The sequence below is a fragment of the Chenopodium album genome, chromosome 21, assembly GCF_948465745.1.
Source record: "Chenopodium album chromosome 21, dcCheAlbu1.1, whole genome shotgun sequence".
NCBI classification, from domain to species: Eukaryota; Viridiplantae; Streptophyta; class Magnoliopsida; order Caryophyllales; family Amaranthaceae; genus Chenopodium; species Chenopodium album.
The window spans coordinates 14,468,150-14,538,980 of record NC_137854.1 but is presented as its reverse complement, the minus strand read 5'-3'; the positions used below and the strand labels follow the sequence as shown (position 1 = coordinate 14,538,980).

Below are 70,831 nucleotides of genomic sequence, written 5' to 3'. Positions count from 1 at the left end.
TAACAAGAGGCATAAAGTGTGGAACTTTCATGGCGAAGGATTTACAAAAGGGTCTGCTTCAAGGGGAGATGGGCCTCAATGTGATAATCAAAACACATTAGACAATATGGACGAGATGATTAATGATATTTTCAGAGATGTAGTAGGAGGTTCAAGTTCCGAAGCAGAAGAACTTCGAAATGGTCCAGATGAGAGCGCTAAAAAGTTTTATAAGTTGTTAGAGGATGCACGGGAAGAATTATATCCAGGCTGTAAGAATTTTTCTGTGCTTTCGTACACAGTGCGACTATATCTACTTAAATGTCTTAACAGGTGGAGCAATTCTTTTTTTGATAAGTTGATGAAGCTTCAATGTGATGCCTTTCCATTTGCAAAGCTGCCCACTTCTTTTCATCATGCTAAAAAAATGGTGAAGAACCTTGGACTTAACTACAAACGAATTGATGCATGTCCTAATGATTGTATGTTGTATTGGAAAGAACGTGCAAATGACAAGTCTTGCCATGTTTGTAAAGCTTCTCGATGAAAGTTAAATGAAAAGCAAAAAGAGGAAGGTGCATTGCCTGATGAAGGAGTTCCTGCAAAAGTTCTGCGTTACTTTCCTCTAAAACCTCGTCTACAAAGGTTGTTCATGTGCTCTAAGACGGCTGAACTCATGACATGGCATGAAACTGATCGCAAGAAAGATGACAAATTAAGGCACCCTGCTGATGGACAAGCTTGGAAAGATTTTGATGTTGCACATCCTCAATTTGCAAGTGATTTTCGAAATGTGAGGCTAGGTCTTACTACTGATGGTTTCAACCCATACAGAACTATGAGTGTGTCATATAGTATTTGGCCTGTTGTTTTATCCATTTATAATTTGCCTCCTTGGTTATATAATAAGTCCGAGTACAATATCATGTCTTTGATTATACCTGGTCCTTCTTCTCCGGGTTATGACATTGATGTTTACTTGCAACCATTAATCGAGGAATTGAAAGAGTTATGGGAAGTTGGATTTGACACATATGATGCTGTAAAAGATGAAACATTTTCTTTAAAGGCAGCCTTGTTATGGACAATTAGTGACTTCCCTGCTTATGCAATGTTGTCCGGATGGAGCACCAAAGGAGAATTTGCCTGCCCGAATTGCAATCATAAGACTTGGTCCAAATACCTGAAGTATAGCAAGAAAATGTGTTACATGGGACATCGTAGGTCTTTGAAAGAAAATCATCCGTGGCGTCGTAATAAGAGAGCTTTTGATGGTAATGTAGAGACAAGGCCTCCTCCTCCTACTAGATTCTCGGGTTCTGAGGTATTAAAGGATTTAGAAGGGTTTGAAAATAAGTTTGGGAAAACTCAAAAGAAGGGCAGAAAGAAATTTCCTTGGAAGAAGAAATCAATTTTCTTTGAGCTTCCTTATTGGGAAACTAATACCTTGCGTCATAATCTTGATGTTATGCACATTGAGAAAAATATTTGTGACGGTGTGCTCGGTACTTTGCTTGATATCCAAGGAAAGACTAAGGACCATGTGGCAGCCCGCTTTGATTTACAGGATATGGGTATAAGAAATGAACTCCATCCAAAGAGAACAAATAATAGAGGGAAGCGTTTATACTCCAAAGCCTGTTTTTCTTTATCTTCTAGTGAAAAAGACTTGTTCTGCAGTGTGATAAAAGGTGCTAAGTTTCCCGATGGTTATGCATCAAACATCTCCAGATGTGTCCAATCCAATGAGAGGAAGGTTGCTGGTTACAAGAGCCATGATGCCCACTTTATGCTTCATTATTTGCTCCAAGTTGCGGTAAAGAATACCTTGCCTAAACAAGTAGCATCGACTTTGATTAGGCTAGGATCCTTTTTTAGGGGTTTATGTAGGAAAGTTCTAAAGCCTAAAGATCTTGATGATCTTGAATCTGAAATCATACAGATACTTTGCCAACTTGAGAAGATATTCCCCCCAAGTTTCTTTGACATAATGATCCACCTTTCACTTCATCTTGTAGAGGAGGTAAGGCTTGGGGGCCCTGTTCAAGGTCGTTGGATGTATCCAAAAGAGCGGTATTTGGGTAAATTGAAGTCATATGTAAAAAATAGAAGTCGACCCGAAGGTTCCATTGCAGAGGCCTACTTGGCCGAAGAATGCCTTATTTTTTGTTCTCGGTATCTTCACGATGATTTTAGTTCAAAGTTGAATGGAGCACCTAGAAATGATGATGATACCGCATCCAATGAAGATGGAAGCCTTTTTCCTAATGTTAGACGTCCTTTAGGTGTAAAAAAGAAAAATAAAGGCAAAAAGGTTTCTTTAGATGAGGACACTTTGATGAAAGCTCATCGCTATGTACTCTTTAATTGTGATGAAATCAGTGATTACATAAGGTTCGTAAGTAATTTTAAATTGGTATTATTTCATATTAACTATATTTAATCTTTATTGTTTATAATTGACTAATACAACTAAGTTTCTTTGTGATATGTATGTAGTGAACATCAAGATTTTGTGAATCGTCAAAGAAGTCAAGGTAGACGGGTTAAGCGGAGTAGGTGGGCGAGAGCACAGGAGCACAGTCATGATATTGGAGCATGGTTCAAGGATCGTGTACGGGAAGAAAATGTTTCCAAAGAAATCAAGGCTTTATCCCAAGGTCCTGACTACACTGTGAGAAGTTTTAAAGGGTACCTAATAAATGGTAACAAATTTCATACAACTGCACATGAGTCAAAAAGAAAAACTCAATGTAGTGGAGTTAGTGTAACATCTTCAATGTCGAGTTTTGCAAGTTCTAGGGATCAAAATCCTGTTGTTGGGGATGTAAAATATTATGGAGTGGTGGAAGATATCATTGAGTTAGATTATTTTGGTCATTTTAAAGTGGTATTGTTTCGCTGTAAATGGTTTCAAGTGGAGAAAGATGAGTTTGGGCTAACATGTGTAAATTTTAAAAGGTTATGCTATACTAATGACCCTTTTGTGATGGCTAATCAAGTAAACCAAGTTTTTTATGTGCAAGATTCCAAAGAAAAGCATTTGCATTACGTTATGGAAACTATCCCCAGAGACTTCTTTGATATGAGTGAAGAATCAAATGGTGACGTTGGAGTTTCTTATTGGAATGAATTTGCTAGCGATGGTGTTCTCCCAAGGGCAACCGTTGATGATGATTATGATGTTAGTTGGCTGAGAGAGGACTTGCCTGCCACTACTGTTGACGTTCCAGAATACATGTTGGATATGCGAGCAGAGCCTGAAATTGATGATTCTGATGATGAAATCGAGGATGATACTATATGGGATTTCATGCAAGCAAGTGAAGATGAAGCTTAGGAAATATGATTGGTCCTTTCTAGTTTTTAGTTACTTTGGAGTAATAAAAGAACAGGGATTTTAGCTTAAACATTTTTAGTTTTGTTTGACTGCAAGATTATCTGTTTTAATGACCAAAAGTTTGGTTTTTGTTTGATTTTTGTTTGGTTTTGCGATTATTTGATAATCTCTTGAAGCTTAATTTGTTTGTTTTGGATTAGAATCAGCCAACTACCCAAATATTAGACCAGCTTATGAATGTCATGAATCATATTAGTCAGCTTGGACTGCCAGAGAAGCGCTGAGTATGAAAAACCATAAGAAACTAGTCTTATTTTAATAATCTATTATTTAGTTTTATTTTGCATTATTGTTATTTTGGTAATATATTTGTCATTGTGATATGTATGAGTTTTGTAGAATACATCAATGTGATTTGATAAGCTTACGAATGTTGGAGGAGATATTAAGAATTTCCTAGCTGCCAGCAGACAGCCGCAGCAGCAGGCAGCTGCTAGCCCTACCAGCAGGCAGTTATAGCCGTTAGAAGCTGGCAGCCTGCATCTAGAAGCCTGCAGCTATCGGCCACTAGAAGGAAGCAGCAAATTTGATAATTGGACTTTAGAATAAGAATAAGTTTGACAAAATTTACTTTGAGTGAAATCATGTTGGTAACTAAAATTTGATAATTGCAACTTTGTAAGTATTATTATTCTCAGTAGATATATGGTATATATCTCAAGTAGACACAAATATTAAAAGATCTTGGGGATTTTGTGAGTTAATTGATATTTTTACAACATCCATGTCTGATTTTGAAATTTTTGGGTATATATCCCTTATATGCTAGATAGCAGGAGTTTTTATAACTACTGTCCTATGACATGCACTTGAAACAGGTGATGAAATTCTTCTGGACAGCTTACAAACTCGCTGAAATTCTTGTTTCTTTGTTGGAAATGCTGATTTTCTCTACTGAATCTTTGCAAGGATATTGTTTTTTGTTCTTGAAAATCTTGCTATTTTGCAGAAATGTTGAATTTTCTACTGAAAACCTTGAATTTTTCCGCTGACAGTTTCTGACTTTTTTGCTGAAGAGTTTGATTTCTCAGTCAAAATTTTCGAATTTTTCAACTGAAAATTCTGTCTCTTTCCCACTTTGCTGTACTCTGAGTATTACAAACTCGCTGAAATTCTTTTTTCTTTGTTGGAATTTACAGGATGGTAGTGGAAGGTATGTTTGGAGGAATGGAAATCAATACCATGGTGAATGGAAGAATGGTTTTGCTATTGTTGTTTTTTTAATGATGGATTGTTTAATATTATGATTATTGTAGACATTCAGTTGGGAAGCATGCTTCAATATTAAGGGATCTGAAAACAAGTTATTTTGATCCAAAGGAGAAGTTCTGGACAAAGTTTCCACCAGAAGGCACAAAACTAACACCAACGCATAAATCAACCGAGTTTCGATGGAAGGATTATTGTCCTATGGTGTTCAGGTCAGTGAATCAATGAATCGGATCGAGCGATGAAATCATTTGTAGACGTATTATAGTACTAAGAAAGTTTGAATGAATGCTGATAAAATGATATATTTCTTTGGTTGATTTAGACATTTGAGGGAGCTGTTTCAAATAGATCCGGCGGATTATATGCTGGCAATTTGTGGGAATGATGTTCTCCGAGAACTCTCTTCACCTGGGAAGAGTGGTAGTTTTTTCTATCTTACCCAGGATGATCGATACATGATCAAAACTGTGAAGAAATCTGAAGTCAAGGTTTGTTTGCCGTTTCTTCTGACCTTTGCTTTTTAAATTTTCTTTTCAACCAAATGTTTTTGCTGTTAGGCTGGCTGGCTGCCTGGTTGGCTATTCGGTGATTCCTTTGTTTTCAAGCTCTAGTGTTGGTTATAATTTATAATAATGAAACTTGCTATTATTAAATTTAGGCGTGTCCTAATTGGGTGATTCTACCGTTTAGGTTCTCCTTAGGATGCTTCCAAGTTACTACCAACATGTTTGCCGCTACGAAAATTCACTCGTGACTCGGTTTTATGGTGTGCATTGTGTCAAAACATCTGGTGGACCTAAGGTACAACCACTTGTTTCATGTGACTACCAATGTTTTGTTGTGCTCAGGAACTACTACCCTCAAGGATCTTGATCTTGACTTTGTCTTCCGCCTCCAAAGGAATTGGTATCAGGAATTGATGAAGTGAGTGGTTGGACATGATTAATTTGATAGTAATCCTCTATATACTATCATTTTGCAGCTTTAATTGATTGTAAGTTTATTTGTTATCAGGCAAGTTGAACGGGATTGTGAGTTCCTTGAAGCAGAGAAAATCATGGATTACAGTCTTTTAGTGGGTGTTCATTTCCGCGATGATAACACAGGGGATAAGATGGGCCTATCCCCATTCGTCCTTCGTGGTACTAACTCCATTCTTCTCTCTGCATTAAAATTGTATTGTACTAAGATTATAAAAGCTAAGTAAATTATGTCCATTGCTTTTGCAGGAAAACGAGATTCATATCGGAATGTTGAATTTTCTACTGAAAACCTTGAATTTTTCCGCTGACAGTTTCTGACTTTTTTGCTGAAGAGTTTGATTTCTCAGGCAAAAATTTCGAATTTTTCAACTGAAAATTCTGTCTCTTTCCCACTTTGATGTACTCTGAGTATTTCTCCTTTGATAACCGAAGGCTTGTAAGTGTTTCTAATTCTTCAGGAAACGAACCTTGAGGAGCTTTAAGATTCTTGTTCTGATTTCTTCCACTTGAAGTCTTACTTGCTTCGTTGTGGACTTGTTGATAAATTAACTTGTTGCTCTTTCTCGAGATATCTTATTATTTTTTTTCAAATGACCTTTTCCTCTTTTAAATTCAATTTCTTGACTAAAAATGGCTCTTGATTCAAGATAATTCCTTGACGTGATTGCAATCTTGCCTCTTACTAGGCTGCTACAGCAACTGTTGTTAGATGTTTTGCACTGAGCTCAATGCCTCCTCAATTGACGATTTGTTGCATGGAAGAGCTTGACTTTGAATTTTTTTTTCACAGAATATTGTCAGACAGCTCTTTGCACTTTCATCTATCCTCTCCATGCTCAACATTGTACGTAATTTAGGAATAAGAGCCGCTATGAGCATCCTGCAAATTAGTTGAGCTATTCTTGCCTGATGGGCTCATAAAATTCTGCAATTTACAGTTCTAAGGCAGTTTGATGCTTTGGATCTGTAGAGATGATACACCTCAAGTAGGAAATATTGCTAGAGTAACTACCTTGAGCCTGTCTACCCCCGAGCTGCAATGTGCTTGTTGTGTGCTTGCTGATACACGCTATAAAGAAGCTCCATAAGGCATATTTTGAAGGTCTAGCAACATTTTTCAAACCTTATGGTCTAAAATTGATCTTGCTTTCTTATCCTCACAATGCTGACCAGACGATTGAGTAGCTTGAATTACTAGACCGCTTGAAAGTTTTCTGGCAGATTCTCTGCGATCTCATTGTATTCATAATGACTCGCCATAGAACTTGTATCATCTAAACTTATGCTTAGGAGGATTCTCAAGAAACTCATGAGTAGCTGAAGGTAAGAAGTGCCTACTTATGCCATGCTGCTACCTATTTAGATGAACTCAAATTACAATAATTCAGAGTTCAGAATCTTACAGGTTTAAAATCATACTGTTTTCTTTATTTTGTATTTTTTAACTCGAAAGTTGGGATTTGCTTACAGTTTAGATGAATTTAAATTACAGTAATTCTTCATTACTTAACCTTTAAACTAGATATGCATGCTCTTCACTCCCTTTTTAGACATATAACTCACTATGTTGCTTTAGGTCTCAACTAAAGACACCGATATGGCAAACATGTTATTGAACTGTGTGCCCGTCTATGCAATTATACTGGTAAGCCTGCATTAATCAGCATTCAGCATAAGTATTTCCTTAGTTAAGTCACATAACAAATTCAAGCAGCAATTCAATGACTAATTTATTTACTTGTTTTGTGGCCTGCATTAATCAGCAATTCAGTAAGCCTGCATTAAACAACAATTCAGTAAGCATACATTAATCAGCATTCAGCACAAGTATTTTTATACGGAGTATATTGTAGTAGCATATTCAATTGTTGGCTTTTGAAACTAATTTAATATGAGTTAAAATTGTATTTTTTTGATAATACATGAATGTTTTATATCTTTTATAAGAATCAGGTTGTGGATTTTCCTAATTTCAGAATTACTGTTTTGATTCTTAGTATGTCCTAACTTAATTGTATTGAAACATGAGATTATTTTGTGAGAAATTAGATAATTAAGATTATGGAGTGCACAGGCAGCAGCTAGCAGGTAGGAGCCACTAGTAGGCAGCATCTGGCCGCCAGCCACAGGATGCAGCTAGCCGCCACCAGCCGGAACTCGCCAGCTGCAGCTAGCCGCTGGCAGCCGACAGTCGCCAGCCACAGGCAGTCACAAGCTTCACGCAGCAGCAACTCGGGTAAAAATATGCTGAATTCTTTCAGCTACTTTGTAAAATTTATGTCATGCTTAATCAAGCATTCTAGCTTAAGCAATTTTGGTTTTGTTTGATTGCAAAAGTATTTGTTAAATTGGACTTTTGAATAAGAATTAGTTGAGAAAATTTTACTTTGGGTGAACTCATGTTGGTAACTAAAATTAAACAATTGTAAGTACTAGTATTCTCACAGACAAATTAAACAATTGTAAGTACTATTTGGCTATTTCCATGTAGTGATTTTTTTTTTTTAATTTTCATTTGTGTTATTAGCTTGTATGTGTTGTATAATTGTGTCTATTAATAGCAATTGGATCAACATGAACATTATCAATTTCACTGCAATCAGCTCTTTATTATGTTTTGTTAATCTTTTTCAGGTGTATATCACTAAAAAAGAACAAGAACTTATATGTCAAATTGCCTACAGACATTATAGAAAGGTATCTATAACCAAATTGTTCTGATATGTCACTCTGCTCATGTTACTAAACATTTTAAGCTTTGCGGTCATATATCTTAGTACCATAAAAATTCTCCCTTCTTTATTTCCTGCTAGAATTCAGTGAAAGTGCATGAATTACCACAACATTGTCGGTCATTTCTATTTGCACTTTAGGGAAGATGACCAATGCTTGATTTTGTTCTTGACAGGAAAGTGGAAATAGTTATAAGAAGTCTAAAAAGAAGGGTGCTATGAAGAAAAAGTGAAAGTTTCAAGCTGTTGTGCTAGCAATGTAGAATACTAGAATTAGTCTTCTTTGTGATCTTTTCTCTTTTTTTTAAAAAAAAAAAAAGATAGACATGCTCTTGAGTATTTGATGTACTAAATACTGTCATTTTAGTCAGTATGCTAGTGAATAAGATAAAAAATTACTCATATGTTGCAGTTTTGTATAATAATACAAGTTCTATTTTTTGTTGGTCAAAGTGTTAATTCATTTCTGAAAGCTACAAACATCTTTGTAGTCTGGAATGATTCTACTTCACTGCTATGTTAATTCAAGTTACTGTGTGAAATTCTGAAGTCAAATACTCTCAATAAATTTGACTCATCATACCTTATAGTATTTGCACTTTTCCCATAAGACTCCAATCAATTACATAAGGCAATGGAAACACATGAAACAATCATCGTCTTTTATATCTTGAAACAACGATTTTAAAATTGTTGCATAGGAAACAATTTTTTGTTGTATTTTTGGAAAACATTTGAAATAAATGTTGCCTTATTTAAAAAAAAAGGGCTACATTTTACATATTGTTGTCTTACATTGTCTAAAGCAACACTTTTTAAACCGTTGCATTGTAGTGTAGTATACATTGTTTAGGATCAAGGTAACAAACATGTTTTGTTGCCTTTTATAGTAAAAGGCAACATTTGTAAAATTGTTGCAATTTTGTGTGTTGCCTATTCTCATTTTTTTTGTAGTGTTAGAAATGATTTTGTAAGAGGTATTACAAAGACTTATTGGTCTGAACTCTGAAACCATCTCCGGATTATTAATTTTAGGAATTAGAGCAATGTAGGTCTCGTTCATTTTCTTCAGCATAAAGCCTTCTCTGAAAAAACAAGTACAAGATTTGATGACATCCTCACCAACAACATCCCAATTCTTCTGGAAAAAGAGAAGGGGAATTCCATCGGGCCCGGGGGATTTGTGACCTTTCATACTGAAAGCTGCCAACTTGATATCAGAATTAGAGAAGGGCTTCATAAGCAAGGAGATATGAGCATCTGTAAGCGAGGGGATTGACTGTTTCCAGTCATCCCAAACTTCAGCACATCCCTGTTCAGCATTACCTGGACAGAATAAGTTCTCAAAAAAATCGTTAAATAAGCAATGTAGGAAATTGGACTACGGAGGACAACATTGCTTATTAAACATTTGCTTTGGTACGTAGTATGTTTTTTTTTTAATATGGTATTACTCCCTCCGTTTTTAAATACTTGCTCTATTTTCCTTTTTCGGCCGCTTATATACTTGCTCCCTTTTCTTATATGGAAGCTTTTGCAATATTTAACTAATTTCTCTCACCTAGTGGACCCAACATATACTCTCTCTCCTCCAATTCTCTCCACTATTTTTATCTTATATATATATATTTTTTTATTCTTCCACCAACCCCACTACCTCCATATTTTATTACTTTATCTAATTTCTCCTAACTCCGCGCATGGAGAAATGAAGCAAGTATTTAAAAACGGAGGAAGTATGTGTTTTTATTTGAATGCTTTCCCTTTCTTTTTTTTATGGATTGGAGTATAATACTTCTTTTAAACTCTCTCAACTTAGAACAACTCCAATGATTGTAGCTAGGGACTTGCTTACAATTTCAATGATTCCCTAGCTACTAGCTTGACCATTGGAACAAGAAAACTCAATTAGTTTGGCTAAGCAAATTAGCTTTGTCAAGCTAATTTGCTTGGGAATTAAACTTTCCAAAATAAAAGGTTCATTGCACCAATTAAGCTCGATCTTTTCATGTATTATCTATCCAACAACTACTACTAAGTTAATAGCTAGCCATTGGAGCTGATAGTAGCTAAATTGATAATTAGATTAAAAGTTTGTGTGGCATGGCAAGCTAATTGTTAAATTTGCTTGTCATTGGAGTCGCTCTTATATTTGTATACCTTTAAGGATCACACTTTACGCAACCTTTTTTTTTTTTTTTTTTTGTTTTGTAATTCACTCAATTTTATTTAGTCAAGCAATATTGTTGCTGCCGATTCCTTAGGATAATTTATGTTGACCGATCCCAAATAATTTAGGGAGTATGACTTTGTTGTTGTACATCAGTACATGTTGTTAGTTCTCACCCTTACCTTATTATGTTTATTATATTTCGCCAACTGACTTTTTATCCCACTCTACTCCATTTCTTCTTTATCTCATTTGCCTTATTATGCACCTTTTATTTTTCAAGCTTACAACCCTCCAAGGGTCGTCTGTTCTGATTTATAGGACAGAGTTGGACTGAACTAAACTTAATTATTAGAGCTGAACTAAACTGCATTGAACTTATTAGAACTGAATTGAACTGAACTGAACTATTTGACTGTTAATTAGTGATTTTTAACGACGGACTAATGATCTTTGATTATTTATTAAAATATTTATAATTGTATATATAAAACTAAATATAAGATTATTTATGAATAATAACAATAACAATAATAATAATAATAATAATAATAATAATAATAATAATATTACTATTATTATTATTATTATTATTATCGTTTTTGTAATATATGCTAGAAAGTATGAAATTTGCCTTAAATTATCATTAGCAATATCATTAGACATAATGGTAAACTGAACTGAATTGATTGGAGCTGAACTGAACTGAATTTAATCTGAAGAGAACATGCGATTAGAAAAGATTATGATTTGATTGATTCCGATAGCTTGATATAGCTTGAATCAGAGGATAAGTACTAGGGGTGTTCCTACGAGTATGCGGCTAGTCGAACTTCCAGTCATCCGGAACAGCATGTTTCTTCTCGGCGGGCGTTCCAACCTATTTTAGTGGAATGGCGCGCATGCAATTTAAGAAAGCACAACAATTGAAATGGGTATGATATTCGCCAATATTTTGGTCATCTGACCAGTACTCAAAAGCACGGGTTCTCGGTTTTTTCGGGTAGTGGATCAGTAGGCCCATGACCCGACCCGCTAAAACCAATTACCTGGTTTTATCGGGTCGGGTCATAGGGTACCTTTTTATTATATTTTTTTTTATTTTGTAAAATGACATGCTAAACAAAAAAAGCTGAATATAACTTCAAATCTGATTGAAATTTATGCACAAATTAACTACTCAAATAAAAAAAAATAAAAAAAAAAAAGAGAGAAAAAAAAGCCTTATATCTAATCAATGATAATAGATAACAATCACCAATTTAAATACTCAAAAATATGGACAACTACTTTATTCAATCGTTTATATCAATGCCATAAAACATTAGTTTTAAAAACTAAAATAAATTTACAAAAGTTCTAAAGCAGGAAGACGAACACAAGTAACCTTCGTCGCCAAAACATTGTTGTCTTTTTCTTCTCTTCGTCATGGAATAAAGCTCGTTTCTAGTTTGACAAAGACCTTGACATAATTAAGTGACCCGACCCGAAGGTAAAGGCATAGACTTGATGAGTCATTTGTATTTTTATTAAGTCAAGTCAAGCGAAAACAGTTAAAATGACGTCTCCCTCAATCTTTTATATGTGGTAGTAGGCTTCTCATCTGTCAAATTTGCCAAAGAATATTCAATACGAGTATTAGCTTAGATCACAACTCCTAGTGTTCCCATCTTCACATATTCATTAATTTATCTGTGTGCTATCTCTAATTAGTGTCGTCATATAAATGGGATGTACTTATTGTCTTACTGTCGGTAAACTGTAAAAAATAATAAAATATACTCGAGATCAATAATATGATAGACCCGGTTATACTAACAAAGTCCAGAATTCCAGATAATAAAGTCATTAACTTCAAGATTTTAAATATTGACAAGATTTTGAACTAAACATTATTTACATATCTCTTCTTACTTTTGCTTCATTTCAAGATTTGTAACTGTTTTTTTTATCTTTCTACCCTATATTGCTCCATTTGTGATAGTACATGCTTAATATCATACTCTCTCACCCTTACAATTTTTCAAAAATAGACCCATTTTCACACTCGCCTCATTTTCTTAGTAACTTGGCAAGTATTGCTATAATGCTATTAGCTGTAAGAATAATTTTAACAAAAAAGAGTATTTGATCATTTTAATAGGTACAATAACTATGCGTTATTGTCACAAAAAAAGGACATTTGCTATGTGTGTAGACGTGTACTATGGGCTGGGGTATTTAAAAATCTATATAATGAGATGGGAATTAAAGCTAGAAATCACCTCAAAAACAAAACCTAAAAAGAAAGAAATGAAAACAAACAAAATGAAGCCATTTCATCCTCTGTTTTTCATACAACCAACCCTTTCCTTGTTGCTCCTTGTTTTAACAATGCAACAACTCACACCAATTTATTCCCTCGGTAGCACTAATTATCGAGGGAACGAAACTGATAAAATGGCATTGTTGGCCATCAAGAGCAAACTTATCGACCCTAGTCCTGACGGTGTTTTGAGCTCATGGAATCAATCTCTTCACCATTGTTTATGGGAGGGTGTCACTTGTGGCCTCAGACATACCAGGGTCGTTAAGTTAAGGCTACCCACCAAAGGTTTAGGAGGAACCATATCTCCCTTCATTGGAAACTTAAGCTTCCTGAGAATGATTTCATTTACAAATAATAGTTTGCACGGTCAAATTCCCCCTGAGATTGGTTGTTTGTTTAGGCTACAATCACTATATTTGGCCAATAACTCTTTAAGTGGGGAAATTCCGGCAAACATATTAAGCTGCATCAACCTACAAAATCTTTCTTTATCTATCAACAATCTACAGGGGGAACTTCCAGTGGGATTAGGAGCATTGTCCAATCTTAAAAACGTTTGGGTTGACTCTAATAAACTCTCTGGTATGATTCCCCAATCCATCTCTAACCTTTCCTCTCTTCTATGTTTAGTCTTGTCTGATAATCAACTACACGGGGAACTTCCAGTGGGATTAGGAGCATTGCCTTGCCTCCAAACTCTTTCTGCTTTCTCGAATAGTTTGACTGGTATGATTCCCCCATCTATCTTCAACCTCTCCTCCCTTCAAGTTATACATTTGTCGTTCAACCAACTACAGGGAAGATTTCCACCACTTTTTGCTTCACTTCCTCAATTAAAAAGGATACATCTTTACTCTAACCATTTGTCAGGACCATTACCAATATCCTTATCAAACCTCACAAGTCTTCAAAAAATTGAGTTTGCTGTACACAACTTCACAGGTAGCATTTCCAATTTTCATTTTAGACACCTCCATAACCTGCAAACGCTAAATATTGGTGGAAATAGTTTTGAAGGAGACATCTCTTTTATTAGTACATTGGTTAATTGTAGCAAATTGTATCGTCTAAATTTGGGACCAAATCAATTCACAGGATTACTACCAAGAGTAGTAGTCAATCTTTCCACTACTTTAACATGGTTTGATATTAATCAAAATTTATTAAGTGGAAGATTTCCTAAAGATTTTAGTAATCTCATCAATCTTAGATACATATCCATGTCAACAACTGGGCTCACTGGAACCATCCCTCGAGATCTTGGAAAGCTTCAAAAGCTAGAGGAATTAAATCTCTGTAACAACAAATTGATAGGTGAAATTCCTATTTCAATCGGAAATTTATCGCATTTGAGCACAATGTGCTTACAATATAACAATTTGCAAGGCAGAATACCTTCAAGCCTTGGCAATTGCAAAAACCTGTTATATTTGTATCTATCGAATAACAATTTCAATGGAGCATTGCCTAAGAATCTCTTTGCAGGATCTGCCAAGTTTATTGTATTAGATTTATCTTATAACAAATTAGAAGGGCTCATACCTGTTGAGATCAGCAAGCAAGTCAGTGCGATAGAATTTCATGTGTCTGGAAATAAATTGATTAGGGAAATTCCAAATGTCTTTAGCAGCTTACCTGAACTTTCAATACTGTATATGGATGATAATATGTTTTGTGGTTCAATTCCTACAACATTCGCCTCTTTGAAAAGTCTTTTAGAAGTTGATCTTTCTAAGAACAATCTTTCTGGCATCATCCCTGAATATTTTTCTACCTTTCCCATGATATACCTCATAAACCTATCTTACAATAATTTTGAGGGAAGTGTTCCAACTAAAGGAGTATTTGCGAATACAAGTGCAATAATTCTGGATGGCAATAGTAGGCTATGTGGGGGAATTTTGGAGCTACATCTACCAAGATGTGTGGAGAAAAAAGGGAAGAAAAGAAGAATGTTTCATGCTCACAAGCTGATATTTGTGATAATGTGTGCTTTTGTTGGGCTATCGGTCATGGCCACATGCATATGGATCTACCTGAAACGTCGTAACAAAAAAGGGGAATCTACCTCATTCGATGCACTACGGAAGGAGTCATTCTTGAAAGTGTCCTACGATATGCTGCTCAAAGCAACTGATGGATTTTCTTCAAGTAATCTACTTGGCTCGGGTACTTTTGGATCTGTGTTTAAAGGGATGCTTGATGGAAAGACGGTTGCCATTAAAGTACTCAACTTGCAACAAAGAGGTGGGTCTAGGAGTTTCATGGCAGAGTGTGAGGTATTGAGGAATATCCGTCATCGTAATCTGGTTGGGATACTAACAGCATGCTCAAGTATGGATTTCCAGAGAAATGATTTCAAAGCTCTTGTTTACGAGTTCATGCCCAATGGAAGTGTTGAGAGATGGCTACACGAAGATGGAAATATGAGCCTTCTCCAAAGGTTGGATATAGCCATTGATGTGGCCCATGCAATAAATTATCTTCATTATGAGTGTGGAAGCCAGATTGTGCACTGCGATATAAAACCGAGCAACATATTGCTTGACGATGACATGGTTGCCCGTGTAGCAGATTTTGGGTTAGCAAAGGTTCTTGATCCTCCCATGCATCCAAATCAAAGCACTTCAATTGGCATTAGGGGAACTGTTGGCTATGCTGCTCCAGGTAATTAATATTATGAAATCACAAATATATTTATTTTATGGACAATCTTCCATCAAATAATATTTGAATCACTTAATCATCATGCATGTGATTTATTATAGTACTGGTTTCTATAATTTATGTCTAAAATATTTATTATATAAAATTTGTACAAATATTTGGGGACATTAAATATAATATGAGTATATTATTACAGGCATACATAGGTAGGAAACATAAAATTCTTTTGCATTCATGGATGTAAACTACTTGATTGAAATTTTTTTGTCTTTAAGAGTATGGCTTGGGAAATGAAGCATCTCTTGAGGCTGATCTCTACAGCTACGGAATTCTACTCCTTGAGTTAATGACAAGAAAGAGACCCATCAACGATATGTTTAGTGACGACTTTAACCTCCATATGTACGCAAAGGCAGCATTACCAGATCAAGTGTTGCAGATTGTTGACTCAACACTTTTGGAGGATGAAAGTGATGAAGAAGATGAAACAAGACCACGAACTCAAGTGATACTTCAAAAACGAGAGGAGTGCATGGTCTCTGTCATTAAGATTGGAGTTGCTTGCTCAAGTCAATATCCACATGATTGAATGAAGATAAGGGAAGCTATAAGCGAGCTATATCATGCAAGAAACATCCTTTGCAAACCAAGAGGTATACTAATATAAAACTTCTCCAATCAACTATTTTTCTTGTCATTCAACTAATTATAAAACTTAATTGTCCAATCAACTAGTACTATTGATGGTAATGTTAGTGCCTAATTGCAGGGGCAACTTATTGAGCATTACACGAGATGATTGGCCTCACCGTCCTTAATCCATAGCAAGCCAAAGAAGCTAGCATGTTGCTACTCTAGAGGTGTCATGCGCATGATTATAAAAGAAATGACACATTTTAGTATGAGCTCAAACAAAATAGTTAATTTCTTTTCTTTTTTTTTCCCCTGTAGCTATTATATCATACATGCATCCAAGTATTGTAAGTAACTACTGTTCTTTCTTAACATTATACTCAATTCATGTTCCATGATTATGTCTATGCAATAGTTGAATTAGAAATTTCAAACTAATTGTTCTTTTATTTCCTTAATTTTTTACTTTACAAAACAGAGTTAACCTCAAATTTTTCCGATGGCCATAAAAAACCATCGGAAAACAGATTTCCGATGGTTTTTCCATCGGAAAAGTACAAATTTCTGACGAAGGAATTTCCGACAACCTTTTTCCGATGGAAAGCCATCGGAAATCTGTTTTCCGATGGTTTTTGCGCAATTTCCGATGGATTTAAGCCATCGAAAATTGGCTCTTTTCTTGTAGTGTTGTCCAATCAACTAGTACTATTGATGGTAATGTTAGTGCCTAATTGCAGGGCAACTTATTGAGCATTACACGAGATGATTGGCCTCGCCGTCCTTAATCCATAGCAAGCCAAAGAAGCTAGCATGTTGCTACTCTAGAGGTGTCTTGCGCATGATTATAAAAGAAATGACACATTTTAGTATGAGCTCAAATAAAATAGTTAATTTCTTTTCTTTTTTTTTTCCCCTGTAGCTATTATATCATACATGCATCCAAGTATTGTAAGTAACTACTGTTCTTTCTTAACATTATATTCAATTCATGTTCCATGATTATGTCTATGCAATAGTTGAATTAGAAATTTCAAACTAATTGTTCTTTTATTGTCCTTAATTTTTGACTTTACAAAACAGAGTTAACCTCATTATTGATAATGATCTTAAAGTTGAAAAGTATACATAAAAAAAAATAATATAAAAAAAAAAGACCTTGACACCAAGTGACCTGCTGGACTATCCAATCCATATGTAAAGGTTGTCTACTTGTCTCCCTAAAATCTTTAAGGATTCTCATCAGTAGTCATCACAATTCACCAAAGACTATTGAATAATTTTGTACGAAGTAAACAACTAAGCTCGCCATGATAGACACGGTAGAAATAAAAAACAAAAGCTCGTCGTGTTAGACAGTGTACCATTTTTAATATCTTTGTGAACTTACAATAAGTTATTTGATTATCGTTATTGAAGGAATTGTGTCTTCGATAAGTGCAATTACTAGATATATCAAGGATCACTATTATGGAGATAATAAGTTCGTTCTTTTGGGGCGTCATCCTCTGTTGCTAGACTATGAGAGATGATCTTTTGGACTACTCAAATAGTCCAAAGCCCTCTAGAATAGATCCTATGAGGTCACACACAAGGGTATTGGGTTAAGCAAGTAAGAGGCCTATTAATGGGCCTCATGAGCAATTAACTAATCATGAATTGGATTGGGTTAGCATAGTTAGATTGGAATTAGTTTTTGGGCTTTTGACATGGGCTCTTATTTAGAGATGAGATCTATAAATAAGATCCATGCCTAGGGTTGGATGAAAGCAGTCATAATTCACACACAGTGAATTTTGACATCAAGGCAACCAACCCCAAAACCCTAATCCTCTCTTTAACTCACGGCTTTCCTTCTCCTCCCCTCGTCCGTACGGCTGGCCACCCTAGGTGGCGCGTATGGTGTTCGTGGTGGTTCTTGGCTAGTTCATTGTTCGTTCATCTCCGTAGAAGGTCGATTGAAGAGTTCTTTCGCGACTAACTAGCATTAGTGAAGGTCTTAATCCATGCCTGTGGACCAAGTAGAGGAATCACGCTTGAGGTTCTTTATCTCCCCTTGTTCTTGCTCGATCGCACGTGGAATCACGCTTCAAAGGTATAATTATGTGTTATGCAATGATCCTTGGTTTAGGTGCTTTATGAATATGATTCATGTTATTTCCGCTGCTTAGTACCTATAATCACCTACAGTTATATCTTACACGCACTATATAACGAAATGGAAAAGGATGGCTAAAATTCAACACAAAACATAACCTGCAAATACTTTTTAAAAAATTAAAAATTTAATTTTTTTTTTAAAAAAAAATCATACAAATTGAAGCCAGGCCATCCCAACTCCCAAGTCTTTCATATGTACGATCACAAGCAATCCTTTCCCTATTGCTTGTATATGATATGCAACATCTTAGAGTCGCCAATGTCCTTTGTAACGAACCAGGATTTCCAAGACAGTGAGTCACCTCAATTATTGATCACTTGTAATTGTGAAAGTATATAAAACACAAAAAATCAGGTCTAGTTCATAAATAATTTTAATCCAAAAATTATATTAAAAAAATTATATTACAACCAAATCGATTTCAATCCAAAAATAGGTCACAAAAACCCATACTACAACCAAATAATACTTTAAAAAAAATTCATCTTACAAGCGGAAAGTATTACAAATAACATGTTACAAACTAATGTACGATAGAACATTTATTTAAAACTAGCCTTCTAGCCCATGCAATGCACGGGTTATTTATAGAAAGTTATAGAGATGAAGATGAAGTGTGTGTGGGAGATGAAAATATAAGTTTAATGAAATAATTAAGATAATGTAATAAAAAATTAATAAAAAAAAATATAAGAAGACACGTGGCACATCTGGTGAAAAAGAAGCTAGAAAAGTGTAATAGACCGCAATTTCTATCTTACTCCTGGAGTACCGTCACGATACTCCAGATTTTATAAATTCATGTTATTTTGATATTAAATTCTTATTATTTCAATTTATATATATGTTATTTTTAAATAAATGTATGTTATTTTGCCTTTTTTCTCAGTCATCTTCCTCCCATACTCTCTCTTCCTCTCTCAGCTACTCCAACTCAAAATCACACACATTCTCTTCCCTTCTTCATCCAATTTTCTAGGTTTCCCAAAAATCAACCTCTCACTCTCTATCTTCCTCTCACTACTCCAATTCTAAATCAAAGACACTTTCTCTCTCTTCTTTTCTTCTTCCAATTTTCTGGGTTTCTTAGAAATTAACTGGTTTGAAGCCATTTAAGGGTTCAAATGTGTTCATGTCAAGAAATTCCTGAAGTGTTCAATTCTCTTTAAACTCAAAGCTGATAATGTTATTTTGATGTAAAACTTATCATTATTTCAATTTATATACATGTTATTTATAAATAAGTACTTGTTATTTTGTAAATTAAAAATAGCATGAATGGAGGTTGAAGTAAATAAGTAAATTACATATTGTTGTAACAAAATAACACAACATTTAAGCAAAATAACACAAAGTGTACGCAAAATAACTCAAACATATTTGTAAGGAGTACCATAATACATTGTACTCCAGGAGTATATAATACTAATTGGTGATAGACGTGGCACATCTAGGTGGAAAAGAAGCTTGAAAAGTGTGATAGAATGGAGACATGTGTATTTTTCGGTTATAGTTTTTAAATACTAAGTATAGATTTAAAATGGGATGCACAAATATAGATATGTAGTATAAATAGAACAAAAAAAATGAAATAACTTCAGTTTTAATATAACTAGTGTCTTTAAATATAAAAAGAAAGCAGTGTGAAACTCTTTGATTTATTTATTTATTTTTAATCGAACTTCTTATTTTTTTTTTTTGGGGGGGGGGGGGGGGGGGGTGGCTGGTGATGCACATGCACCAATGTATACCTACATAGATCTGCCACTGTTTGTGACGAAACAGATTATATGGCGTTGATAATTGACCATCAGGAGTAAACTTATCGATCATAGTCAGTGCGGAAATTCCCACCAACATTTCGGGTTAGATTAGCCTACAAGTTCAGGCTGCGTTAGCCTACAAGTTCTGTATGATTTTATGTAGCTAACAGCTATATGAAGGGAAAACTTCTGATGGGATTAGGAGCATTCTCTAATCTCAAACAATTGTCCAATAACTATCTTTCAGAATCAAGTTCTTTGGAGGAGTATATGATCCAAACCACTGTGAAGAAAATGCAAAATCAAAAGAAAATCTGAAACAGATCGAGATTTTGCATCTACAGAATCAAATTTTGGTTTATCTACAGTTTCTAGTTTTCTACACCTAATGTCCCTTGTCACTTGTAAACAAATGTGTAAAATGATGAAATATAGTGACTTGATAATAATCCTTAATTTTCCACACTACAAAACACAGAGTTAACTTCATTTAAGGCAGACAAAATTGATAATGACCTTAAATTCATTCCATATATGATATTTCCGCATCAATGCACTCAAGTGACCTTGACACAAATAGAGACAAAGACCTTGACTCAAGTGACTAGAAGGTGAAGGCATAGACTTGATGATTCATTGGATAGTTTTACTAAGTCAAGTCAAGCGGAAACCGTTAAAAGGACGTCTCCCTTAATCTTTATACGCAGTATGTAGGGGGGCTTCTCATCTGTCGAATTTGCCAAAGAATATTCAACACAAGTATTAGCTGAGATCAAAATTCCTAGTGTTTTCCATCTTCGTTCACTACTCAAAAACCAAATCATAAAATGGAAATTGACAAATCTATGCCTTGGACAGTTGGACTCAAGGACACATAAACTAATACTGTAATAGTGGTATATAAAATAGAGAAATAATGACTAAATGAAATACAGTTGCAGAACAAAATAATGAACCATGAAATGTTCTGTAGATATTGACGGCCTCAAAAGAATGGACAAACAAGAGAGGAGTTATAGAATGTAGGATCCTACAATATTGTTTCGGGTATGAATTTCATGAAGTAGATACAACTTCTAGATAACCGACAACATACCTGGTCACTTTGTTGAATGTTTAGCTCCCATATAAGTCTTCCATGCATATTGATGTTATACTCCATTCTTAGACTCCTTACTGGATTTTATCTTGAAGCAGGAGAACATCATAATTATAGAAGCAGAAATATTAGAATGGAGTAAATTGAAAGGAGAAATCTGAATATAGGACCAAACATAAACAAGAGCACAATTTTGTATGATTTCCTACACAAATTTTGCATTACGTCCTTTTAAATAAATCTTTTTAAATAAATCTCCATCACAGAAGTTGTATATGACTTACCCACCTAGCTGGGAGCTTTGCGTCTGCCGTCCGGCCTTCCCTGTTGAGCTGTTACCCATACTGGTATCTGCATTATCGTACATGAGTATGTCTGTCAGCACATATTCTGAATGTATTGATCAATCATCACAAGAGCCCAATCCACTTGAGTAATTTTGTTAACATAACATCATATATATTTAAACATAAACAAGAGCAAAATTTTGTATGCTTCCCTGCACAAATTTTGCAATATATCCTGTTAAATAAATCTTCATCACAGAAGCTGTATGTGATTGATTTACCCACCTGGGTGCTTGCCGTCCGGCCTTCCCTGTTGAGCTCTTACCCAAACCGGTATCTGCTTTATCTGCTATACATGAGTATATCTGTCGCACACAGAGAGTATTGATCAATCATCACAAGAACTCAATCTACTAGAGTAACTTTATTAACATAATATCAGACGAAGTATATTTTAACCTTTTGGTGAAAGTGAAACTGCAACTATGGCAAAGATCTTAATCTGTGTGGTACCTCCATTTAGTTTTTGGTGTTACCATAGGTAAACAATACTGTCATATGAAGCATATGACAAATGGGTCATATTTCGGTATTCTTAAACTGTGAAAGGGATGTACTGACAGGTAAACTGTGAAAATATACACGAGGTCAATAACATGACAGACCCAGTTACTAACAAAGCCCAGATAAGTCAACAAGTTTATGCTTTAATGTAAATTAAACTTTGATAAGATTTCAATGAGTTGACAACAAATTAAAGGCTGGCACCTCAGGGATCAGTCATCAGATCAGTAGGGAATAAAAATTATACATAAAATCTGCAGCAGATGAAACAGGGTATAACTAAGAAAAATAGCTTTGTAAAGCTGACCTTCAAGTCAAATCTAATACTACTCAAGCATGGCCCTCTGATATTCGGAAATGTTCAGTCAACCCGACGTGTGCCAGCAGCAGCCATACATGAGTGAGAAGCTCCCCTCTAGGGGTGCTAATGGGGCGAGCCGAGCCCGAACTATGGTCAGCTCGGCTCGTGATCGTTTAAATTTGTTCGAACTCGAACCGAGTTCAAACCTTTAAGAGTCGAGCTTTGACCGAGCCGAGCTTTGACTAAGCGTTGACCGAGCCGAACTCGAACTGTTCACGAACAAACTTGATTTATTTTTATCCCTAGTTTACTTGTCTTCTTTATTATTTATTATTTATTTATTTTTTTATTTTACAACAAGTTTATTTTTTTAATAATGAAAACACTAACTTATTATTGTGTAATATCTATTGATAAATATATTTATATTTATATACATGATTTCTTTATATGAAAAAAATAATCGAGCTTGTTCACGAACTTTCGAGCCGAACTTGGCATAACTCAGCTTGGCTCGTTAAGGTCTCGAGTCGAGCCACCACGAATCGAGCTTTGACCGAGCTTTGACCGAATCGAGCTCGAATAGTTCACGAATAGCTCAGTCTCATTATCACCCCTACTCCCCTCCTTGAGCCAGCTCTTGAGCATGGTGATCTGACCTACATTAGCTTGCAGCATACACTAGCATCTCCACCCATACGCCAACAATAATCTTCCATTTCCAATCTCTGTCTTGTAAATATTTTACGAGGTGACAAGCATCAAACAAGACTGACTTGCTTATATCACCTTTGATATCACCTAGCAATATGTTAGTTTTTACAGTGAGCAACCTTTGTCTGGCTGTTTTAGCATCCTTCACAGATCTTTCCTGTATAAAATCCTTTGATTCTGCACAAGTATCCTGAAACTTGATTTTCCCTATTCCATTCGGCAACATAAATGGCCTTTTTACTAGTAGGTACAACATATAATTGACAACAGCTTGCTTGACATTCAACATAGCAAGCTGATTCAGGTCCCGATTTTTCATCTGTTTGATAGCATAAATCAGTGGCAATATGCCAAAGAAGGATGCTTTGATCAAATTCTTTCTCAATGCTCCGATTGGGATTTTGTGATTGGTATCTATCCAGAACCCATGAACCTCGCGAAGTGCAAAATGTCCTATCTTCCTTCAAATCTGATGTATGCTCAAGAAGCTGCTTGAAAATGTATTTATTTCAGCATGTCTGGAACTTTTTCTGTTAGCTCTGTTTTGGTCCTGAATTGGAGTTTGTGAAAGAAATAGCAGGAAAGCAAGTATGCATGATTTAGTCACATCCGCTTCAAAGCATGAATTTATCAGATTGTACTGCATCATGAATTTATCAGATTGTACTGCATCATGAATTTATCAGATTGTACTGTCGCTACTGAAAATTTTAAGGCATGAGATGGCCTAATAGATTTTCATGACTGGCATCTTCTCATGATGGTCCAGCCATATCAAGGCCCAATCTGAGCAAAGCCAAACAACCATGCCAAAAATCTCAAGAGAAACAACTCCAACCAACAAAGTATAAGTTATATTCACATTAACTTCAGAATACTTGTGCTTTTGTGAGTAGTAGTAGGCTGCCAATGTGACTAAAGTCGAAGATTCAATGATAAGCCGTAATATGCGACCCCATCTGGTGTAGTGTATGGCAGCCTTTGTGTAAAAAGAATCAAAGACAAGAGTAAGCTCAATTTCAACAACATTAAACGCCTCTTTCCATTCACTGTGTAAGAAAAAAGATTTGAACATTAAACGCCTCTTTCCATTCACTGTGCAAATAACCGGCTGAGCAATATCGTAAATTATAGCCCCATAGTTCACCTAACAGATCCAATCAAACACAGTTTAATATCAAATCCAAAGTCCGTTAATCAAATCAATCACAGATCTCTTCTAATTTATTATTCACTTATCACAAAATTTCATGATTTCGATTACATAAAATTAAAATCAACAAAGTCAGCAATTAACTAAGCAACAAAATTCAATCAATCAAACCACAATTCAAATGCAAGTATATAAAGAAATTTAAAATCGCACACCGAAATCACCAATCAGAAATGAAAAAATTGAAATCAAAAGGCGACAAAAAATCGCGATTCTAAAAACAAAAATCACAAAAAGCGATCAAAACATAGATTGAAATAAGATGAAGAATTGAAATAAGATGATGCGATCCGAAGAAAGGAGCTTACGAAGAGGAGAGAGAAAGGAGAAGGAAACAATGCTTTTAGTACGTTGCTAGAATCGACTATGTCATCACCTTGTTGATTAGACAAACTGCCAAGAGCAACAGTAGCAACCCAGTCAGCAGATAAGTAGGCAAGCCAAAGTGTGCACAAAATTAATGGGAGAGAATTTGGTCAACGTCACCTATTAAAGCGGCTGTGGAGGGCATCAATTGGAATCTTGGAAGCGGGAGATGTAAGTGCTCAAGGATTAATGCCAATGAAGGGAGAGAATAATAGAAGCATAACTAACGCTTATTTAACAGGCTGACAGGCATAGGTACCCACTACTAGTCCTGCATTCCTCAGAGGTGGAGATGGCAGGGAAATTTAAGTGGTGGTAAGCAGCACTTGTACATCATGGATTAACATGTTGCAACTTTATTCAAGACCTCTGCTACCTAAAATGCACTACATTCACCGTTTGTGTGTATGGCAGCTTGACCCCTTGAAAGACATACCCACTCAGATAATCTCAAACTGGCTTGGTAAGGAGAACCGCCGTTAGGGAAAGAGATTGTTGACTACATGCTAGATGTAGACTTGAATATTTGGAGTTTAAGAAAGAGCAAGGCAAATTTCCTCGGAGTCATGAATTTTCTAAGATGGTTTGATCAGATATATAAGCGTGAGAGGCCATTTCTGACTATTTTCTTCCACATTCTTCTCACAACTCTTTTGCTCTACCCTAAGGCATTGCCATCCATTATCTTTTTCTCACTCTTCTTGAACTACAGATGGCGGTGTGCTTGGCACCCACCTCATATGGACTCTCACTTGTCTCTTTGTGATATTGATGACTCCGATGATCAAGATGAGGATGGAGTTTGATATATTCCCAACCTCCAGTGTTTTTGCTTTTCTATATTTGTACCTCTGTACTATTATGTTTCATAGAATTCAGGATAATTGCAGCTATACTCGGCTATTACCTACTAAGACACACATGGCTCCGCATCATCAAGTTTCTTAAATCACTAGTCAACTTCTTCACAAGGTTGCCTTCTAAGGCCGACTTCATGTATTTGTAAACTCTAATACAGCTTTTTGCTTTGATGATCAAAAAGCAGTGAAATCCAGTGTGATGATCAACTCGTCTGACCTTTTGTTTATAACATACATTGTAACCTCGTTTATTCAAGATTTCAATGTATTGTTATACAACTAAGAAATTCTTGTTTACTCAATATATCTTACTCTCTCCATCCCATAATTTAGAGTCCTATAAAAGCCCTTATTTATCTAATATATATACACATATATATACATATATATGTATATGTATATATATGTATATGGGAGGGATTCGGTAAGAACCCCTACTTATATAAGAACACTAAGTTATATGGGAACCAATCTCAACCGTTTGGACGATTAAGATTAAAATACATATCCTCCCTCCCTCAAACCCCTAACCCACCGTCCAAAATTTTCTCTCCTCAAAGTCCCAAAAACCGACATAAAAGCTGCAATTTGAAGGAGTTTCAACTTTCTTCCTTCATTATTTTGCATAAAATCAACAATAGGATCATAAAACAAGTCAAATTGTTCATGCAAAGTACAATTTTTTACGATAAAACCCTAGATTTCGCAATTTTCAAATTCAGGTACATATTTCTTCAATTTCGTTATATATCATTGTTTTCGTCTATACATTGTTTGGATTTGTTATTTTGTTGTTCGATTTCAGTAGATTTTTCGCAAATATAAACCCTAGATTTCACTGATTTTTTTCGAATTTAAGTTCTAAACTAGCGACTTTATATTCCGATTTCTATCATTTTTTTGTTCTTCAAGTTTTTCAATTATTTGGATTATTTATGGTTTTTGTTATTTGATTTTTTGCGAGTTTATTTTTAGTATTGTTGTTCATCGTTATTTACGAGTTTATTTTTAGATTTTTTCTATCTTCTAAGAATTTTTCGATTATTAGGATTTTTTATCAATTTTTTTGTTTTTTTTTTCTGAAATGTACTGCTCTACTATACTCTTTGAATGTTTGGAATAATATGGATAGTTTTATTGTTGAATGTTTGGAAGAATTAGGAATATCATATGGTTGAAACATCTCAAGTATATTGCAGGATTGATGTTACTTAGTATTATCGGATCGAATCAAGTAGCATAGTCAATGCTTAAAGTTAATAATTATTTCAGTCATGACTTTAGCTAATGTGTTGATACTATTAAACACTCCCCTTTTTTTGCTGCATATAATGAGGTTAATTTAAACTTGAAATAGACACAGTGTTTCATCAACATTTTTCTTTGGGCATTTTGGTAGACTTTATAACTTTATGGTAACTTTCTTCGATAGGTTCACCTTTTAACTATTGATTTGTTGGTATGAGATAGGGTCAAGGGAAAAGAGGAAGTGTCATTACCTTAAATGTATCCTTAAATGGATGATTCAACAGTAGTACAGTAAATAGAGTTTGTAATAATTCTGGTAATTTGTGGCCTTTATGGGCATATTTATCACACTTTTTAGTTCTGAGTGTGAACCATCATTCATACAAAACCCCCTGTTATGGATCGAACTCAACAACCACATCCATACTCCATACTCCATTTTATTTTCTATTGTTGCTTTCGGCCTTCTGGTTTAGTAGTATAAAGTATAGGTCCTAACATTGACAAGCTTGATTATTTGAACTATTCCGGATGTGGGTCGGTGTTGTGCTTAATCTTATGTACATGATCTTGTGGGCGTATCCTAGGCTAGTGCTATGCAGCTATGTTGTATGTATGTTGATTGCAATGTTGGACTCACATGACATCTCGTTTATTTAGAAAAAAATTTAGAACATACAAAGACAAATTTAAAAAATAGGTAGAATTATAAGTTTAGAACATAGGCAAAATACATTTTGAACATAGAAAAATTTAAAACATAGGCGAAATAAATTTAGAACATAGAAATAAAAAGTTAGAATATAGGAATAAAAATTTAGTACACGGGAAAAATTTAGAACATAGGCTTAAAAACCTAAGGACATTGGAATAAAATTTAGAACATAGGAAAAAATTTAGAACATAGACTTAAAAATTTTAAATTCATTATATAGGTTTAAAAATTTTAGAACTGAGGAATCAAAATTTAGGACATAGGAAAAAATTTAGAACATAGCAAAAAGTTTAGAACATATGAAAAAACTTTAGAACATAGGAAAAAACTTTAGAACATATAGAACATAGGTAGAAAAATTTAGAACATACGAGAAAATCAGAACTTAGGCAGAAAAATTTAGCACATAAACGAAAAATTTAGAACATAGGCTTAAGCAAGGGACTATATGTGGTTTATTGCAGCTAGTGGGGAGGTGACTGATGCTGCTGCAGGTAGCTTGATGTTGCCGCTATTGCCTTGCTGCGTGCTGCCCTGCTGCTGTGTATGGCATGCTACAACGTGTACTGCCTCTTTCATACTTTTATGGGTTGATGTTGTTGATTGCAGCCGGTGATTTTAGGTCATAGGGTTATTGTAATGGTTAAATTTAGGTTGAATTACACTACTTAATTGTTGGGTATGCTAAAATCTATTAGCTCAAGTGGAAGAGCACTATGCAATTGCATAGAGGATGTAGGTTCGATTCCTACATAGGTTTCTCTAAAATAACTAAGAAAATTTATAATGAGTAAAATTCAGCATTAAGTTATACGAACAAAAAATTGAGTTAAATGAGATATTACTATGGAGACTATGATACAACTAAACACTTCACAAAAGCTCAAGTCTCCACATTACACAAATGAACCTACGTGGGATTCGAACCCACACCAATATCTGGGAGGGATCCTGTAAGAACACCTTATGTTCTAAAATTTTTTGAAGAACACTTATATAAGAACACCCTATATTCTAAACTTTTTTCTACTTCTATTCTAAAATATTTTCTATGTTCTAATTTTTTTTCTTATGTTCTAAATTTTTTTCTGCTTATATTCAAAACTTTTTTCCTGCTAATATTTTAAACTTTTTTCTGCTTATGTTCTAAAAAAAATTTCCTATGTTATTCTAAATTTTTTCCTACTTATGTTCTAAAAAATTTCCTATGTTTAAAACTTTTTTCTGCTTATATTCTAATTTTTTTTCTGCTTATGTTCTAAACTTTTTTCTGCTTAAGTTCTTAGAAAATTTATATAAAAAAAATTCTTATGGTCTAAATTTTTTTTTTCTGCTTATGTTCTAAATTTTTTCTACTTATGTTCTAAAAAATTTTCCATGTTTTAAACTTTTTTCTGCCTATGTTTTAAATTTTTTTCTGCTTATATTCTAAACTTTTTTAAACTTATGCTCTAAAAAAAATTCCTATATTCTAAATTTATTTTCTGCTTATGTTCTAAATTTTTTTCTACTTATGTTCTAAAAAAAATTTTATGTTCTAAACTTTTTTCTGCTTATGTTCTAAAAAATTTCCTATATTCTAATTTTTTTTTCCTATGTTCTAAATTTTTTCTGCTTATGTTCTAAATTATTTCTTATTCTCTATTTATTTTCAGCCTAGGTTCTAATTTTTTTTCCTATGTTCTATATTCAATTTTCAGCTTATGCTCTAAATTTTTCCCTATGTTCTAAATTATTCTTATGAATATTTTCCTATGTTCTTAATTTAATTTTCAGCTTATGTTCTAAATTTAATATTCAGCTTATGTTTATGTCCTATATTTTTTGCTTATGTTCTAAATTTTTTCAACTTATGTTCTAAATTTTTTTCCTATGTTCTAAATTTTTTTGGCTTATATTGTAAACCGTTTCTACTTTCTAAACATTTTTATGCTTATGTTCTAAATTTTTCTACTTATGTTTTCCTATGTTCAATATTTTTATATGTTCTAAAATTTTCTGGTTATGTTCTAAACATATTTTTTTAAAAAAAAAATTATATCAGATTAACACTAAGCTATATTTTGTTCGAGCAAAAACTTAGCTTTAAATGATTTATGGGAAAAATATTGGCTTGAATTGATTAACGACTATGGAAAACTTTGTTGTATTTGAACTCTCATATAGTCATACAAACTCTGATTTTCACATTATAACAATGAACCTACGTGGGATTCGAACCCACATTTTTGTACATTTGCACAATGCTCTACCCGTTAAGCTAGTAGGTTTAATTTGCTATTTAAGCTAGTAAGCTTATATATATAACACCATCTTTAGTTCATTCTTTCATAAATAATCCTAATAATTATTACATATTTTGGCATATAGCGTATATATGAATCATATATACAATGATTAATAACTATTATGCAAAATCCACCGATCATCAACTAATCTACAACAACTCCCATACAAATGATAATATGACTTATCACTATACAAGTGGTGAATTGAAACAAGCTAGGAAAGTTATCCTTCCTGACTTTTCTTCCCAAGACCCATGGTAGAAAGTGGGCTAATTCACAAGCAATACCATTAATTTTTTTCTATAAAATTGATAGATGTCATCTATAATTAGATGCAGATTGCTCCATTGTACCTCAATCGACTAAAGGACATTAATTACTCCTAAATTGACAATCATCCTCAACAAGCACATTATGGATGCCAAGCTTAGTTGCAAAATGAAACCCAAAGAAAATTGCTTCATCAATTATTACCTCCCATTGTTCTACAAAGTATCACGTAACACTAGCAATTGCATTAGCATTTGACAGCACCTTTAGCACTAGATAGGCAAGAGCAATTAACCTATAATAGCTTCTCATAGCAACCTTCAGCAAGCTCCAAAAAAAGAAGAATGAGTCTCTAGCATCTCACCAATTTGCAATTCATTCTACGCCATTCTCGCAAAGATGTAAATCTAACTAAGTACATCCCATTATTTTCCAAATCCTAGCATATTGGATTCTCTGGCAAATGAGCAGGGATACTTCTATAGCATATCATTTATAATTTGAAACATATGGTTAAAACTTCAAAACATAAGAAAATAACAAAAATCAAACTGAATAAATCTATAAAAATGTAGAATATTCCGCAAAATACCAGCCTAAAAATCATTCACAGGCACAAAATTAAAAAATTAAACGATATACGTAATAATCGAACACAGACAGAGAACATTCATTGAATTTTATCAAAAAACATAATTTAGCCAAACAAAGATACAGAGTAATAAGTATCTAAATAATCAAAATTGAGCCGAAAATCAAAAAAAATAACAGCAAAACTGTCAAAAAAATCAACCGACTCAGAAATCTAACTCGGAAATAGCAATAATAATTACAAATTTTGATCATAATCGCAAAATTGATGATAGTAATAGAAATAATAATCGCAAAATTGGATTAAAGTCGCAATAATAATCTAAAATTGCAATTAAAATTGAATTTAGAAACAAATTTGATCAAAAAAATTCATAAACTTACAATAATTGATCCAAAAAGCTAAGAATATTTCCTCAAGAAGTTGACGAATTGTTGTTAATATTGAGGTGAGGAAAGAGAGTGGAAGCTTTGAATTGTGTAGAGACAAAGAACTAATCTAATAATTTCTCCGTTTTCTTTTACCTGCAACACTTTCCTAAAAAACAAATGTAAAAATTTAGAATTCAAATTAAAATTTTGAACATATGAGTAATAATTTAGAACATTTGTGTGAGTAATACGTTTAAAACATCTTATTTAAAAATTACAATAAGTGATTAAAAATTTATAAAATCTGTTTCATGAAATTTTAAACATATGAGTAAAATTTAGAACATCTGATTTAATTATGAACATGTGAATAAAAATTTAGAACAAATTGATGTAGAATATAGAAAGTGTGAGTAATAAATTTAGAACATACGCTTTAAAATCTGGAATATATAATTAAAAATTTTAGAACACGCGTTTTAAAATTTATGACATATAAGTTAAAATTTTGGAACAAGTTTATTAAAATTTATGATATCAAACTTAACTAATTTATGGTTTAGAACATGTGAGTACTAAATTATAACATTTGATTTAATTTAGAACACTTACAGAAAAGTTTAGAACATCAGATTTAAAATTTAGAACATACGAGTAAAAATTTAGAATATACGAGTAAAAAATTAGAACATAAAGAGTGTTCTCACTTAAAAATTATTTTCACATAAGAAAAATTTTCACGAGACCCTCCTCCTATAACTTGTATCTGGGTCAATGATTTATCGTCTAACTAGATACCTGAAAGTTAACGTAGCTTAGGCCCCTTTCATTAGAGTTTATTTATTTATTTATTAGTATTATTACGTATTTATTTATTTATTTATTTATTTATTTATTATTATTATTATTATTATTATTATTATTATTATTATTATGTATTTATTTATTTATTTTCATGGGCAGTATCTTAATAAGTCTCTTTGTGTTGAAACTAAACTGAGGAATGACAAATGATAAATTCACCTTGTTTTCACTTATTTCAGGAAAAATAAGTTTAAATAAATTTAATTAGGGTTAATAAGTTCAGATAAGATAAGTTCAGGAATAGTAAGTTCAGATAAGTTGTGATAAAGGTTAATCAGGTCTACCCAAGTTCAATTTATAACCCGTTTGCACCGAACCGTTTACTATCCGAACCGTTTACAACTCGAACCAAATTAAAACCGCTCAAGAATAAACCAAAACCGAATCAAACCGTTAATTATTTAAACCGAACTGAAACCAACCCGTAAGACAGTTGAACTGATTCCAAACCAACCCGAATTCAAACCGAACCAAATTCAAACCAAACCGAAACCGAACTGTCAAACCGTTTTGACGTACTAGTTAAAATGATGAAATATAGTAAATTGATAATAATCTTTACTTTTCCACACTACAAATTAAAACACATACTACCCCTGTTTTATGTTTTTTGCAACTTTGGAACATTATTTGTGAGATATAAAATATTTCAAAGTTACAAAAAATATAAAACGGAGGTAGTAGTTAACTTAATTTAAGGAAGGCAAAATTGATAATGACCTTAAATTCATTCCATATGTGATATTTCTGCATCATCACCATTCACCACACATTATTAGATTTATTACATAATAATCCATGAAAATGAATGTACTCAAGTGACCTTGACACAAGTAGAGACAAAGACCTTGACACAAGTGACGTGAAGGTGAAGGTGAAGGTGAAGGTGAAGGTGAAGGTGAAGGTTTATGAGTCATTTGTAGTTTTATTAAGTCAAGTCAAGCAAAAACCGTTAATATGACGTCTCCCTCAATCTTTATACGCGGTAGTAGGCTTCTCATTTGTCAAATTTGCCAAAGAATAATATTCAATACGAGTATTAGCTGAGATCACAACTCCTAGTGTTTAGTCACCTCCAATCAGCGTCGTATTAAGCATATGAAAAATGGGTCATTAACTCATTATCATATTTTGGTTTTCTTAAACTGTGAATGGGATGTGAAAATATACTCGACATCAAAACTATAGTAGACCCAATGACTAAACATTGATAAGATTTTAAACTAAATATCCCTACCTTATAAAAAGTAGAAAATAACTCTTATACCTTATAAAAAGTAGAAAATAACTCTTAGGAATAGTGTGCTACCAAATATACCCTCAAAAATATGTACAAAATTGTGTACAAAAATGTATATTTACTTTTTTACCCTCATTAATATGTTTACTTTCATTAATATATTTAATTAGGTTTTTTTTCCATTAAACATATCTACCATCAATTAATACAAAGTTTTTCTTAACAAAAACTTGTAATGCCTTTTTTTAAATAAAAAAATTATAATGTTTTGTACTTCATATGTTATTATTGTTATTTAAAAAGGAAAAAAAAAAATTTGTATGTACGAAGACTTTGTTTATTACCACGAGATGATCTATTTTTACTCCTTCATTGTTGCTCTTCTTATTTACAATTTTGTTGTCCTTTAATTATTACAAATATTGTTATTGTTTATTAGCTTTTTAATTGTACATTATTTGATGGTACGCACATAAACAACGTGGAATTTATATGACATTCATATTAAATAATGATATTTGAGCAGATGTTATCAAGAGGTATAAATAACTTTAAAATCCTAAAATTGAATGAAATCGATGATAGAAAAAAATATATTAAATATATATGGAGAGAATTTAAGAGTAAAAATATAACTAAGTGGTTATTGCTTTATTATTAGATATAGATATAGATATTAGATGGACGTAGAACATTGAAGTGATTGAACTTACATTATTAATTTTAGCTACAACGAACATTTCACATACAAGCTCACAAAAAATTCGTTTGAAGAAAAATACATTAAGTATTATTGAATCATGCAAATCAATTAAGAGTTCTAAACTAGATTAAGATATGAAGGAATGCAAATCAATTAAATATATTTAATAATAATTTTGAAATAACACTGTCAAACTTTTGAAGGTTTTAAAAAATAATTATCATTTAAGATTTTGGTGGCTTTTTTATATTTCTACAAAACCACTATATAGGCACATAACCAAATAATACGTATTAAAACTACCATATTTACCACCCAAACCAAAGGTGTAACTACTCGCTAATACAACTTCTATGCAAGAGCTAGCTTTTTCGCGCGCATCGCACGCGTAGGATACTCTAGTTATTTAAAAATGTCTGCTCACTTTTGCTTCATTTCAAGATTTGTAAATATTTTCTTTATTGCTCCATTTGCGATGGAGGAAGCCCCAATTTCTCATAAATTCGTTTCTCATAGGGGCATTTTCGTGAATACATCAACAATTTTTTCAACTTTATTCAATTGTGAAACACACAATATTGAAAAAATTGTTGATTTATTCACGAAAATGTCCCCATGAGAAATGACGCTCGCTTAATTTTATACTCTCCCACCTTTACAAGTTTTCAAAATAATTTCAGAAACACCATTATAAAATGAGTCATTTTCACTCACCTCATTTTCATGCTTATAAATAACAGCTACGGAGTACTTGAATAACAATTTCATAAATACAAACTGAGATTTATAACTTTTCAAAGCTAGATATTTACTTGTATTATACTAGTATTTGACAAGGACATATGCTATGCGTGTAGTAAGGGTGGGGGGATTTAAAAATTCTATATAATGAGATGGGAATTAAAGCTATAAATCACCTCAAAAACAAAACCTGAAAAAAAAAAAAAATGAAAACAAACAAAATGAAGCCACTTCATCCTCTGTTTTTCATACAACCAACCCTTTTCTTGTTGCTCCTTGTTTTAACAATGCAACAACTTACACCAATTTACTCCCTCGGTAGCACTAATTATCGTGGGAACGAAACTGATTATATGGCATTGTTAGCCATCAAGAGCAAACTAATCGACCGTAGACCCGACGGTGTTTTGAGCTCATGGAATCACTCTCTTCACCATTGTTTATGGGAGGGTGTCACTTGTGGGCCCAGACATAACAGGGTCGTCAAGTTAGGGCTATATAGAAAAGGTTTAGGAGGAACCATATCTCCCTTCATTGGAAACTTAAGCTTCGTGAGAGTGATTGTATTTTCAAATAATAGTTTGCACGGTCAAATTCCCCCTGAGATTGGTTGTTTGTTTAGGCTACAATCACTATATTTGGCCAATAACTCTTTAAGTGGGGAAATTCCGGCAAACATATTAAGCTGCATCAACCTACAAAATCTTTCTTTAGCTATCAACAATCTACAGGGGGAACTTCCAGTGGGATTAGGAGCATTGTCCAATCTTAAAAACGTTTGGGTTTACTCTAATCAACTCTCTGGTATGATTCCCCAGTCCATCTCTAACCTTTCCTCTCTTCTATATTTAGACTTGTCTGATAATCAACTACACGGGGAACTTCCAGAGGGATTAGGAGAGTTATCCAACCTCAAAATTTTAGAGGTTTACTCTAATAAACTCTCTGGTATGATTCCCCAATCCATTTCTAACCTTTCCTCTCTTATAGCTTTAGACTTGTCTGATAATCAACTACATGGGGAACTTCCAGTGGGATTAGAAGAGTTATCCAACCTCAAATGGTTAGGCCTTAACTCCAATAAACTCTCTGGTAAGATTCCTCCATCTATTTCTAACCTTACCTTTCTTGTAGAATTATTCTTGTTTGAGAACCAACTACATGGGAGACTTCCGATGGAATTAGGATTTTTGCCTTGCCTCCAAACTCTTTCTGCTTTCTCGAATAGTTTGACTGGTATGATTCCCCCATCTATCTTCAACCTCTCCGCCCTTCAACGTATAGATTTGTCCTACAACCAACTACAAGGAAGATTTCCACCGCTTTCAGTTTCACTTCCTCAATTAAAACATATACGTCTTGCTGCTAACCATTTGTCAGATTCATTACCAATATCCTTATCAAACCTCACAAGTCTTCAAAATTTTCAGTTGGATGCAAACAACTTCACAGGTAGCATTTCCAATTTTCATTTTAGACACCTCCATAACCTGCAAAAGCTACTTCTTGCTGAAAATAATTTTGATGGTGACATCTCTTTTATTAGTACATTGGTTAATTGTAGCAAATTGGATTATCTAAATTTGGCACAAAATCAATTCACAGGATTGATACCAAGAGTACTAGTCAATCTTTCCACCACTTTAACATGTTTTGATGTTAATCACAATTTATTAAGTGGAGGATTTCCTAAAGATTTCAGTAATCTTATCAATCTTAGAGTCATGGACATGTCAAGAACTGGGCTCACTGGAACCATCCCTCAAGATCTTGGAAAGCTTCAAAAGCTAGAGATATTATATCTCTATAACAACAAATTGACAGGTGAAATTCCTATTTCAATCGGAAATTTATCGCGTTTGAGCACACTGAGCTTATCATATAACAATTTGCAAGGCGGAATACCTCCGCGCCTTGGCAATTGCAAAAACCTGTTATATTTGAATCTAACGAATAATAATTTCAATGGACCATTGCCTAAGAATCTCTTTGCAGGATCCGCCAAGTTTATTAAATTAGATTTATCTTATAATAAATTAGAAGGGCTCATACCTGTTGAGATCGGCAAGCAAGTCAATGTGATAGCATTGGGTGTGTCCGGAAATAAATTGACAGGGGAAATTCCAGATGTCTTTAGTAGCCTACCTGAACTTGAAATACTGTTTATGGGCGATAATATGTTCCGTGGTTCAATTCCTACAACATTCGCCTCTTTGAAAAGTCTTTCATCAGTTGATCTTTCAAAGAACAATCTTTCTGGCATCATCCCTGAATATTTTTCTACCTTTCCCATGATATACCTCAACCTATCTTACAATAATTTTGAGGGAAGTGTTCCAACTACAGGAGTATTTGCGAATACAAGTGCAATAGTTCTAGATGGCAATAGTAGGTTATGTGGTGGAATTTTGGAGCTGCATCTACCAAGATGTGTGGAGAAAAAAGGGAAGAAAAGAAGAATGTTTCATGCTCACAAGCTGATATTTGTGATAATATGTGCTTTTGTTGGGCTATCAGTCATGGCCACATGCATATGGATCTACCTAAAACGTCGTAACAAAAAAGGGAAATCTACCTCATTCGATACACTACGAAAGGAGTCATTCTTGAAAGTGTCCTATGATATGCTGCTCAAAGCAACTGATGGATTTTCTTCAAGTAATCTACTTGGCTCGGGTACTTTTGGATCTGTGTTTAAAGGGATGCTTGATGGAAAGACGGTTGCCATTAAAGTACTCAACTTGGAACAAAGAGGTGGGTCTAGGAGTTTCATGGCAGAGTGTGAGGTATTGAGGAATATCCGTCATCGTAATCTGGTTGGGATACTAACAGCATGCTCAAGTATGGATTTCCATAGAAATGATTTCAAAGCTCTTGTTTACGAGTTCATGTCCAATGGAAGTGTTGAGAGATGGCTACACGAAGATGGAAATATGAGCCTTCTCCAAAGGTTGGATATAGCCATTGATGTGGCCCATGCAATAAATTATCTTCATTATGAGTGTGGAAGCCAGATTGTGCACTGCGATCTAAAACCGAGCAACATATTGCTTGACGATGATATGGTTGCCCGTGTAGCAGATTTTGGGTTAGCAAAGGTTCTTGATCCTCCCATGCATCCGAATCAAAGCAGTTCAATTGGCATTAGGGGAACTGTTGGCTATGCTGCTCCAGGTAATTAATATTATGAAATCACAAATATATTTATGTTATGGACAATCTTCCATCAAATAATATTTGAATCACTTAATCATCATGCATGTGATTTATTATAGTAATGGTTTCTATAATTTATATCTAAAATATTTATTATATAGAATTTCTACAAAATATCTGGGGGACATTAAATATAATATATATGATAATAATCCTTACTTTTCCACACTGCAAATTAAAACACATACTACCTTAGTCTTATATTTTTTGCAACTTGGGAAAATAATTTGTGAGATATAAAATATTTCAAAGTTACATAAAATATAAAACGGATGTAGTTTTTAACTTAATTTAAGGAAGGCAAAATTGATAATAACCTTAAATTCATTCCATATGTGATATTTCCGCATCATCACCATTCACCAATCACCACGCATTATTACATAATAATCAATGAAAATAAATGCACTCAAGTGACCTTGACACAAGTAGAGGCAGAGACCTTGACACAAGTGACGTGAAGGTGAAGGCGTATACTTTATGAGTCATTTGTAGTTTTATTTTAGTCAAGTCAAGCGAAAACAGTTAAAATGACGTCTCCCTAATCTTTTATGCTTCTCCGATTCTTTTTAGTTGACACGTTTCTTTAGTTACGCTTGCCAATGCACAAATCAAAACATTAACATCTTTAATTATTGATAAGTAAAAATTATAAAAAGTTGATATTTTGAAAATATATACCGTGACGAATCTAATAAGACCCCACATGACTATATTTTTCATTACGTATAAATCACTAACATGGTCAAAGGAAAGGGTGTGAATAGTGCTAAAGTCAAAATGTGTCAACTAATAAAAAACGGAGGTAGTATGAGGCTGTAGGCTTCTCATCTGTCAAAATTGCCAAAGAATATTCAATAGGAGTATTAGCTAAGATCACAACATATTTTGGTTTTCTTAAACTGTGAATGGGATGTGAAAATATACACGAGATCAAAACTACAATAGACCCAATGACTAAACATTATAAGACTTTAAACTAAACATTATTTTAATTTCAAGATTTGTAAATATTTTCTATCTTTCTACCCTATATTGCTCCATTTGTGATGGAGGATGCCCCAATTTCTCATGGTGAAAAACGAATTCGTTTCTCATGGAGGCATTTCCGTGAATAAATCAAGAACTTTTTCAACTTTCTTCAATTGTGGAGTCCACAATATTGAAAAAGTTGTTGATTTATTCACGAAAATGCCCCCGTGAGAAATAGGGAATTTCCCTTTGTGATACTCGCTTAATTTTATACTCTCTCACAGTTTCACCATTACAACTTTTCAAAATAATTTCAGAAACATCATTATAATATGAATCATTTTCACTCACCTCATTTTCTTTGTAACTTGGCAAGTATATATTGCTATTAGCTGTAAGAATATTTTTAACAAAAAAGAGTATTTGATCATTTTAATAGCTAAAATAAGCATGCTTATATAAATAATGGGAAAATCCAAGTTAACCTTCTTGATTGCTATAATATGTTAATCTAAGGGCTGTATTGGTATTTCAGCCTATTAAGTTGAGGATGCACTTGTAAATTCCATCTCTTGACATGGACAATTAGCATGACCAAGCAGTCACGTAACATCACAAACTTACAGTTGGATGAGGTTATATAAACGGAGGGTTGAGAGAGATTTAGAAGTGTCTCGCAGGGGTAAGTTGGTCATTTCATGCGGGATTTAAATTTTGTCATTTTAGATTCAGTGGTATAAAATACACTCTTAGTGGTACAAAATATAATTTCAGTGGTATCCCTACCTTATAAAAAGTAGAAAACTACTCTTATGAATAGTGTAACGCCAATTATACCCTTCAAAATGTGTATTTACATACATACCCTCATTAATATGTACAAGCTATTTTTAATGAATAGTGTTTAGACAATTATTCCCTCTAAAATATTTATTTACTTTTATGTTTTCATTAATGTTAGTTATCTTGAACATTTATACCTCCTAAATATAGTTGATTATATATTTCTCTTATTGTTAATTTAACTAAATTTGTAATTTAAAAGCCAAACCAAAAAAACCTTCTAGATATGACTAGCTTTGACGCGCGCATCACGCGCGTTAGCTGCCCTAGTTTAAAAAAAAGTTCAAATGTCTCATTAAGCTATCAAATAATACCATTAGAGCTCAGTGGTACAAAATACATTCTCAGTGGTACGAAATATAGTCTCAGTGGTACAAATCCAGGTAATTAATATTATGAAATCACAAATATATTTATTTTATGGACAATCTTCCATCAAATAATATTTGAATCACTTAATCATCATGCATGTGATTTATTATAGTAATGGTTTCTATAATTTATATCTAAAATATTTATTATATAGAATTTCTACAAAATATCTGGGGGACATTAAATATAATATATATGAGTATATTATTATAGGCATATATAGGTAGAAAACATAATGTTCTTTTGCACTCATGGATATAAACTTATTGATGGAAATTTGTTTGTCTTTAAGAGTATGGCTTGGGAAATGAAGCATCTCTTGAGGCTGATGTCTACAGCTACGGAATTCTACTCCTTGAGTTAATGACAAGAAAGAGACCCATCAACGATATGTTTAATGATGACTTTAACCTCCATATGTACGCAAAGGCAGCATTACCAGATCAAGTGTTGCAGATTGTTGACTCAACACTTTTGGAGGAAGAAAGTGATGAAGCAGATGAAACAAGACCACGAACTCAAGTGATACTTCAAAAACGAGAGGAGTGCATGGTGTCTGTCATTAAGATTGGAGTTACTTGCTCAAGTCAATATCCACATGATCGAATGAAGATAAGGGAAGCTATAAGCGAGCTATATCATGCAAGAAACATCCTTTGCAAACCAAGAGGTACACTAATATAAAACTTGTCCAATCAACTATTTTTCTTGTCATTCAACTAACATAAAACTTGTCCACTCAAATACTCCCTCCGTCTCAAAAAGAATGACCCATTTGGGTTGATTACGCGGGTATTAAGGAAGTTAAGTAATAAGAAGTAAAAGTATGTTGGAAAGATAAATTTACGTGGGGTTTGTAAAAAAATAGAGAGAAAAAGTAATAAAATAACATGGAAAATCAAATTTTTATATGGGGAAGCTAATTTTACACAAATATTGTAGCAAATTGGTGGGTGTTTTAATGCAAATGGGTCTTTCTTTTTGGGACAAAGTTTTGACCAAATGGGTCGTTCTTTTTGGGACGGATGAAGTAGTATTATCTATGGTAATGTACTAATGTTAGTGCCTAATTGCAGGGCCAACTTATTGAGCATTACACGAGATGATTGGCCTCGACTTCCTAAATCCAAAGAAGCTAGCATCTTGTTACTCTAGAGGTGTCCTCCGCATGATTATAAAAGAAATGATACATTTTTGTATGAGCTCAAATAAAAGTAGTTCCTTGTTCAAAAAAAAAAAAGTAGTTAATTTATGGGTTTTTTTCCTGTTGCTATTATATCATACATGTATCTAAGTATTGTAAGTAACTACTGTTCTTTTCTTAGTAGTATAATCAATTCACGTTCCATGATTATGTATGACTTTAAATTCATTTTATATATGATATTTCTGTTAATGATACTACACGAAACTAGTATCAAAAATCAACTAATAATATCTAGTGCATAAAATAGATTAACTGAATATTATACATACTTTTATACTTGATTCAAAATATTATTTTTTATAACCCGAGCCCAACAAATTGCGTTGTGTCCTTAAGACAATTTTGCTCCCTCTACGATACCCAAGGTATTTAAGCAATTGTCTCCCAGGATAGAACGGGTTTCGTTTCTTATAAAATGGTATTGTAATTATAAGAAACCAGCGACCAAACTAGGTTAGAGTAACCGCAACTATATGCATGTATATCTTGAGATAGTAAATAAAACTAATATTCTGTATTCATAAATGAGAACAACCAACAATTATTTATAGACAAAGAAACATGGATGAAAAGACGCAAGTCATGAAAAGATACAATTATCCATCATAACTAATGGATAGTAAATAATGAAATAATGCAATTATCCATATTAACAATTACCAATGAAGAGTTACAATTATCCAAACATACAATTTGTCATACAACACTATTCTTCATCATTATTCTTCATTAATACAAAAATATATTTACATAAATATCCAACAATTTCCGCATTAAAATGCACTCAAGTGACCTGATGAGTAGTAGGACGTCTCCCTCAATCTTTAAACGTAGTAGTAGGCTTCTCATCTGTCAAATTTGCCAAAGAATATTCAATACAAGTATTAGCTGAGATCAAAATTCCTAGTGATTTCCGTCTTCGTTCATGACTCAAAAAACAAATCATAAAATGGAAATTGACAAACTATGCCTTGGACTCAAGTACACATAAACTAATACTGGAATAGTGGTATAAAGTCGAGTAATTATGACTAAATGATAATGACGACCTTAAAGAATGGACAAACAACAGAGGAAATATAGAATGTAGGATCCTACAATATTGTTTGGGGTATGAATTTTATGAAGTATGTAAATATAACTTTTGAACTTAGCTTCTAGATACCAAAATGTTTAGCAGGAGAACATCAGAAATTCAGAAATTATAGAAGCAGAAGTATTAGTATGGAGTAATAGGACCAGACATAAAACAAGAGCAAAATTTTGTATAACATGAAATCTACAGCAGATGAAACAGGATATAACCCAAAAAAAGAAAAGAAAAAAAAAAAAAAAAAAAAAAAAAAAAAGCTTTGTAATGCTGACCCTTAAGTCACATCTAATACTACTCGAGCATGGCCCTCTGACATTCGGAAATGTTCACTCGAGCCATAGTATACGAATGAACAATGGAAGGAAGTTTTTACACCGGGAACGTGTGCTACTTCTGAATGGCTTTGGAAGCTTGCCAAGGTTCATGTCCTTGTACATGACACTGGTTACCATCAACTAATAATTGCTCAATTTCTAATCATCAATAACTATATACTAAAAGACACACCAGTAATGACACGTGTCATTTTCTGGTGTGTCCTTTAGTTTTTTTTTTTTTTTTTTTAAAAAAAAAAACTTTAGCAAACAAATCTTATACATAAATAGAAAATAGCAAAATAATGCATAAATAAAAGATTTGACAAATCTCATACATAAATAAAAAGATAGCAAAATAATACATATATAAGAGATTTGATATGTCTTTCCGTAACATATACGGAGTAAATTGACAAATATAGAAACTAAAGTACAAAAAAAATAGTAAATCAGATTTTTAATATAATTGTGCCATAATATTATGTACTACTTATTACAACAATAATTTTATTTATTTATATTTAATTATGTGTTAAAAAAATCCAAGAAAGTTTTTTGAATTTCAAATATTAAAAAATAGATTGAATTAAAAATTTGATGTATCCTTCTACAAATAAATATTAACAATTATTAACAACTAAAAATCAATGAAAGAGGAAAAATCAGGTTCTTAACATAATTTGTGATATACATAGTGACTAGGGATGGGTCTCGGTTTGGCGGGTGGCGGGGCAGACATGGGGATAAAAACCATACCCACCATGGGTGATGGGGCAAGGGTGGATTTTAGGTTGTACCCGCCCCATCCCCACCACATACCTATTGATATATTTTTTTAAAGATAATTATATACTTTTATAATATAATAACTACCGTGCTAATAGGCTCTTTTATAATAATTAATTATAGGGTATTTTATAATAAATTCATTACACCATATAACATTTTAGAAAAAATTCATTGTTAATTTAAAAATAATAATTAAAATTACCGTGCATGGCACGGAACCTAACCTAGTTTTTACACTATTTATTTGTCCCACTTTGACTAATGTTGTGATTTATATATAAGGAAAAAAAATATAGTCTTGTGAGTACCTATTGGAAGCGTGTTAATGAATAGAATATCAATTTTTGATTGTTAGAATTTATATTTACTAGGTTAGTTCCCGTGCTATGCACGGTAATTTTTAATAATTGATTTTAAAAACATGACAAAATCAAAAAATGATTAAATTATTTTTTGTTGATTTAATATTCACATTTTTATTATTTAAACCCGTAGCTTCTATTACATGGTTAAAAAATCAAGAACTCAATTTTTTTTTTTTTTTTTTTTTTTGTAATAAACATATACTTCGTATAATTTATAATATTTCTTTCATTCCTTAAGAAAATCGTCCACAGCCACATGTCACAAATTACTTGTACATTAACAATATTTTTTTTAATTTTTTTGCTTAAATTATTAGTTGTCAATATTTTTTTTTTGGAAAGCTAAATCAAATCTTCTACTATAGTATATTTCATATGTAACTACTACTTATATGTAGAAAGATATTTTCCTTATATAACGTTTTTTTCAAAAATAAATAAATAAAATAAATAAATAAAATAAAAATAAAATAAAAAGATAATGGCCACACCAGGAAATGACACGTGTCATTGCTGGTGTGTCTTTTAGTATATAGTACTAGGTTAGGTCCCGTGCCATGCACGGTTATTGATAAAAAAAAGTTATGTACGTATATACTTATCAGTGATCATATATGTACGTAGATCTCGTTTTTAACCATTAATTTTTGTACGTATATCTCGTTTTTAGTCATTAATTTTTGTCTATCTCAATTGTGTCCTTGAAACGGATATTGTGTTTGCCACATAAAAACTTATAGTGGAAGATTGTATTTTTTAAATATTCACAAAGATTATGTTTTGCTATTCTATTTTCCATATTAATTAGTTAATTGAATGTGAATATTAAAAAAAGGTAAATATCATTTCTATTTATGTAGTAATTAAATTTTACAAAAATTTCCTTAAATAAATATTCTATTACTTTTTTAAAAAAAAAAAAATACTAAAGACACACCAGAAACTGACATGTGTCATTGCTGGTGTGTCTTTTAGTATATATATATAGTCATTAATTTTTGTCTATCTCAATTGTGTCCTTGAAACGGATATTGTGTTTGCCACATAAAAACTTATAGTGGAAGATTGTATTTTTTAAAATATTCACAAAGATTATGTTTTGCTATTCTATTTTCCATATTAATTAGTTAATTGAATGTGAATATTAAAAAAAGGTAAATATCATTTCTATTTATGTAGTAATTAAATTTTACAAAAATTTCCTTAAATAAATATTCTATTACTTTTTTTTAAAAAAAAAAAAAATACTAAGGACACACCAGAAACTGACATGTGTCATTGCTGGTGTGTCTTTTAGTATATATTATTATTGATGATTATTGATTGATTGATTGATTGACAATAATCAAAGAGATTATTAATTAAAGTTTATCATCTAACTAGATACCTGCAAAGTTAACAACTTAACGTAGCTTAGTTGTCTTCGGGGTTTTTTTCCAAGGATAATAGCTCCGGCAATAATAAAGTCGATATTGGTTCGAAATGGTTAATAAATCACGTATGGGTTAATAATATTGTACCATATGTTTAGGTATTTATAGAAATTCACTAGCAAGTGCTACGTGCAGGCCCACGTCACATGAGTATTTTGCATCGTCAATTGAACGACAAATGTCCATATGGATAGTGGTGCAGGCCGACATGGGTATTTTAATTTGGCCGGTAGTTGACATGATCCAAGTGCGATGACTCGACCCATTCATAAGGCCCATATTGGCAAGCCTATATCATCCGATACATGACATCATGACATGTGTTGTTTTAGGTCGCTTTTAGTATAGATTATTGATTGATGTCCATACTTAATTTTAATCTATGTTACTATATTTGTAACTAAAAGATTCCTAGTATATAAATATATGTTAAAAAAATAATAATAAAAATTAATTGAGTATGATTGAATTAAATGTGTTGTCAAAATGGAAATAAGTATTATGAGTAGATTATAAAATGGAAGTCATTCAAATTTGGCAAAAAAAAAGGAATAAAAATAGCGGGAAAATTTTTAATGACATCGTGACAAGTGTCATTTTAGGTTCGCTTTTAGTATAGATTATTGATGATTATTGATTGATTATTGATTGATAGGAGGTGATGCAATTTATTGAAGGATCGATCTGTTATTTTCAATTTCGTTTTTCGTTACATTCAATAACGAACTGATTTGCTTTATTAATTAATGCTTACTCAAACATTCATGTGTAAGTATTTTTATTCGTATGCTTTCCCTTTCCTTTTATATGGAGTATAATACTGTTTTTACGTGCTCTCAACTTATATTTGTATACCTTTAAGGATCACACAACATTTTTTTTGGTTTTGTAATTCACTCAATTTTATTTATTTTATTTTATTTTTATTTTTGAACGGATTTACTCAATTTTATTTACTCAACCAATATTGTTGCTATATATGTCCAATTTTTTTAAAGTCGATTCCTTAGGACAATTTATGTTGGCCTATCCCAAATAATTTTAGGAGTATGACTTTGTTGTTGGTTGCCACCCTTAACTTATTATCTTCATTTTTTTTTTGGGGTCGACTGACTTTTCATTCCACTCTATTCCATGTCTTCTACTATTTTGTTGTTTTTTTTTTTTCATTTGCCTTATGCACCATTCATTTTCCAGGCTTATAGCCTCTAAGATTAGAAAAGATTACGATTTTATTGATTCCAATTGCTTTATGTAGCTTGAATTAGAGGATAAGTACTCTTGTTTCTCAGGTAGATTTTTTTTTTTTTTTGACAACTGTTTAAATAAAATAACGTTATTACAAACTAAGAGCACTATTAGCTCCTCTATTACAACGAGAATACATTAAATTAAAGTACTTCCACAATTGATCTTGTTGGTTTGAAAAATCTGCCATTATCCTTTGAGCATGCAATGAGGAACACACCTTTCTGATTATGTATTCCACATTCTCTTGAACTTGGAGAATGCATTGGAGGACGACGAACAAACAAATTCTAGCATACATATTAACGAGTTGAAAAGGACACCGAGTGCCTATATCAATAAGTAAATGGGGTAGGAAAACATAGCGATTAGGGCGTAACAACACACATTGAATCACCCTTACAAGTGATTCGGTACCCTTAACTGTGGGTACCATTGATCCTTTCTCAAGGAAAGAGACCATTGACATATTATAAACCTCTAAAATAACCTTTCGGAGGCCCCCAAACATTTCATTTTGGGGGAGCAGTGTTAAGATAGGCATTTTTCAAAGTAATAGATTAAAATCCACTACTAAGCTGAAACAAAGGACATCAAGGGACAACCTTTTGAAACTCTTTCGACTGAGAAAATCGAAAGAGGAAACAACAAACAAACAACAAACCCCTAACCAACCATATGAACCAAAACATACCATAGCAATGGCAAAATCCCCACAAAACCAAACCTCGCATAACCAAAATTCTAAACAGGAGCAGGACACACCCCTTTGAACCCATAATTAAACTTGACAAACCCCAATTAGAACAAAGAGAACCGCATCTCATAGCATCAAACTTATAGCAAAGACCCATAGAAGCGAGGAAAACTAAAATTAAACCAAAAAAAGCCATTAAATAAGCAAGAAACCAACCAACAGTCACCAGCCTCCGATTACTGCCTTTACCGTGAAGGTCAAACTGGACTAACATCAACGGCGGCAAGACAACCATGAGACAAACCCAAAATGGTGACATAAACAGAAAATGGGTAGAGGAAATTAAAGGAACGAGGATAAACCCCAACGCAAGAAAACGAACAAACCCTAACTCTAACTTTACCTTTACCAACTCGATCTTTTTTATTACACGTAGTCGGCGGCGTTAGAGCTAGCCTTCGAATCTTGTTTCGTCAAACGAAACTTTAAACCCAATTGAAAACGACCTTCTTACCCTCGAGTACCCAAATCACAAAGCTACTAGAACTTTAAAACTGAAAACTGAGAAAACCTTCTTGAGAATTTCCGGCGAGAAGAGGTTAAACACTAAGCGGAGTTTGAAGCCCGCTGGGAGCCTGGTTCCACTTCACCTTCAACGCTGGAACACGAGCAAAGAAAAGCTTAAAACATAGAAGAGGAACCCGCCGGAGAACCGGCCACGGCGCCAGAACTCCGGTGAGTTTTAGGTTTCAGGAGGGTTTTCTTTTAGAGGAGAGAGAACAGAGTAAATGAGTTTTTGTTTTAGGAAAGTTCCTTAATATCATAATAAACTTTTTTCTCAGGTAGATTTTTATACATAAAGATTTTTGAAAAATATGTACATTTATTCATTTTAAACCGGATATTTTGTATTTATCACCCTTAAAAAACCCCTTTTTTATTTTATCACGACTTTTTAAAATTATTTTATTTAACCACTTGAAAGGATTTTTTTTTTTAAAAAAAAAAAAAAAAAAATTAGATTTCATCACCACTGAATTACACACCCTTATGTTCCATTTTTTAAAACATGCCAACAACTTGCTATATTAGGTTTATTTTGGGGGACATTTGGTAGATATTTTTTATTGAGATAATTCAAATATGATTTCACATGACTATATTTTTACTCGAATTTATGTATGAATCATAAAAAGACAGTCAAAGGGTGAATAATGCAAAAGTCACGGGAAAAAAATCTAAGAAAAAAAAAAGACAGAGAGAGAAAGAGAGTAATACTCGTAATACTTTAAAAGAGAGTTAATACAAATTGAGAGTACTGAAGTTTGGAGAAAGTTGCACAAAAGGTACCCAAGTTTGAGAAGTTGCAGGTAGAGTACTCATCACAAAAACAACCTACTACAACAAGTTACCAAAGCCAAAAAAAAAAGGAAAATTAAATTTCTGACATTAAATCAGAAGGTACTAATGTTTGCATTTGTTCAATGTTCAACTCCAAAAAAAAACTTACTTCCATTTATATTGTTTTCCATTGCCTTCTTCAACTCACAGACCCTGCATTAATTCAAAAAAAAAAAATTGAAGAGAAGCATTTCTAAAAGTTACAGGAAAGTTAACAAAAATAACAAAAATTTCACATCTAATAAGTCTAATCATAAGTTTCGGTAACAAATCAAAATTATCCTCAAACAATTTAGATTCAGAGTGAAAAGATAAATTTTTAGATAGTAAGAAATCAAATTACCAGATTTAGATGAATAATCATTTGAGTAATTGGATAGTACAGAAACAATCGATTTACTTGAGCTTCTACAATTGTAAATCAATGAATTAGTGTAGAAATTGAGAACATTGGTCTTGTTTATTGATTCAATGGGCAGCAAATATATAATACAATGTCTGACTTCTTCTAAGCCTAGTCGAATACCACCAGCTAAAGCATGGGCAAGAAGATATATGGGAAATAATATCCTAGAGAATCAAACTATATCCTAGATAATCAATCAAGTATTCACAAATCAAATACACTCCCAATTATTTTCCTAAAATATATCGTAATAATTAGAAACTACATTAAAAATGAAAAAAAAAAATGCAATGAAATTAAATTGGGTGAAATTAAAGATACCTTGCAAGAGTAATGGAAATGGGGAGGTTTTAGTTTTCTGAGAAGCAATTCTAGAACAAGTAAAATAGTAGGCTGAAATTGAAGCTGCCACCATTTTTGTGATTTTTGGGTGCTTGGAAAAGTGAGTGTGTTGAAGATGGAGAAAGGTAATGATGTTTTTCGTTTCCCAATGTACACCTTAGCTCTTTTTTTTTTAGTTTTCATTTTTTTTAGTTTTCATTTTTTAATTGAAAAAAGGGGGAAATCGGGAATAGACAATGGCCACCGGAATTCTTACCTACTATTGTGGGTTGAGTACTCTTTTTCACACAAAAACAAACTTTAGTACTCTTTGTGCAACTTTCCCCAAACATTAGTACTCTCAATTGTATATAACTCCTTTAAAAAACATAATCCTTCTATTTCTTTTTAAGTGAAATATTTTGACTCTTTATCTAATCTACTTTGCCCTGAAATTGCAGGCTTAGAAGTTAGAATAAATTGTTTCATGGAACCATACATAATTGCTGCAAATCGATGCTTGAGTGCAATGCACCCAATATGTAAGTTATTGCATCTTCATTTTCGATAAACGCTCTTGTTCGAAAACAATTGATTAACCTGGTTGAGCTCTTAGAGTTGAGTTCTGGAATTAAGCTCGTTTCTAGTTTGACAAAGACTTGAGTTGAAACAATCAAAATGACGTGAAGGGGAAGGCATAGTCATAGACTTAATAAGTGATTTGTAGTTTTATTAAGTCAAGTCAAGCGGAAACAGTTAATATGACATCTCCCTCAATTCGAGTATTCAATACGAGTCAAGAGCAAACTTATCGACCGTAGTCCTGACGGTGTTTTGAGCTCATGGAATGACTCTCTTCACCATTGTTTATGGGAGGGTGTCACTTGTGGCCTCAGACATACCAGGGTCGTTAAGTTATGGCTACCCAGAAAAGGTTTAGGAGGAACCATATCTCCCTTCCCCAATCCATCTTCAACCTTTCCTCCCTTCAACATATAGGTTTGTCGTTCAACCAATTACATGGAAGATTTCCACCGCTTTTTGCTTCACTTCCTCAATTAAAATATATAAATCTTGCCTCTAACCATTTGTCAGGACCATTACCAATATCCTTCTCAAACCTCACAAGTCTTCAAGATATTGATTTGAGTATAAACAACTTCACAGGTAGCATTTCCAATTTTCATTTTAGACACCTCCATAACCTGCAAAATCTACTTCTTGGTAAAAATAGTTTTGAAGGTGACATCTCTTTTATTAGTACATTGGTTAATTGTAGCAAATTGGATAAACTTGTTTTGGAATGAAATCAATTCACAGGATTACTACCAACAGTAGTAGTCAACCTTTCCACTACTTTATCAGTGTTTTCTATTCGTCAAAATTTATTAAGTGGAGGAATTCCTAAAGATTTTAGTAATCTCATCAATCTTAGAGTCATATTAATGTCAAGAACTGGGCTCACTGGAACCATTCCTCAAGATCTTGGAAAGCTTCAAAAGCTAGAGAAATTAAATCTCGATAACAACAAATTGACAGGTGAAATTCCTATTTCAATCGGAAATTTATCGCGTTTGAGCACAATGAGCTTATCAAATAACAATTTGCAAGGCAGAATACCTTCAAGCCTTGGCAATTGCACATACCTGTTATATTTGTCGCTATCGAATAATAATTTCAATGGACCATTGCCTAAGAATCTCTTTGCAGGATCTGCCAAGTTTATTGTATTGGATTTATCTTATAATAAATTAAAAGGGATCATACCTGTTGAGATCAGTAACCAAGTCAATGTGATAGCATTGGGTGTGTCCGGAAATAAATTGACAGGGGAAATTCCAGATGTCTTTAGTAGCCTACCTGAACTTGTAATACTGTACATGGGTGATAATATGTTTTGTGGTTCAATTCCTACAACATTCGCCTCTTTGAAAATTCTTTTAGAAGTTGATCTTTCTAACAACAATCTTTCTGGCATCATCCCTGAATATTTTTCTACCTTTCCCATGATATACCTCATAAACCTATCTTACAATAATTTTGAGGGAAGTGTTCCAACTAAAGGAGTATTTGCGAATACAAGTGCAATAGTTCTAGATGGTAATAGTAGGCTATGTGGTGGAATTTTGGAGCTGCATCTACCAAGATGTGTGGAGAAAAAAGGGAAGAAAAGAAGAATGTTTCGTGCTCACAAGCTGATATTTGTGATAATATGTGCTTTTGTTGGGCTATCGGTCATGGCCACATGCATATGGATCTACCTGAAACGTCGTAACAAAAAAGGGAAATCTACCTCATTCGATGCACTACGAAAGGAGTCATTCTTGAAAGTGTCATACGATATGCTGCTCAAAGCAACTGATGGATTTTCTTCGAGTAATCTACTTGGCTCGGGTACTTTTGGATCTGTGTTTAAAGGGATGTTTGATGGAAAGATGGTTGCCATTAAAGTACTCAACTTGGAACAAAGAGGTGGGTCTAGGAGTTTCATGGCAGAGTGTGAGACATTGAGAAATATCCGTCATCGAAATCTGGTTGGGATACTAACAGCATGCTCAAGTATGGATTTCCAGAGAAATGATTTCAAAGCTCTTGTTTACGAGTTCATGCCCAATGGAAGTGTTGAGAGATGGCTACACGAAGATGGAAATATGAGCCTTCTCCAAAGGTTGGATATAGCCATTGATGTGGCCCATGCAATAAATTATCTTCATTATGAGTGTGGAAGCCAGATTGTGCACTGCGATATAAAACCGAGCAACATATTGCTTGACGATGACATGGTTGCCCGTGTAGCAGATTTTGGGTTAGCAAAGGTTCTTGATCCTCCCATGCATCCAAATCAAAGCACTTCAATTGGCATTAGGGGAACTGTTGGCTATGCTGCTCCAGGTAATTAATATTATGAAATCACAAATATATTTATTTTATGGACAATCTTCCATCAAATAATATTTGAATCACTTAATCATCATGCATGTGATTTATTATAGTAATGGTTTCTATAATTTATGTCTAAAATATTAATTACATAAAATTTGTACAAATATTTTGGGACATTAAATATTATATGAGTATATTATTATAGGCATACATAGGTAGGAAACATAAAATTCTTTTGCATTCATGGATGTAAACTACTTGATTGACATTTTTTTGTCTTTAAGAGTATGGCTTGGGAAATGAAGCATCTCTTGAGGCTGATCTCTACAGCTACGGAATTCTACTCCTTGAGTTAATGACAAGAAAGAGACCCATCAACGATATGTTTAATGACGACTTCAACCTCCATATGTACGCAAAGGCAGCATTACCCGAACAAGTGTTGCAGATTGTTGACTCAACACTTTTGGAGGATGAAAGTGATGAAGGAGATGAAACAAGACCACGAACTCAAGTGGTACTTCAAAAACGAGAGGAGTGCATTGTGTCTGTCATTAAGATTGGAGTTGCTTGCTCAAGTCAACATCCAGATGATCGAATGAAAATAAGGGAAGCTATAAGCGAGCTATATCATGCAAGAAACATCCTTTGCAAACCAAGAGGTACGCTAATATAAAACTTGTCCAATCAACTATTTTTCATGTCATTCAACTAATTATAAAACTTGTCCAATCAACTATTTTTCTTGTCATTCAACTAATGATAAAACTTGTCCAATCAACTAGTACTATTGATGGTAATGTTAGTGCCTAATTGCAGGGGCAACTTATTGAGCATTACTCGAGATGATTGGCCTCGCCGTCCTAAATTCATACCAAGCCAAAGAAGCTAGCATCTTGTTACTCTAGATGTGTCCTGCGCATGATTATACGGAGTAAAAGAAATGATACATTTCAGTATGAACACAAATAAAAGTAGTTAATTTCATTTTATTTCATGTATTATATCATAAGTGCATCTTAAGTATTGTGAGTAACTACTGTTCTTTTCTTAATAGTATAACCAAATTATGTTCCACGTCCATGATAATGTCTATGCAGTTGTTGAATTAGAAATTTCAAAGTAATTGTTTTATTTACATTTTATTGTCCTTAATTTTCAACACTACAAAACACAGAGTTAACTGTATTTTTGGGGGAAGGCAAAGTAATTGATGATGACCTTAAAATTGAAAAGTATTTCATATTTGATATTTCCATATAAACCACCCATCAATAATCTGTATAAAAGTTATAATTCATACTTTCAATTGAAAAGTACATAAGATAAAGATTGACACTAAGCGACCTGCTGGACTATTCAATTGGTATGTAAAGGTTGTCTCCCTTAAATCTTGAATAATCTTGCACGAAGTAAACAACTAGTCTCACACTCTCACCATGTTAGACACGGTAGAAATAAATAAACAAAAGCTTGTCATGTTAATCAGAGTACCATAATTTAAATCAAGTCTTACGCATTGTGAATTTTCAATAAGTTACTGGGTTTTCGTTACATCTTATACAACCTATAATGAATCCTAAAAGGATGCTATTACTCGACACAAAACAAAACCTACAAAATAAAAAAATAAAAAAAAAAAAAAAAAAACCAAAAAAAAAAAAAAAAAAAAAAAAAAAAAAACAAAAAACCAAGAGTTCGTTTGGCATCACTGTAGTTTTCTGTTTTTTGGTTTTTTGTTTTTTAAAAGTATATTATATATGTCCCATAATGAATCAAAAATTATTAAGCTTATTAAACTCATAATAATTTTGAAAACTGACAACAAAAAAGTGGAAACACCTTTTTCTTGTTTCCTGTTTTTGGTTTTTAGTTTTCAAAAAAACAGAAAACTCAAAACCAAAAATGATGCCAAACAAAATAAAAAATTAATAATAAATCATATAAAATGAAGCCAAGCCATCCCAAGTCTTTCATATATACAATTACAAGCCGTCCTTTCCCTATTAATTGTTGTATTTGGAATGCAACATCTTAGAGTCTCCAATGCCCTTTGTAATTAGGATGTTGGATTTCGAAGATGATGGGTGGCATCAATTATTATTCACTTGTGAAAGTATAAATATTTTTTCAGGATCTAGTTCATACGGAGTAATTAATTTTAATCCAAAAATTATATCACAACTGTACCAAATCGATTTCAATTCAAAATAGGACACAAAAATCCATACTACAACCAAATAATATAAAACTGATTGTCCAATCAACTAGTATTATTTATGGTAATGTACTGATGTTAGTGCCTAATTGCAGGGGCAACTTACTGAGCATTACACGAGATAATTGGCCTCGCCGTCTTAAATCCATAGCAAGACAAAGAAGCTAGCATGTTGCTACTCTAGAGGTGTCATGCGCATGATTATAAAAGAAATGATATATTTTAGTATGAGCTCAAACAAAACAGTTAATATCTTTTTTTTTTTTTCCCTGTAGCTATTATATCATACATGCATCCAAGTATTGTAAGTACTGTTTTTTCTTAACAGTATAATCAATTCATGTTCCATGATTATGTCTATGCAATAGTTGAATTAGATATTTCAAACTAATTGTTCTTTTATTGTCCTTAATTTTTGGCACTACAAAACAGACTTAACCTCATTATTGATAATGACTAAGTTGAAAAGTATACATAAAAAATAATAATAATTATAAAAAAAAAAAAAAAAAAAAAAAAAAAAAAAAAAAAAAAGACCTTGACACCCAGTGACCTGCTGGACTATTCAAGCCGTATGTAAAGGTTGTCTCCCTCAAATCTTTAAGGATTCTCATTAATTAGTAGTCATCACAATTCACCAAAGACTATTGAATAATTTTGTACGGAGCTCGCCATGATGGACGTAGAAATAAAAAAAATAAAAAAAAAAAAAAAAAACAAAACAAAACAAATAGCTTGCCGTGTTAGACAGTGTACCATTTTCAAAATCTTTGTGAACATACAATAAGTTATTGGATTATCGTTATATCTTACACGAACTATATAATGAAATGGAAAAGGATGGCTATAATTCAACACAACAGAGCTTTTTCAGTGCGGCGGGCTACATGGTGCGGCAAGGGTTACTTGTATTCTGGGTTACTTGTTTCTGAAGTTACTTGTATGTGTTACTTGTTGAATGTTACTTGTATTCTGGGATTACATATATGTGTTACCTGTATTCTGGGGTTACTTGTATGGATTACTTGAATGGATTGAGTAAGACCTAAGGATCGACCGAGACCCGGGTTTTCACGAGCGTTGGCGGGTCCTGGAGTACCTGTCAAGGGCGCTAGCGCAAGCTGCGGGTTCGAGCCCCGTCAGTCCCGACCTAGGCGCTGCAAGCGATCAATTCATCTCTCCAGATTCTGTGAAGAGGGGATAAAAAGAGTAGGGTCTAATTCCCTGCGGGAGGATCCTTCTTTTATTTCGCATCGCGGCTTTTGCAAGACAAAGTTGTCCGGCGACATGATTTAGATTCGCACTCGGAGACATAGTCTTCTAAGTTTCAATTTCTCTTAGGTCCGCTCCTGGCTCGATGCGCGAATATAACCCTCTCTTCCGCTACTGGTGGACTACAAACTAAGTAACCCCAGACCAAAACCTCGTACCAAACCAATAACACCCTACAAGTAACTCCTGACCAAACCAGTAACACCCATACAAGTAACCCTAGAATACAAGTAACACCTACAAATAACCCCTGACAAAAACCAGTAACACCCATACAAGTAACCTCATAATACAAGTAACACCTACAGGTAACCCCTGACAACACCAGTAACACCTATACAAGTAACACAAGAATACAAGTAACACCTACAGCAACATCATACTAGTAACCCATGTCGCACCATGTGGCAAACAAAACCTGCAAACACTACTAAAAGAAACAAAAAATAAAAAAAATCATACAAATTGAAGCCAAGCCATCCCAACTCCCAAGTCTTTCATATGTACAATCACAATTCACAAGCAATCCTTTCCCTATTGTTTGTATATGGAATGCAGCATCTTAGAGCCGCCAATGCCCTTTGTAACGAACCAAGATTTCCGATACAGTGGGTCACCATCAATTATTGATCACTTGTGAGATTATAAAACAAAAAAATATTTTTCAAATCTAGTTCATAATTAATAATCCAAAGGTAATATATAAAAAATTATATTACAACCAAATCGATTTCAATCGAAAAATAGGTCACAAGAACCCTTACTACAACCAAATACTTCCTCCGTTCTTTTTTACTTGACATACTTTGACTTTTACACTATTCAACACCCCTTCTTTTGATCGTATTTTGTGAACATTATGTAAGGAAGAACATATTAATGCGAGATTTTCAAATTCATCTCAATAAGTACTATCATAATATAACTTTGATAATTTTTACTTATGGAGAGTTAAAATTATTGATCGTTAAAGTTTTGCATCGACAAACGTGATAAAAGAAATAGGTCAGGTAAAAACAGAGGAAGTAATACTTTTTAAAAAAATTCATCTTACAAACGAAAAGTACTATAAATAACATGTTACAAACTAATGTACATAGAACATTTATTTAAAATATTAAAATGGGATACACAAATATAAATACTTAGTATATAAATAGAACCAAAAAAAATAACAAAAACAAAAATGAAATAACTTCAATTTTAATATAACCAGTGTCTTTAAATATAAAAAGAAAGCAGTGTGAAACTCTTATATTTTTTTTTTTAACCGAACTTCTACTTTTTTTTTTTTTTTTTTTTTTTTTTTGGGCGGGTGATACACGTGCACCAATGTATACCTACATAGTTCCGCCACTGTTTGTAACGAAACAAATTATATGGCGTTGATAATTGACCATCAGGAGTAACCTTATCGATCATAATCAGTACGGTAATTCCCACCAACATTTCCGATGTAGCTAGCATTTCGAGTTGCATTAGCCTACAAGCTTGGGTTGCATTAGCCTACAAGTTCTTTATGATTTAATATAGATTAGGATCATTCTCTAATCTCAAACAATTGTCTAATAACTTTCTTTCAGAATCAAGTTCTTTGGAGGAGTATGACCCAAACCACTGTGATGAAAATGCAAAATCGAAAGAAAATCTGAAACAGAGGTTTTGCATCTTACAGTTTCTAGTTTTCTACACCTAATGTCCCTTGTCACTTTTAAACAAATGTGTATTATGATGAAATATAGTGACTTGATAATAATCCTTAATTTTCCACACTACAAAACACAGTCTACTATATTTAAGGCAGGCAAAATTGATAATGACCTTAAAATTATTCCATATATGATATTTCCGCATCAATGCACTCAAGTGACCTTGACACAAATGACCAGAAGGTGAAGGCATAGACTTGATGATTCATTTGATAGTTTTACTAAGTCAAGTCAAGCGGAAACCGTTAAAGGGACGTCTCCCTTAATCTTTATACGCAATATGTAGGGGGGCTTCTCATCTGTCGAATTTGCCAAAGAATATTCAATACAAGTATTAGCTGAGATCAAAATTCCTAGTGGATTCCATCTTCGTTCACTACTCAAAAAACAAATCATAAAATGGAAATTGACAAATCTATGCCTTGGACAGTTGGACTCAAGGACACATAAACTAATACTGTAATAGTGGTATATAAAATAGAGTAATAATGACTAAATGAAATACAGTTGCAGAACAAAATAATGAACCATGAAATGTTCTGCAGATATTGACGGCCTCAAAAGAATGGACAAAGAAGAGAGGAATTATAGAATGTAGGATCCTACAATATTGTTTCGGGTATGAATTTCGATACCCAACGACATACCTGGTCACTTTGTTGAATGTTTAGCTCCCATATAAGTCTTCCATGCATATTGATGTTATACTCCATCCTTAGAGTCCTTACTGGATTTTATCTTTAAGCAGGAGAACATCAGAATTATAGAAGCAGAAATATTAGAATGGAGTAAATTGAAAGGAGAAATCTGAATATAGGACCAAACATAAACAAGAGCACAATTTTGTATGATTTCCTACACAAATTTTGCATTACGTCCTTTTAAATAAATCTTTTTAAATAAATCTCCATCACAGAAGTTGTATGTGACTTACCCACCTAGCTGGGAGCTTTGCGTCTGCCGTCCGGCCTTCCATGTTGAGCTGTTACCCATACTCATATCTGCATTATCATACATGAGTATGTCTGTCAGCACATATTCTGAATGCATTGATCAATCATCACAAGAGCCCAATCCACTAGAGTAATTTTGTTAACATAATATCATATATTTTTAAACATAAACAAGAGAAAAATTTTGAATGCTTCCCTGCCCAAATTTTGCAATATATCCTGTTAAATAAATCTTCATCACAGAAGCTGTATGTGATTGATTTACCCACCTGGGTGCTTTGCGTCTGCCGTCCGGCCTTCCCTGTTGAGCTCTTACCCATACCGGTATCTGCTTTATCTGCTATACATGAGTATATCTGTCGCACATAGAGAGTATTGATCAATCATCACAAGAACTCAATCTACTAGAGTAACTTTATTAACATAATATCAGACGAAGTATTATTTAACCTTTTGGTGAAAGTGAAACTGCAACTATGGCAAAGATCTTAATCTGTCATATGAAGCATATGACAAATGGGTCATATTTCGGTATTCTTAAACTGTGAAAGGGATGTACTGACAAGTAAACTGTGAAAATATACACGAGGTCAATAACATGACAGACCCAGTTACTAACAAAGCCCAGATAAGTCAACAAGTTTATGCTTTAATGTAAATTAAACTTTGATAAGATTTCAATGAGTTGACAACAAATTAAAGGCTGGCACCTCAGGGATCAGTCATCAAATCAGTAGGGAATTAAAATTATGTATAAAATCTGCAGCAGATGAAACAGGGTATAACTAAGAAAAATAGCTTTGTAAAGTTGACCTTCAAGTCAAATCTAATACTACTCAAGCATGGCCCTCTGATATTCGGAAATGTTCACTCAACCCGACGTGTGCCAGCAGCAGCCATACATGAGTGAGAAGCTCCCCTCCTTGAGCCAGCTCTTGAGCATGGTGATCTGACCTACATTGGCTTGCAGCATACACTAGCATCTCCACCCATACGCCAACAATAATCTTCCATTTCCAATCTCTGTCTAGTAAATATTTTACGAGGTGACAAGCATCAAACAAGACTGACTTGCTTATATCACCTTTGATATCACCTGGAAATATGTTAGTTTTTACAGTGAGCAACCTTTGTCTGGCTGTTTTAGCATCCTTCACAGATCTTTCCTGAATAAAATCCTTTGCTTCTGCACAAGTATCCTGAAACTTGATTTTCCCTATTCCATTCGGCAACATAAATGACCTTTTTAGTTTTTACTAGTAGGTACAAAATATAATTTGACAACAGCTTGCTTACTTGACATTCAACATTTTTTTTTTTTTTTTTTGAAACAACTTGACCTTCAACATAGCAAGCTGATTCAGGTCCCGAATTTTCATATGTTTGATAGCATAAATCAGTGGCAATATGCCAAAGAAGGATGCTTTGATCAAATTCTTTCTCAATGCTCCGATTGAGATCTTGTGATTGGTATCTATCCAGAACCCATGAACCTCGCGAAGTGCAAAATGTCTTATCTTCCTTCAAATCTGATGTATGCTCAAGAAGCTGCTTGAAAATGTATTTATTTCAGCATGTCTGGAACTCTTTCTGTTAGCTCTGTTTTGGTCCTGAATTGGAGTTTGTGAAAGAAACAGCAGGAAAGCAAGTATGCATGATTTAGTCACATCCGCTTCAAAGCAATCTGAGCAAAGCCAAACAACCATGCCAAAAATCTCAAGAGAAACAGCTCCAACCAACAAAGTATAAGTTATATTCACATTAACTTCAGAATACTTGTGCTTTTGTGAGTAGTAGTAGGCTGCCAATGTGACTAAAGTCGAAGATTCAGTGATAAGCCGTAATATGCGACCCCATCTGGTGTAGTGTATGGCAGCCTTTGTGTAAAAAGAATCAAAGACAAGAGCAAGCTCAATTTCAACAACATTAATCGCCTCTTTCCATTCACTGTGTAAGAAAAAAGATTTGAACATTAAACGCCTCTTTTCATTCACTGTGCAAATAACAGGCTGAGCAACTTCGTAAATTATAGCCCCATATTTCACCTAAAAGATCCAATCAAACACAGTTTAATATCAAATTCAAAGTCCGTTAATCAAATCAATCACAGATCTCTACTAATTTATTCACTTATCACAAAATTTCATGATTTCAATTACAAAAAATTAAAATCAACAAAGTCAGCAATTAACTAAGCAACAAAATTCAATCAATCAAACCACAATTCAAATGCAAGTATATAAAGAAATTTAAAATCGCACACTGAAATCACCAATCAGAAATCATTCAGAAATGAAAAAATTGAAATCAAAAGGCGACAAAAAATCGCGATTCTAAAAACAAAGATCACAAAAAGTGATCAAAACATAGATTGAAATAAGATGAAGAATTGAAATAAGATGATGAGATCCGAAGAAAGGAGCTTACGAAGAGGAGACAGAAAGGAGAAGGAAGAATTGGCGCCCACAATGCTTTTAGTACGTTGCTAGAATCGACTATGTCATCACCTTGTTGATTAGACAAACTGCCAAGAGCAACAGTAGCAACCCAGTCAGCAGATAAGTAGGCAAGCCAAAGTGTGCACAAAATTAATGGGAGAGAATTTGGTCAACGTCACCTATTAAAGCGGCTGTGGAGGGCATCAATTGGAATCTTGGAAGCAGGAGATATAAGTGCTCAAGAATTAATGCCAATGAAGAGAAAGAATAATGGAAGAAGAACTGACGCTTATTGCGTCGCTAAATATGGATCAAAATGGGTTCAAACACGGACAATTACAGACAGCTCTAATCCAATGTGGAATGAACAGCATCATTAGGAGGTTTTAGATCCAATTACAGTCATCACCATTGCTGCGTTTGATGATTATCACTTTCATGATTATGGTGGGGCAAATGACTCTAGCATGGGCAAGGTAAGAATTCGTGTTTCTACCCTTGAATCTGGACAGATTAACAGGCATAGGTACCCACTACTAGTCCTGCATTCCTCAAAGGTGGAGATGACAGGGGAAATTGAACTGGTGGTAAGCAGCACTTGTACATCATTAACATGTTGCAACTTTACTCAAGACCTCTGCTCCCTAAATGCACTACATTCACCGTTTGTGTGTATGGCAGCTTGACCCCTTGAAAGACATAGCCACTCAGATAATCTCAAACTGGCTTGGTAAGCCAGAACCGCCGTTAAGGAAAGAGATTGTTGACTACATGCTAGATGTAGACTTGAATATTTGGAGTTTAAGAAAGAGCAAGGCAAATTTCCTCAGAGTCATGAATTTTCTAAGATGGTTTAATCAGATATGTAAGTGAGAGAGGCTTTTTCTGACTATTTTCTCCCACATTCTTTTCACAACTCTTTTGCTCTACCCTAAGGAATTGCCATCCATTATCTTTTTCTCACTCTTCTTGATTAGCATCTGGAACTACAGACAGCGGCGTGCTTGGCACCCACCTCATATGGACTCTCACTTGTCTCTTGGTGATATTGATGACCCCATTGATCAAGATGAGGAATTTGATACATTCCCAACCTCCCACCATCTTATACTATCAAGATGAGATAAGATCGTCTCAGAAGTAAAGGGAGTAGGATACAAGCTGAATTAGAAGAGTGGGCTAATATAGGTGAAAGTTTTCAGTCCCTAATTACCTGGGTAGATCCTAGAGCAACTCCAGTGTTTTTGCTTTTCTGTATTTGTACCTCTGTACTATTATATTTCATAGAACTCGGGATAATTGCAGCTATACTCGGCTTTTACCTACTCAGACATCCATGGCTCTGCATCATCAAGTTTCCTAAATCACTAGTCAACTTCTTCACAAGGTTGCCTTCTGAGGCCGACTTCATGTATTTGTAAACTTTAATACAGCTTTTTGCTTTGATGATCAAAAAGCAGTGAAATCCAGTGTGATAATCAACTCGTCTGATCTTTTGTTTATAACATACATTGTAACCTCGTTTATTCAAGATTTCAATGTATTGTTATACAACTTTGAAATTCATGTTTATACAATATATCTTACTCTCTCCATCCCATAATTTAGAGTCCTATAAAAGCCCTTATTTCTTCTAAGAATTCTAACACACTTCTCCTTGCGTCTATCCTAATAATATTACTCCTAAACATGTGCACAAAGTTACATAAATAGGACTCGTCCCAATTCATATGGAACAAAGAGAGTATCACCATCAAATACCGTTTTTACAAGAGGTACACCAATACACAACAAAAAATCACCTAATCTTTACCATAACCCGCCTTCGATACGAGCTCAGCCCCAATCCTTGTGGGCTGGTCTCAGGCTCAACTTAACTTAGCCGTAATACTACCTACAACTACTAATTACTAAACAACACCATAGTTGGATTAACAGGCATTCAATGAACTGGGTAATTAATTTCTTGTAAAAACAGAAGAATAATTTTTTACTTTACAATATCCCAAAAACAGAAAATCCCAATTCAATTCCAGAAAAAGAGGATCAAATTCACAATTAATAACCCTGAACAAAATACAAATAGGTTCCGGTAATATAAGTTCTGGGTATACTAAAGTAATTATACTATACAATTATTAACAGAGAATTAAGCAGCAAGCCAAAAATACAGTTATACAGGAAAAGAAATATAGTGAACAATTTAATCACTAAATTAAGAAAGAAAAAGGGAGAATTTAGCTACTTACCAACCCATGAAAAGAAGGGTAATTATTGTTGGGATGTAATCAACGAATTGCTACTGCATTTTACTCGATCTTGTGGAATTATCGCCATTGATAATGTAAGTGGAAGTTTTCAGCAGATAATTCTTTCTCTGTTTATTTTTGAGGGTTTGGTTTTACGAAGTCCTACACTCCTACTCACTCAATTCTTAGGGGGTGTTTGATACTTGTATAAACATTATTAATGAAACGGAAAGAATTCAAATAAATAGGGGAAAGGGTAATGATAAATGTTCCCAAACTATATGTTTGGTATCCTAATGAAAACAAATTGAGTAGATTGTGATTGAGTAAGGAAATGTATTTTGTTTCCACTAGTTTGTCAAGGGTAACAAATAAGGGGATTTTGTTACCCTTAGGAATCGGTATTTGTTAATTTTAACACATACCAAACAACTAGAAATGGAAACACTAAGGGCTTGTTCACATTTACTTAATTTCAGTTCAGTTCAGTTCAGCTCCAATCAGTTCAGTTCAGTTCAGTTCCAATCAGTTCAATTCAGTTCAGTTCAGTTCAGCTCTTAATTTCCCTCTCACATAAAATATTCATTTCAGCTCAATTCAGTTCAGTTCAGTTCAGTTCAGTTCAGTTCAGTTCCAATCAGTTCAGTTCAGTTCATTTCAGCTCCAATCAGTTCAGTTCAGTTCATTTCAGCTCAGTTCAGTAAATATGAACAGGCCCTTAATTGAATCCGTTTCCTACATCTAAAATCGTTATACCAAACACCCCCTTAATGTTTTTTGAGCAGAAATTATATTTATTTAATTTAAACTTGATATCGACCTAATACTACAGTAATAACTCAATAATTAATCTAGCTTAATGTTAATCTTTTTTAATATTGAACTAGTGTGTACCGCGAGCGATGCCTTGGGTTGCTAGTTTATGTTTTTTTTTAATTCACTAATTATGTTCTTGAATAGTTACTGTGTGTAGTGGTTCGAGCGTTGCCTCAGGTGTTACTTTTTTTTTACATCATATGTATTTTCTAATCTTGTGAAAATAAATAAAATATATTACCTCTAATTTACTTAATAAATGGAAGGAATGTATAATATTAAGTGAAATTTGAAACATTAATAAAGATGGTTGAGGTGGTAAATTTACTATCTATATATATTGGAGGTTATGGGTTCAAATTTTTTTATTCGAAGCATTTTTTATTTTGTTAAATCAAGTAGCTAGCTACATAGCAAGGATATGAATCGAATTGAGGGCCTGTTCACATGTACTGAGCTGAGCTGAAATGAATATTTTATGATAGAAGGAAATTAGGAGCTAAATTGAACTGAACTGAAATTATGTAAATGTGAACATGCCCTGATTCAATATTGAATCATCCTTATCTTAATCAAACTAAACTTAACCGAACCAAATTCAACTTGATCAAATGTCTTGAAACTAACCATGTTAAAACCATTTTGAACCTGATCCAAATTGTCCAAACCGAATATGACCAATATGAAGTTTACCCGATCCTAACTCAATATATATACTTTGACTCGAAATCAACCCAACCTGATAGTGACCTGAATCGACTTGAGGTAGATTAGTAGGGTAACCTTGACCCAAACATACCCTATCCTTTATGAGTTAGCCCAAATTACATCCTATTACCCAAATGCCACCCCTATTAAGAATCTAGTCTATACATACTTGCATAGAATGTAAATTTAGAAATAGAAATATTAAAAATCTACTCCGTACCGTATAGAGTATTTTACGACAAAAACGTATGTCAACACTACAATAAGGCCCCGTTCTTTAGAGCTGCTCTGCTATGTTCAATATGCTCTGCTTAAAAATAATACTAATAACAATAAAGGCTCTGCTCTGCTCTGCCCATAAACTCAAAAAAACAGGGCCTTATAGAGAAATGTTGGCCTCCTAGTCCAGAGGAATCTGTGGGTGGGAATGCCCGGGGTTCGATCCCAGGTCCAACTCTAAGCCACGGAAACGGGAAGTGGTTTCACTGAGCTTTCACTACCATGCACAAGAACCAGGATTAGATACACAATACACACAGGCCCTGTTCTCTTCACCTTAATTTTGCTGAACTGAAATTATTTTTACTTAACTGAAATTATTTTTGCTGAACTTAAATTATTTTTACTGAACTTAAATTAATTTTATTGAACTGAAATTATTTTCGCTAAACTGAAATTATTTTTACTGATTTTCTATTATAATTCTTCTTTAAGAAAACTGAATTTTATTGAACTGAACTTATTTTTACTAAACTGAAATTAATTTTACTGAACTGAAATTAATTTTACTGAACTGAACTTATTTTTACTTAATATTATTTTTTTAAGGTGAAAAGAACAGGGCCATACACTGAATTTGAATTGTACGTATGTCAAACCACATAAGAAAAAAAAAAGATAAAAACTGGGATTCAATCTAAAATTCCACCTCAGCATCTAATCATCGTTGACTTCCAAGCTGTAATACACAGCCAGGATAAAGCTGGTAATCTTATTAAATTAAGAAAGAATTAAATATCATTATATTGGAAGAAAATTACCATATTTGCATGTGTGCATATATATAAACAAATGTCAATCTCGCAAAAAAACTACTTTAAAAAAAAAAAAAATCCAAAAATCTCCCATTATTAAAGAAGCGGCGACTCGACTCATGAACGTGATCTAGCTTTAAGTAGTTAAGCTTTCTTTTTCTTTCACCCATATAAATTTTCCTTCAACCCTAAAACTTTATTCTTCCAAAAATTTAATCTTATAATCTCATTTACAACTAAATCTTTCGATTTAATTGTGGAACGAAAAGAGTAATAATTTTGATTATAACAAATCCTTTATTATTTCGAGGATTTGTGTTATGAAAGGAAAATTGTGATTTTCTTTGTACAACTTTTTTTTTTTCTATCCATACATATCTAGAATTTAAGATTTTATAAACTTTACCAAAGTTTGATCGATCATTCATTATTTTTTGTATTTAAATCAAATCGATAATTTGGTATTGAAAAAAAAAATGACGTCGGAAAAAGTAAGCTCGGATCTCTCGATGATTTTGCCAAGGGTCCTCATTGTTTCTCGCCGTACTGTGCGTAAGAACAAGTTCGTCGATTTTGTAGGTTCGTTCCTTTTTTTCTCCTTGGTTATGAGTTTATGACGATATAATTGATGTTTGTTTTCGTCGATTATGAAATATTCTCTTCGTCTCTAAAAGTTTTTTAGACAATAACCATTGAATTACGAAAAACTTTTAATTTATATGTTGAATTATTATTTAGAATTATGTTGATTGTCTGTTAAATTAAATAATTTTAGTTGTAGGTATTCAATTTCAATTGAAATTGAAATTTTGCCTATGATCACCATTACTTAACTTTGTTACATCCACTTGTTCACATACGTTGTTACGTTTCCAGTTCAAATTATATTTGTTATTTGTTTGTGGTGTTGTTGAGTATTATTCATAAAGATTTTGAGGAAGTTAACAGTTGAAATGGATGTGAATTATTTTTAAGGTAGTATTGTTGAGTATGTTGGTCAATGCTGTCTAAAATTAACCTCATTGGGAAAGTACTTTTATTTATTTTATTGAGAATCATTGGTCAACGTACATGAAAGCATTGGTTTGTACTTTTTTTTTTTCCTTTGAAGATTGTGAGAGAAAAATAATTTTAAAAATGTTTTAATACTATGAAAAACATAATAATAACATTTAAAATTTTAGCATCTAACTTGGTCAACTTTGCCAATTACATAAATATTGTCAAAGACGGAATATGCCATAAATGTTTTGATCAAACTCTTAGTTAGGTGGAGTTTTGATGTATGTCCACCTACTCTTTAAGTGCTTGGATCAACAAGTTAAAGTTAATGAGTTGTTCCGTCTTAACCAAAGCTCCTTCACTTGGTGATTTCCATTACTCGAATCTAGACTAGTCAGAGTCTAGCATACTCTAGATTACTAAATGATGTCTCTTGAAAATTTTGGCATAAACATTTAATACTTTGGAGTTAATTTTTGTGATTGAACCTGTCAAAGTATGTTATACTAATACTCTAATGTAAACACCATGTTGTAATTTGTAACATTGTTTGTTATTGGAGAATTTTTGAATAACTTTGGGTTCGTTTGGCATTATTGTGGTTTTCAGTTTTTTGGTTTTCAAACTCACATGATATAAGTCATAATGAAACAAAAATTAGTCAATATTATTAAATTCATGATAATTTTGAAAACTGACAACAAAAATGTGGAAACACCTTTTTCTTGTTTCCAGTTTTTTGTTTTCAAAAAAACAGAAAATTGAAAACAGAAAACGATGCCAAATAAGCTCGAAGATTATAGTATTAAGTCATTTCTGGAAAAAATTATAACTGGTTCACTTTTTTACTCAGGGGAATACCATTTAGACCTTATAGTAAGCTATGGTGCAGTACCAGTGATTGTCCCAAGAGTAAGTGGTGTTTCAACGTTGCTCGAAAGCTTTGAGCCAATTCATGGAGTACTACTTTGTGAAGGTGAAGACATAGACCCTTCTCACTATGATTCTGAACTGTCAAACTTCACTGCTGAAGAACTCGAAGAGATAAGGCGAGCACATGCTAGTGATACAGCTATTGATCAAGAGAAAGACTCAATCGAGCTAGCCCTTGCAAAGCTTTGCCTTGAAAGGAACATACCTTACTTGGGAATATGCAGGGGATCACAAGTTCTAAACGTTGCTTGTGGTGGTACTCTTTACCAAGATGTTGTGAAAGAACTCTCTAGGGAACGCCCTGAATGCCAAAGAGTGTCCCATATTAACTACGACGATTATGATGGGCATAGGCACGCGGTGGAGGTGGTGGAGAATACACCTATACATGATTGGTTTAAGGAGTCTTTGGCAGAGAATAATATGGAGATTTTGGTTAATAGCTATCATCATCAAGGTGTTAAGAAGTTGGCGCAGAGATTTGTTCCTATGGCTTTCGCGCCTGATGGATTGATTGAAGGGTTTTATGACCCTGATGCTTATAATCCTGAAGAGGGCAAGTTCATTATGGGGCTGCAATTCCATCCAGAGCGAATGCGACACCCTTCCTCTGATGAGTTTGATTACCCTGGTTGCCCTTTCGCTTATAAGGTAACCTCAGTTTCTTAATCATTCTATAATCTTCATGTGCTTACTGTTGAGATGGCCTTAAAAGACGTCGATTTGACTGTGAAGTACTGAAGAAATATGGTGCCTGTTAAGATTATCAGTACTGAATATTGTTTGGAAGGACTGCAGGAATTTGTGAAGGCTGTGATAGCGTATCAGAAGAAGCTAATCAGTCAAGCAAGCGTGCCAAAGGGTCCAAAGCTTAATAAAGAGCAGGAAACCAAGAGAAGAATGATTGTCAGAAGCTTCTCAATTGCAAAGGACATGTATATATCAGGGCGGAGCTCTACTGCTGCTGTCAATGAATCAGAACTTGAACCAGGCGCAATTTTCCTTGAGGTAACGACAGCTAACTTTGAGCTACTATATGTATCAGCAAACAAGAGCTATTTGTTGCTTCTTTTTAACTTATAATCCGATTCAAACACAATTTAATTAATAAAATGAACTTGAACTTGAACAGGAAAATACGGCTTACAGTGTATTGAGTTTACAACAAGAACATAGGCTGAGGCAGATGGGTGCAACTGTGAGGAATGGACATGGTTATAAGAAGCTGAAATTGAAGGAAGAGAGGGAGAAAGTGGCAAGGTCAATCATAGGGAAGATGTCAATCGAACAGCTATCTGATATGATGTCGTTTTACTACATGATGGGGCAGATTTGTTCCGAGGTTTTGGAGACCAAGCTTCAACACCTTGAATTGCTTCATATGAATGATAAGTCTTAGCAGTAGACATGTACTTTTTTTTTCTTCTTTTCTTTTTTTTTTTTTTTTTTTTTAAATTCTTATTGAAATAAAAAGGGTAATAGTTGAAATCCTTTGTTGCTATTAGTTGCATAGCCTCCATTAATGATAAACCAATTTTTGAGATGGATATATTTGTTCATCTCGTGTAAGGGGTGATATTCAAAAATAGGAGGATGAATAGAGGGCAACTTTTTATCTAATTTTTAATTGTTTTCCCTCCATTATGTCTCAATAATTACACTTTCAAATGACATTTAAAATAGGAAGATTTTCATTTTGGTACCCTGGTCTGTAGCTATTATGATATAATTTTGGTCATCGATCTACTATAATGCATACCTGATGTGAATTGTTGGATGTTTTGGTGTGAGCTGTCTTGATTGAACACAGGTTTATATATTCCTTTGGTAAATGTTGGTTGTGCTTGTTCGGACAAGAAATTCAATACAAACATTATTTAGATATTACATTTTAGATACAAAATCACAGGGCACCAAAATGAGTGAGAAAATTTGTCTTTTCTTTTGTCCTTTTAAAGTTGCAATTTAAGTTGAATATGAATGATTTATTTTCAGTTGGTTGAATATGTTGATAGTAGGGGTTGGAAAGGCAATTGAACTGTGCAACTGGCTAATCAACATCCAATCTGTGTAGCTCTTGTGAATAAAAACTTTGCAGTTTCTAAACTGATGTTATGCACTTATGCCCTTCATGAACTGTGCTTAAACTGTTATATTGATTTGGTAGCGTAAGTAGAAGATAATTATCTGGTGGTTGTCCTGTTTTTGCGAGTTTTCAGGGTTTCATACATTCTATGGGAAAATTAACATCAATGTTAAAACTGTCATGAGTTGCTGCAGGTCTTGGCAGAAGATGGTTTAATATAATTGTTTTGGTTAGCTTATTCGGCTGTTTTAACTATGTGTTGTTTGTGTTTTACGGCTTGTGTTGCTGTCTTTAGTAAGACAATTATAGCTTTCTTTGTTCCATTATATTCCTGGCATGTGAAAATTTCTTTTCCATACTTTCTCCTTTCACTCTTTGTTTTCTTTCCTTATCAGCTTTGCTTTTAAGTTATAACGTTTGTTTTATGTATTTGTTGCCTCTGGTTCGTATAGGTTTATTTTATTTATGGTTCGCCTTAGATGAAATTAGAAAATTGATTTATAAGACGTTTGTTGCGACATGATAGAATGTACAAAATAATAAATAAATAAAACTCAAGGTAAGAGTGTTCTTGATCATTAATACTTGTATGTTAACACAATCTGTAGGCTTCTTACAACTCGAAAATTAGTGAAGTTGCAAAGTATGAATTCTACCTCTCTGCTGTTTATAGGAACTGTACGTTTCCTTCTCACTTTATGTCGACGTGCTGGTTTCCAGTCTTTCCACCCTGCATAATGTTGGCAACTTGGCATCCTGCTGTTTTACAGAAAATAAAAATGGCAGTGTCTCACCCCCCGCCCCCCTTCTTTCTCTGGGTTCACATTTGCATTGATACATCAGTAATTTTCTTTAAGCTTGAACTCTAACTTCTACACTCGCGTTAAATTGTCCTGCTTGTGGCTGTGAAGACAGCATTTTTAGAGCAGCGAATGTATTGAATTTGTTACGCATGTGACACCTTTGTTGAAAATTACTAGCTGTTTGTAATTTTGTATTACCTATTGATGCAGTTCTTCTTTCATCTGATCATAATTTTTCAGTTTCATATTATTGCCCGTCTTCAACAACTATACTTATTGGATTGTTTTCCTGTAGAAGCAGAATTCTAGGTTGGTGATCAACATTTTTTATTTCCCAGGGTACATAACCTACTGAATGACAATACCTGAAATTTTCTGCATGTTTTATTGTGGTAGTAAGATTTCTCCATGTTTCAATTGCTAATTCACTTTGTTTATCATCTGTTGATTTTCTTGTTTGTCATGATATTCTACACTTATTCTGCTTGTGTTGGCCTTTCCATAGCATGTCTTTAATCACTTTACATTGATTAGGGAGCTTGAATCTGAACATCTCTAGACTCCGATTGAGGCAAGGTTTATCATTCATACCTAGCTTAGCTTTAT

The 70,831-nt window shown here is 33.4% G+C and overlaps 3 protein-coding genes, 1 long non-coding RNA gene and 2 pseudogenes across 7 annotated transcripts; 5 read left to right on the top strand and 1 right to left on the bottom strand.

Moving 5' to 3' along the window:
- The first annotated feature begins 4,953 nt into the window (after window positions 1-4,953).
- LOC145600481 (phosphatidylinositol 4-phosphate 5-kinase 1-like) lies at window positions 4,954-5,882 on the top strand (annotated as a pseudogene).
- Window positions 5,883-12,725: 6,843 nt separating this feature from the next.
- Window positions 12,726-17,090, top strand: LOC145603076 (receptor kinase-like protein Xa21). The gene is made up of 3 exons (XM_081659197.1): window positions 12,726-15,451; window positions 15,727-16,104; window positions 16,221-17,090. Exons 1-2 carry the CDS (start codon window positions 12,769-12,771, stop codon window positions 16,038-16,040), a joined length of 2,997 nt encoding a protein of 998 aa, XP_081515323.1. The 5' UTR covers window positions 12,726-12,768; the 3' UTR covers window positions 16,041-16,104; window positions 16,221-17,090.
- A 3,906-nt stretch (window positions 17,091-20,996) lies between these two features.
- On the bottom strand, window positions 20,997-22,238 carry LOC145600083 (uncharacterized). Its single transcript, XR_014104238.1, has 4 exons — window positions 21,851-22,238; window positions 21,677-21,756; window positions 21,389-21,455; window positions 20,997-21,192 (listed from the first exon to the last, which is right to left on the bottom strand). It is a non-coding gene; the product is annotated as an uncharacterized LOC145600083 (long non-coding RNA).
- A 12,369-nt stretch (window positions 22,239-34,607) lies between these two features.
- LOC145601733 (uncharacterized) lies at window positions 34,608-41,238 on the top strand. 3 transcript variants are annotated; one of them, XM_081657799.1, is made up of 4 exons: window positions 34,610-35,245; window positions 35,432-37,615; window positions 40,137-40,514; window positions 40,921-41,212. In XM_081657799.1, exons 1-4 carry the CDS (start codon window positions 34,648-34,650, stop codon window positions 40,932-40,934), a joined length of 3,174 nt encoding a protein of 1,057 aa, XP_081513925.1. In that variant the 5' UTR covers window positions 34,610-34,647; the 3' UTR covers window positions 40,935-41,212. The 3 variants fall into 3 exon arrangements, with proteins under 3 accessions (XP_081513927.1, XP_081513925.1, XP_081513924.1); XM_081657798.1 differs by having other exon boundaries at window positions 34,610-37,615; window positions 40,921-41,238; XM_081657801.1 differs by lacking the exons at window positions 40,137-40,514; window positions 40,921-41,212 and adding an exon at window positions 39,165-39,384 and having other exon boundaries at window positions 34,608-37,615.
- Window positions 41,239-50,038: 8,800 nt separating this feature from the next.
- LOC145600480 (uncharacterized) lies at window positions 50,039-52,996 on the top strand (annotated as a pseudogene). Its single transcript, XR_014104291.1, has 3 exons — window positions 50,039-52,013; window positions 52,289-52,666; window positions 52,824-52,996. The product of XR_014104291.1 is annotated as an uncharacterized LOC145600480 (transcript).
- Window positions 52,997-65,877: 12,881 nt separating this feature from the next.
- LOC145602531 (putative glutamine amidotransferase GAT1_2.1) lies at window positions 65,878-68,926 on the top strand. The gene is made up of 4 exons (XM_081658724.1): window positions 65,878-65,980; window positions 67,257-67,987; window positions 68,135-68,344; window positions 68,469-68,926. The coding sequence occupies exons 1-4, from the start codon at window positions 65,878-65,880 to the stop codon at window positions 68,733-68,735; spliced, it is 1,311 nt and encodes a 436-aa protein (XP_081514850.1). The 3' UTR covers window positions 68,736-68,926.
- The last annotated feature ends 1,905 nt before the right edge of the window (window positions 68,927-70,831 follow it).

Bases quoted from the DNA above. Each gene is read 5' to 3' on its own strand.
- LOC145603076 (XM_081659197.1), top strand. From the start codon at position 12,769: ATGAAAACAAACAAAATGAAGCCATTTCATCCTCTGTTTTTCATACAA. The intron at 15,452-15,726 runs GTAATTAATATT...TTTGTCTTTAAG, and splicing joins TGTTGGCTATGCTGCTCCAG to AGTATGGCTTGGGAAATGAA.
- LOC145601733 (XM_081657798.1), top strand. From the start codon at position 34,648: ATGAAAACAAACAAAATGAAGCCACTTCATCCTCTGTTTTTCATACAA. The intron at 37,616-40,136 runs GTAATTAATATT...TTTGTCTTTAAG, and splicing joins TGTTGGCTATGCTGCTCCAG to AGTATGGCTTGGGAAATGAA.
- LOC145602531 (XM_081658724.1), top strand. From the start codon at position 65,878: ATGACGTCGGAAAAAGTAAGCTCGGATCTCTCGATGATTTTGCCAAGG. The intron at 65,981-67,256 runs GTTCGTTCCTTT...TTTTTTACTCAG, and splicing joins CAAGTTCGTCGATTTTGTAG to GGGAATACCATTTAGACCTT. The intron at 68,345-68,468 runs GTAACGACAGCT...GAACTTGAACAG, and splicing joins CAGGCGCAATTTTCCTTGAG to GAAAATACGGCTTACAGTGT.